Source organism: Polypterus senegalus, chromosome 18 (genome assembly GCF_016835505.1).
Source record: "Polypterus senegalus isolate Bchr_013 chromosome 18, ASM1683550v1, whole genome shotgun sequence".
Lineage (NCBI taxonomy): Eukaryota > Metazoa > Chordata > Cladistia > Polypteriformes > Polypteridae > Polypterus > Polypterus senegalus.
In genome coordinates this window covers 34,205,680-34,277,768 of record NC_053171.1, presented here as the reverse complement: position 1 = coordinate 34,277,768, position 72,089 = coordinate 34,205,680, and the positions used below count along the sequence as shown (strand labels likewise).

Below are 72,089 nucleotides of genomic sequence, written 5' to 3'. Positions count from 1 at the left end.
GGGACCCTCCGAGCCCCATTCAACTCACACTGCTCCCAATTCATGGTGAGAGCGCATTTCTCCCACCATTGCCAATTGATGGCTCCTCCCAGCAAGAGCACCCCTGAGCAGAATGGTCACCCCTGTCCTATAGTTGCCCAGCAAGTGCAATACCTCAGCCCCCTCCTAAGTGCTGGCCACACACTCCTTCCTAAGGGTCACTTTCCAGTCCACCTGCTTCCTCCCGTCTAACACCAGCTCTCTCTCTCTCTAATGCCTGCCTTTCTCTCTACTTCCTTTAATCTTCTTTCCTTTGGTTTTCCAACTCCATTTTCCTTTCGTTTCTTCTTCCCTCTTTTGTCCCGTGCAGGCTCTTTTATCCTCTGCTTCTTAATTGGATATGGGTGCGAGGAGTCGCTCCCTCTGCTGCATCATGGAGGTGTCTGACTAAACCACCCGCCTCCACATGTGTATGCAGCGCAGTCAACCAGTCTTTCAATTAACGGTGGAGCAAAACACAATCACGTACACCCGCACTCTACTGGGGCCTGCACCTTCTCAGGGCACGATTATTTATTTTAAATGGGCCACTCATTCCGTAAAAACATGCTATTCCACATATGGAGCTTGTGCAATAGTGTGTGGTTCATGGTATTATAAATTAAAGAGGTCTGAAGCACAAAAGCCAAAAAATTCCAAAAATGTCCACCAGAGGAGGAAATACCATCATACCCTGGCTAGAAACAAAAGAGGGCAACCAAAAATCTTTACTTTAATAAAAAGTTCTGCTTTAAGAAAATACGCTATAAGGAGCACAAAGGTACAGAAGGCAATGCCTTCCAAATAGGCCCACCAGTGTCCAAATACACAATCCAGGAGATGAAGTAAAACAAATAAAGAGCAATGGCTCAAAATATCCTAAAATTATACAAAAGCACAGAATAAACTCAACAGAACTCACCAGAGAAAAAATGCATTCACAATGAACTACAAGAGACTGCAGGTTATCCTCATTCTTTATAGGCTGAGGTGATGGGCAAGTGGCCCCGCCCCCTGAGGCACCACCCACAAAACACATGACACATAGTAAAAGATGCTTAAAGATATAACATTGTGAATTCTTCAGTTTTGTTAACATAAATAATAAATAAAACACACATAAAAGATGCATTTGAATCCCAGTCAGGGGAGGAACCCTCACTTAAATATAACATGCGGTTTGATTAAGCATTCTTTACAAATATTGTCTGGTATTTGACATTTGTCTAGTTATTACTCTCTACATATTTCCATTAACTACTCGCACTATTTCTCTTCCCATAAGTACTCACCCCATTTACTTTATGCATCAGTGTTACAAATGGCTATTTATATGCATACTGTGAGGTTGTAATATAAAATATTGCAATAATTTTAAATTGTACATGTTTTTAATTTAATACCGTATTACTGAATAATATGATACAGTCTAGGACTATCTGAAATAAACCTGATCCACTTCTCCAGTGCTCATTCATCACTGGTCACACTTTCATTCACTACAGGATTTGCACATGGATCACATTTCACTTCAGATGTTGAATGTTTTTGGCAGGTAAAGTCATTGCAAGAAAAACTTCTCATCATTGTCATGCATATGTAAGTACCTGTGCAGTGTTCCAAATGCATCATATGAAACTTGCAACTGTGCATCCACTCATATTACCGGCTGGGGGGATACTGGAGAGAAACCATTGCGACACTGTACTGGTAGTGGATCAAGCTGAGGATACAATACAATACAATACAATACAATGCAGGGCTCCTAAACTGTGGAATGGTCTTCCTGCTACTATAAGAGATGCCCCTTCAGTCTCAACTTTCAAATCCCGGCTGAAGACTCACTACTTCAATTTAGCATATCCTGACTAGAGCTGCTGATTAACTGTACAGACTGCATCTCTGTTGTTAGTCATTAGCACTAAAACATAAGTAACAGGATAGTTATAATTGGATATTAACCCTCACCTATTCTGTTTCTGTTCTCGGTACTCAAATGTGGCACTGGTGCCACTGCCCACCTGCCAAGTTGTTTTACCTGCCTAAGGTAAACTCATCCCTGATGGAGGATGACAGGAATCATCGGGTAGAGGGGTCCTTTCATTGGATTGGCTGGCCCTGCGCTATCTCAGCTGTGGAATGGCCAATAGGGGGAGGCAGCTTGATGGCCTGGCCGATGTCTCCAGGACTCTGAACAAATCCTAATCGTATTATGTAATACTAGCAAAATACCCGCGCTTCGCAGCGGAGAAGTAGTGTGTTAAAGAAGCAATGAAAAAGAAAAGGAAACATTTTGAAAATAACGTAACATGATTGTCAATGTAATTGTTTTGTCACTGTTGTGAGTGATGAGTGTTGTTGTCATATATATATATATATTTACACACACACACATAAACATATATATATATACATATCTATACATATACACATATATAAACATATATATACATATACATACATATCTACATATATACACACACAGCTATTTCGTATCAGTGCAATACGCTGTTTGTTAAAACGGATAACTCCCGCTCTTACGTGCAAGTCTGCGTTGATATTTGGTATTTGTTCAAGTTCTATTTAAATTTTAAATAGAAGGAATTTTTATTTAGTCGACAGAAATATCTTTGGTAGGAATGGTAAAAACAGACAGGAATATTATTCGTGAATAAATCAACTCAAACCTTAAACAACTTATAATATTTTGCTCTCCATAAAAATATATCCTGTCTAAATTATACAAGTTAGAAATAAAGTAAAGGTTAAAAGAACAAACATTCAAATTTCTTTACTCTTATGTAATTTTATATAAAAAATAAACTTAGATTTTAAATATCCCAAAAGATTTTGCTCTCCATAAAAATATATCCTGTCAAAATTATACAAATTCAAATATGAACATGCTGCATAACAAAACCTGGAAATATAAATAAAATGTGTTCCTTTCAGCAATAACAAATCAAATCATTCAGTTGTCTTTGCTCATATGTCATTTTAGAGCTGGACGCCTGGCATCTTTTTTGGCAACAGGTTCGTTTCTGTTTGGTGTGAGGTTCTGTGTTGTGGAGATTCTCAGGATGGATTGCAGGTGCTCATCAGTGAGGCGACTCCTGTGTGCTGTTTTGTTAGTCTTTATCACTGAGAAGAGCTTCTCACACAGATATGTGCTACCAAACATGCACAAGGTTCGAGCCGCATGTAGACGGACTTTTTGTTCTTCAAAGTCACCAAAGCGCCGTGCAAACTCAGTGCGCTCAGTTTATCAGCAAAGTGCGATTTGGGAACACCGTAGTGACGACTTGGTTTAACATTACTTGGCAACAGGGAAAGTGGGGCAAGTTGCACTGGTGCATTTGTGTCTCCCATAAAAGCAGCTTCACTTGAAATCACTTTGTGATTGTGCACGGGTAAAACGTCCGCTGAAGTGTCAGATTCTTATTTAATTATGCTGCTTTCTGTATCTTCTGCATTGCATTCAGGTTACCCTGATGTTTTGTCTCATAGTGCCGTCTTAGATTAAATTCTGTAATTACAGCCACATTAGCTCCACAAATGAGACACACGGGTTCAGTAAACATATACTCAGCCTCCCATCGGTTTTTAAAGGCTCTATTTTCAGAATCAACTTTTCTCTTCAGCATCGTGTGAGCTAGCTTCGCAATAACTTGCAGCATCATAAGCTAGACTTGATTAACGCGGTAAGTGTTCGGCAAGGCAGCTGAAGCGCTGCATTATGGGATCTGTAGTTTATTGTGTTACCAGCGCTTCATATACCCGGGCTTTAATAACAATAATACAGTATATAAAATGATCTCGCGGGCCGATATAATTACACGCCGGGCGGATGTGGCCCGGCCCTTGAGTTTGACACATATGGACTAAATAGAACTTGAAAAGATATATTTTTCAAATGTGATCGCGCAATTCAGATAGAGTTGACGCAAGACTACAGCCTGCATGCCTCAATAAGTCATCCTCCCTCGCTCTTACTTTTTACCGTTCATCTAATGAATACACTGAGTATGGCTTTACCAAAACAATCATTGATGGCGAATAAAGTATCCATTATTCGAGTATGTAGATCGGGTATATATATATACATATATATATACCCGCGTATCGCAGCGGAGAAGTAGTGTGTTAAAAAAGCTAGAAAAAGAAAAGGGAACATTTTAAAAATAACGTAACATGACTGTCAATATACAGTATTTGTTTTGTGAGTGTTACTGAGTGTTGCTGTCATCAAGGATTTGATTATCATTATTTCTTTCAATCAGGTTCGTATTTGTAGGATGTGTTGTGTTCAAGTTACATTCCGTGTTTGTCAATCGTTGTAAAGATGACAGGTTTCATTCATCGATTCGTTTCTTACTGCATCAATAAACAGCTCGTCTTCTTCTTTATCTGAGACCTGACACACTGCATGCACGGTTTTTTTTTACACTGTCTTCCTTTAGCGGGACATTGACTTTTTCCAACGTGTGCTTTGTTTCCGCAGTAGTTGGATTTATGAATATGCTTGTATGTATCAGACGCTTCATATTTTTGCTGCCTTTTCAATTGTGTAATTGGTTTTGTTCAGCGCTTTTGGAACTGTTGCTTTTATCTGTGCACTGCGTCAGTTCCGTGAGCCACTCGGTGTACATGCATCGAAGGTTCCCAGCTGTGCTGGTGCCATCTCGTGCTATGTCCATGGCTGTATTTAATGTTACCTTAGTCCTGGCACTTAAAACTTTCTCTCGCAGTTTCGCTGAGTTTGTGTCAAACACCACCCTGACCATCTCATCTTCCTCTCCATAAGCACAGTCCTTCACCCGTGAATATTTACCCGTGGCAGTTTGCTATTGGATTGCCGCTGACGGACGGCCTTATATGGGCAGGCACTAAATTACAAACGCCAGCGGCAGCCTGTCTATGAACTTAATTTAAAGTGTAGGTTTACATCGTGCTTTGTTTCAGTAGCAGAACTCATGAATATGGTTGTATATGTCACTTTCGCTTCTTATTGTTTCGCTGCCTTCTTAATTATATAATGCAGGTTTTCTTCAGCGCTTTTTTGAGGTCTTCCTGGTTTTCTATGTACTGCGTGATTACGTCGGAGGCGTGATGATGTCACACGAAACTCCGCCCCCACGGCGTTGAAGCTCATCTCCATTACAGTAAATGGAGAAAAACTGCTTCCAGTTATGACCATTACGCGTAGAATTTCGATATAAAACCTGCCCAACTTTTGTAAGGAAGCTGTAAGGAATGAACCTGCCAAATTTCAGCCTTCTACCTACACGGAACGTTGGAGAATTAGTGATGAGTCAGTGAGTGAGTCAGTGAGTGAGTGAGTGAGTGAGGGCTTTGCCTTTTATTAGTATAGATCATCTACTATTGAATTATGCTCTGTACTTGTAATATTTCTATCACACTATTATATTGTATTGAGGATTACTTGTGTTCTATTCTGTGTATTGTATTGTATTGTGTTGACCCCATTGTTTGACACCCACTGCATACCCAACCTACCTGGAAAGGGGTCTCTCTTTGAACTGCCTTTCCCAAGGTTTCTTCCATTTTTTCGCTACAAGGGTTTTTTTTGGAGTTTTTTCTTGTCTTCTTAGAGAGTCAAGGTTGGGGGCTGTTAAAAGAAAGGCAAGGGCCTGTTAAAGCCCATTGCAGCACTCCTTGTGTGATTTTGGGCCATACAAAAAATAAATTGTATTGTATTGCTTCATTCAACAATGTGACAATGCAAATGTTATGTTTTAGGCTTAAAAATAAAAGGCCTGAACATTTCAAGAAAGACCTTAGGCTTAACATTGTAAAAAGGCCTAAAGCCTAAAATCTCAAAAGGGAGAGAGAAACCTTCAAAATCCCTGGCCCACATAAACAAAACCTTAAATATTTCATTTATTATGTCAAATAATAAAAAACTAAAAGAATCCAACAAAACCAAAAGGAATTCAAAAAAGATCTCCAAAGATACAAAATACAAAAATAATTCCAAATGCCAAAACAAAATAATTAATAATCAAAGAATTCAAAATACTCAGATACTTAGAACAAAAGAAACACAACAAAAGATAATTCCACACTTATTAAAACAAGTCAAAACTGAGCAAAGCCAAGAGAGTATTCCTGTTGGACATTTGGACAGTTGTAGTAAAATTTTTTCAACTTCCTCTGGCCCTTTGGGTGCAAATTTGCAGCAGAATTGATGGTTTTCTATACTTGGGAATTCAAAGAGGACATTCATTTTTTGCTTTAGAGCTTAATATTTTGTCGTGAAATATTTTTAAATATTTCTTCCTCCATTTTTGAGCATCATTGTTGGGGGCGTGTCCTGTGAAGTTGTGGCCGGTCAATCACAATGTAAACAGGACAAAAGTTGATCATGCGGTCATATCTGTATCCAAGTTCAGACTCTAAGTAATAAAAACAAATCCTGCATTTCCTTTGGTTAATGTTCTGCTGGCTAATTAACTGTTTTGATATTTTTGACTCTTGTCTCTTGTTTTGGCTGTAGTTGTTGTAACTGTTGATCTTCGGCATTCAGCTTGTTTCAATTCTTTGACCAAGTCCTGGTTACCCTATAAAACCCATTGTGTCGCATGATAAATCCAAAATCAAAAGCCAAAAGAGCTAAAGTTAAAAAACAATAAAAAATGTTCAACAGATAAACACAAAATTGGAGTCAAACAACAAAAGCAAGGGGTAGAAAGCAGACTGTACAGACATAAATCAAGTTTATAAATTTATATTGGGTCCCTTGTAAAAGTACAGGGAATTTTTTAAGATGCACACGCTGTCTCCCGCAGCTCCACCCATGCAGTAGTGAAACAGGACAAACTTTAAAAATCAATAAAAAAATTTTAAAAGATGCAACTTTGGCCAAGCAGAAGGCCAACCTCTAATGTTGGCACTACAGTAATCCCTCGCTATATCGCGCTTCGACATTCGGCTTCACTCTATCGCGGATTTTAAATGTAAGCATATCTAAATATATATCATGGATTTTTCGCTGGTTCGCAGATTTCTGCAGATAATGGGTCTTTTAATTTAGGTTACATGCTTCCTCAGTTTGTTTGCCCAGTTGATTTTATACAAGGGACGCTATTGGCGGATGGCTTAGAAGCTACCCAATCAGAGCATGTATTACATATTAACTAAAACTCCTCAATGCTAAAAGATACGCTTCCCGCACGGTGCTTGATTGTTTGCTTGTCTCTGCCTCTCTCACTCTCTCTGACATTCTCTGCGCCTGACGGAGGGGGTGTGAGCAGAGGTGCTGTTTGCCTAGTGGAAACGGACGCTCCTCTAAGAAATGCTGCTTTATCGCGGTGCTTCTGCATACTTAAAAGCACACTTATTGATTTTTTGATTGTTTGCTTTTCTTTACGAACGCTCTCGCTCTCTCTCTGAAATTCTCTGCTCCTGATGCAGACTCTCCTTTGAACAGAAGATATGTTTGCATTCTTTTAATTGTGAGAAAGAACTGTCATCACTGTCTTGTCATGGAGCACAGTTTAAACTTTTGACTAAAGGGTGTTATTTCATGTCTAGAGGGCTCTAATAATGTTAACAGTGTGGGAGAGTTTATAAGGGCTTAAAATATATAAAAATAACTATACAAACATGGTTTCTACTTCGCAGATTTTCATCTATCATGGGGGGGTTCTGGAACGCAACCCCCGCGATTGAGGAGGGATTACTGTATATCTGATAGTGTCCAGCTCTGACGGGAGAGCGTCCCTCGTGTGGGGAAAGAAAAGCACGTGGCCGTGATATCTCTGGCAATCAGCATCTAACCTCTAAAACACACAAAGCAATGATCTCTCTCTCAAAAACGTCAAACGTTACTCCTTAACAGTCTGTAGATGATAGTGTCTGTTGAACAAACAGGTATCGCTAGCTAAGCGGAGGAAAGGTGCTCTCCAACACGTGGCGAGAGGTAGAGCGACTCAAACAGAGGCTGGCGAGTGAATGAAGAAGGCCCCGCCCCCCTGCACTCGACCCTCAGCCACTTTCACTTGGATTTGCGCAAATAAATCGGTACCGCAATTGAACTATGATACTTAGCGGGATGAGAGAAGTCACACAATAAACTGGAATGTTCAAGCAAATTGTAGAAAAAAACCCAATCTAAATCCGTTAAGTAGTTCTCTCATGAAAAGCAGACAGACATACAGACAGACGCTGGATTTTATAAATATATATAGATGTGCTAATCAACACACATCACATCACCACTCTCTAGTGAGCGCCTTCCCTTGAAACGTCTGTCTCACTAACCTGAAGAATCTTCTAACATGTTGGTCACAGGAATACTGCCATGTTTCAGCCAGGGTTCCTCCTCTAACTGGGATTCAGATCTTTGTTTTATGTCATTTTTGTTCATTTTGATTCTTTTGTTTACATTAACATTGCTTGTGCTTATTATTCGTATTCTTTGTTTTTTATTTTGTCTATGTAGTAATGCTGTAATGTAGTAGGGCGGCATGGTGGCACAGTGGTAGCGCTGCTGCCTTGCAGTTAGGAGACCTGGGTTCGCTTCCTGGGTCCTCCCTGCGTAGAGTTTGCATGTTCTCCACATGTCTGCATGGGTTACCTCTGGGCACTCCGGTTTTCTCCCACAGTCCAAAGACATGCAGGTTAGGTGGATTGGCAGTTCTAAATTGTCCCTAGTGTGTGCTTGGCCTGTGTGTCCTGTGGTGGGTTGGCGCCCTGCCGGGGATTGGTTCCTGCCTTGCACCCTGTGTTGGCTGGGATTGGCTCCAGCAGACCCCCGTGACCCTGTGTTTGGATTCAATGGGTTGGAAAATGGCTGGATGGATGGATTAATGCCTTGGTGCTGTCCCATGTGATTTGTGGGTGGGACCACCTGCCCATCACTGCTAGGAACTGCCCTCCACTCTATAAATCGAGAGGGTCTCCCACAGTTCCTGGTGGTTCATTGTGAATGCGTTCTGGAGTGGGTGACATATTATGTTTTGCTGTTCCTTTTTGTGACTGTATTTACCTTTGGTTACCTTGTCCTTTCAGGCACTTTATATTTGTGCTTCTTGTGCTACTGAGCATTTTGTTAAAATAACTTTTGTTAACCGGGGTTTGGTGATATATCCCCCTCTAGGTGGCATTTTTGAATGTGCTTTTTGGAACCGTTTGAGAATTACGTGCCTTGGGACCCCTAGCTCATAACAGATGGACACTTAAGTGGAATGTAATGGTGGATACCCTGTGAATGTTAAGGTAGTTTACCCCACACTGTCCTGGAGGAGTGAGATTTCTACAATTTTCCTTATTTCTAGAACACATTACAACTGCCAAACAATGATGTCCTACCTGACATTCTCGTAATTGTCAGCTGAGTTAAATGCTGTGCACAAATTATAGGCCAACATTTTTCAAATGATTAATTTAATGAAGAAATTGATTTGTGATCATAAAGAGGAGGAGCAGAAATTTAGGAAATGATTTAATCTCAGTTCCAAATGCTCTAACCCCATAATCCCATATGAATTTCACATTAATGTTGTTAGGGATTTCATTTTTCTACAATTAAAACAAGCAATAACACTGGAAAATAGAGATCAGCATATATAACTCTCTTCCATGGATCTCCTGCTGTTCTAGCAAGCCCACCATTAAAGTGTAATTATTTTATGGTAGATTTGACAAGCTCCCTCATCAAAGTGTTGTGCATGTGCGCTAATGTAGTAAGAACCGTGGACAAGGCGCCTCTTTGGCAAGCAGCACTCTTATTACAGCGTGTTCAGAGTAGAGGAGGTGGGGTCCGACTTTGAGCCAACGCCTGCCTTGCCCTGCCATGCTCTTTATTTGAAGGACAGCTTGATTTACACTTCATACCAAAACGAAAGACTGAACAAAAAGAGCTGAGGAAAAATGTGAAAGGACAACCGAGTTAACAAAAAATCATTATTCATCTCCCACCCATATTGTAGATTAGTCTTTATAAAAAGTGGGGTAGGGGCAGAAAGAGCAAGAGGTCAGGTAAGACGCCAGCTGTTGTGTGCTGGGGGTCTGGGTGCCCTGCTCTCAGAGCCAGCGTCGGTCTCACACCGCTCTACAAGGACGCAGATGGCGCAGGGTCTCCTTTTTTCCCATAAGGAGACTCAGACCGTCAGGGTGCCCCAGAGTAAGAGGAGGACCTGGAAGGCTGGAAGCTCACGTTCGGTGAAGGGCCATCCTCTGCTGTCTCAGAGGGAAGCCCTAGGGTCAGCTGAGAAGACAGGGGTGCGAGTAGCCCTGTTGGATGTCCTGGGTTTGGAGGCATGGAGACCGCCGAGTGGGTGCCGAAGGAAGAAGTGCCGGGGTGCCGGTCAAACCGGGGAGCGTTACCTAAATGGAGAGAGGCGCCAGGTGGTGGTGTCAAGGCAATCGCTCCCCCCCTTTTTTCAGCTTTTGTCTTTCAGGACCGGACCCTGGACAGGAGTGTGTTGGCTTCCTGCCGTGGGAGGCCTGCCCTCGCGGGATGGGCCGCTGGCCCCTGCAGGTCTCAGCTGACGGACGGGCAATGTGGTGGTCGGCTGGTAGTTGTGCCCAGTCACCGTGCTTGTACGGACCAGGAGAGGGATTGTGCCTTCCTCGGACCATGATTGGGCAGCCGCCCTGCCTGGTATGGGGGCCACGGGGTTCGAGCATAGAAGGACTGTTGGAGGGCCCTTGAAGAGGGTGTGTGGTGCAGGGGCACCATATGCTGTGTGGACTTTATTTAATAAACGTGTCCTTTTTGTAGACATTCGGGTGTCTGTCTGTCTGTGTCTGGGGCTGGCTTCCACAACATTCATATCCCACTTTTCCGCAGCTTAACCTGCTCACACCTTCTTTTGCACCCCAGCCAGTGTGAAGACTCAGATGGTCCTTTCTGTTTTAATGCCTTCTCTGGCTTTGGAGTGCTGTAAGTGATGCCAGACACAGTCATAATTTCCAACTGGAAAGCCTGCGTGAAACTGAAGTAGTAGCACTACACACGCTGTCAGTGTTCTGTGTTAATGTCTTTTAGGAAAGGGTATCAGGTAGCAGCACTAGCCTGTAAAATTACAGGAATGTTGCATATCTTTCATTTGTGAGCCAATATGAATATTTATTTCAAAATAATTGTTTGGGGAAGGCACCCTACAATGGACAGAATTGTATCAGCGGCCGATTCCTCTTAGCCCAGTGCTGCTGGGGTTGGCGTCCAACCCAGTATTAGTAGGGGTGCATGTAGAACATAAATGAGCGACTGGATTGGGAGGAATCAAAGGCATACCAACCAAAGTTTCTGCTGTCACGCATGTGGGTCAGAGGGTCCAAGTTCTTCCCATGTATGTAATACCACCCCAGACAGAGAGGGGGAGCTGCTGCTGTCTTCTTCCTCTACAGTGCAGATAAAGCACCCATTGAGGACAAATTACTGTTCCCCTTCCAGTCCCTGGGCCATAAAAGTGCGACCTCCTAGAAGGAGGCATCACGTCTTGTCTAAGTGACCCAAGCAAAGGAACTCCACATCCAAATAGTGGTGGAAGAAGCCACATTGTTAAAGAGGCAGCATTTCCTGTTTCTCTTGAGCACCATCATGTGTTATTTAAAACAAACAAACAAACAAAAAATTACATTAACAGGCAATGTTATCTGTGTATCAGCCTGTCATTCCCTCAAAGGACCACATTGTTTATGTCCAATGTAAGTTAAAACATTGTTTTCTGAGCAGATTGGAGCTCATGGCCATGAATGCTCTTACAGAAAATACACAGGACTAAAAAAACAAACATGTCCACCTTGCCCCCTATCTCCCATTCTCTAAAAATCGGTCATCTCTACCTGCAACCTGCCAATCCAAAAGCTTGTTATATTCCAGCAGACATTACAGAGCAGTGGAGATGTTAGAAGTCCAAACAATTTACAAGATTTGAATAGCCTACCATAAGCTCACATTTATTACAGAGGTTGAAGGTGAGTAATTCAACTATCTTGGCACAGTTAACTAATGATGGGTGTAAGAAAGAGGAAAAACTGCCATTTGTAAAGCAATTTAGACCGAGGTCATGTATTTTAAGATAAAAATAATTACCATATGTACACTGTGAACACTAGAGGGCACTGTCGCTCCTCTAACCCAATGGACAGTCACGGCCGTCACAGGTGAACAAGCAATAAAGCACCGCAAACCACACAAATGTCTCCTTTTCTTTTTTTTTTCTCCTCCGCACCTCCCAGCAAGCGTTGTCCACCTCCTCCCGACTCTGGCTCGCTGGCTGGGTTCAACCCAGAAGTGCTTCGGCTCTTCTGCCCACATGGTCTGCCAGCACCTCCGGGTCAAGCGGATAATGTATGTCTCCTGGTTCATCCACAGAACCCCCTGGCGGCACCCAACAGGGCTGAGATACAGGGCCCCAAGTCCCATGTTGCCCTCTGGGAATCCGGGGCACCGCTGTAAAACAGGGAAGTTGCCCTATAAAGTCTTGGGCGAGGCAGTGTCCTAAAAAGCTTCCTTCCCCCATCCTTCCATATCCGGGATGTCTCGACCAGGTTGAACTGCCAGTCTTCTGTTACAACATGTAGAATATAAATAAAGAAATACAGTCAGGTCTTGTAATTTATAGGTTTACAATTTGAGGATCTGCCTATTCATGGGTTGAAACTATACTTAAACGGATATTATTTTGCAAGTAGTAAACTGGAAAGATGTCATTCCCACAGTGCTGTGCATTTGAATTAAAGACAGCACTCTCGACCAGTGAATGAAGGGGAGAGGCGGATCTTCAAGTCAAATGCACAGCACGGTGGGGAATGACACCTTTCCTCTTTACTATGAATGCCATCTTTTCAGGAAGTAACTGTAAATAATATTTTAACAAAGAAACACACACGTTTTGACCATACAAATGGAAATCAGACATGTGTTACATGAGACTTTTTTAAAAATCTTTTTTTCATGGACGCTTTTCACATCGTTTGCTGTTGTCCAGAATCAGTCACCGTTGAGTTTGAATATTCATGATATACTTTCTCTACAAAAACGTCAGATCAAAATTTTTTTCTTGTCCACCATTACAAATTATATGGGGTAGTTAACAGTTTAAAATGTACAGTGGGACCTCGGGTCACGGCCGTAATTCATTCCAAAACTCTGGTCGTAACCCTATTCGGTCATGACCCGAAGTAATTTCCCCCATAGGATTGTATGTAAATACAATTAATCCATTCCAGAACGTATGAACTGTATGTAAATATTTTTTTTTAAAGATTTTTAAGCACAAATATAGTTAATCATACCACAGAATGCACAGCGTAATAGTAGACTCAATGTAAAAACATTGAATAACACTGAGAAAACCTTGAACAACAAAGAAAACTAACACTGCAAGAGTTTGCGCTATAGCACTACGAACCGCTCGCTAAAAACACTTTTTTGTAAATGAGTTATAAGCACAGGGAAAAAAATGAGCATTTGAAAAATCCATAACTTAATAAACCACCAAGAAAAGTAACATTGCAACAATGCACGCTACGAACCGATCGCTGTAAACAGAAGTGGAGGTTAAAATCCAATAGAAAAAAGTCTTTATTAAATAGAACGAGGTTAAAACAATGCTTGAAGCAGTCTCTTTAAAAACAAGCCTGGTGCATTCTTTAACTGCCTTCTCGGCCTTATGCGGCCAGCCCTCTCTCTTGCTTGCTCTCTCTATGTCTCGCGTGTGTCTCTGTGTGTCTCTCGTGCATGTGTGTATGTGTGTCTCTCTCTCGCGTGTGTCGCGCTCTCTCTCTCTCTCTGGCTGCACAGGGAATGCACATGGAGAGACTGAACACGTGCGGAAATCATCGGCGCACACAAACCAAAAGGGAAACTGACTTGTTCGTATACCGAGTGTGTGGTTGTGAACAGATGCCAAAAAGTTTGGTGAACTTTTTGGTCGTAACCCGATTTGTACGTGTTCAGAGACGTTTGTGGTTCCAAGTCTGTTCCAGTTCTGTACCAATTTTTGCTGGAGTGTTCCTTTAATGAGTTGACAGTATGATAACGTAAGAAAAAAGAGGGGAAAGTCTGTGAAACCATTGCTACAGCTATACCAGCGGGCGTAAAGTCTTTGTATGTTACTGTAGCAATATACTGAGGTATATGGTACAGAAATGACATGTTTTACTTTTTTGGTGTTATATATAAAATTTTCCTGTGTTGCCTACAATTTGTTAAATAATCCACCATATGTTACTGCTAAGGCTTGTGGTCAACGGTACAGTATTAGGCGGTGAGGTGGGGGGCACAAAACATATTTGCAGAATTTTGAATTTTCAGGGGTTCTTTGCCCCTAACCCTTGTGAATCACATGGGATAACTGTAATACATTTTAAGAAAGACTGCTGCCCAATCCTGTTGTAGGTAGTTATACTGAAATAAATCTGCTGCTTCTAGGAAGAATAGCCACACATTCAAAGTGTGCAGAGGAGCATCAAAGACAGACCAGCACAGGCAGAAAGACTACAGCATCTACCTGGGGGCATTCATGAGTGTGAGCTTGTGTGGTCTAAAGTGAGTCAAAAAAAAGTAACTATGCTTAAAGCAACCCGTAACCATAGAGACCCGGAGAGACAGTCAGGCGATGGACAGAAAAAGAAGAACTCGCTCCAAATTTCTGCTGCAAAAGTTAACTGTATTGATGCTCTCTGGAGCTGAACTGAAAGAAAAGGCCAAAACATGCACATGTAAATTTCAACAAAAAATAAAAATAAATGTTATACAGACACAAATAATAAGCATAGCCTTTCATCAAATGTTTGTATTTATTGAAAAACAAAACAAAACCACTATCTCAAGATAGGCCAAGTTGATATATTAATAATATCACAGGTACCCATTTCAGAGGTGGCTACAAACATCTGGGAGCAAAGGTTGAAGGAAGAGTGTACATCTTTGGTACAACTGGTCAGAAAGGGCAATTAGTACATGCACAGTTATAACACGATAGTAAGAACACGCTGTTGTGAATGGTAAAATATTCCACGAATTCATTATTGTTACCGATTGTGACAGGTGCAAAAGATGTCATGTTTTAGGCTTCTGTTTTAGTGCACAACATCAAATACGCCCTCACCGACAGCATCTAAAGCAGCAAGAGTCAAATGTACTGTGATGTCCAACACTGGATGGGGGCTTTAACTGGCTTTTGTATAAGTTGGAATACTCAGGAGATACTCATCATTCAGACCTCAGCTAACACTTCATCTAAGAGACTTCTGAAGCCCCTAATTCTTGAAATGTAATGGAAAACGTCCCTGAGAAAATTTTAAGTATACTTAGCACCTTTTCTTACAGACGGGAATAGGGGTCAGGAACGTATCAGGTGGGCCACTGCCTATTAAATAAAATGAAGTTATGAAATACATGCAGGTTAGGTGCATTGGTGATTCTAAATTGTCCCTAGTGTGTGCTTGGTGTGTGGCTGCATGTGTGTGTGTGCCCTACGGTGGGCTGGCGCCCTGCCCAGGGTTTGTTTCCTGCCCTGTGCCCTGTGTTGGCTGGGATTGGCTCCAGCAGACCCCCATGACCCTGTATTTAGGATATAGCGGGTTGGATAATGGATGGATGGATTTTAATAATCCTGTTTTCTCATGGGTTGGCACCGTGGCGCTTACTGCTGCCTTGCAGTAAGGAGACCTGGGTTTGCTTCCCGGGTCTTCCCTGTGTGGAGCTTGCATGTTCTCCCCGTGTCTGCGTGGGTTTCCTCCAGGTGCTCCGGTTTCCTCCCACAGTCCAAAGACATGCAGGTTAGGTGCATTGGTGATCCTAAATTGTCCCTAGTGTGTGCCCTGCAGTGGGCTGGAGCCCTGCCGTGAGTTTGTTCCTGCCATGCGCCCTGTGTTGGCTGGAATTGGCTCCAGCAGACCCCTGTGACCCTGTGTTAGGATATAGTAGGTTGGATGATGGATGGATGGATGGATGGATGTTTTGTCATGACACCAGAAGGTGATGACATGTTGCATGCCAGTAAGATTTTCAATGTATTCTACACATAGCACACCACGCACAGTACTACTACTACCAAAAAGTTAATGAATTTACAAATACGTTTGAATATGCTTTAATCACAAGGATGCCACAACTCCATTATGGATTACCTGCAAAGTACAGATAGAGATTCAGCTTCGCTGAAACACATAAGAATATATCCTTCATATTCAATCTTAATTTAATATTTTTATTATATATGTGTGTATATTATATACTATATATATAAGGAAAACACACAGGGACGGGAGTCCCAGCCAGACACGGAGTGGTTTTCAGATAGACAATAGCCTTCCATTTCCTTACCAGCTGTCAACTGGCAATTTAACAATACGGTCTCAGTCTGGGGTCCATGAGTCTCACTGAAGCTTGGATATTTGACACCACAGGAAATGGAAACACTGCTTGATGTGGTGCACAGTTGAATTGCTGGTTTTATTTTATTACCTTAACTGGCCAGGAGGCCAATATGATGGAACAATGGAGGGAGGCTCAGTTCCAGAAATCTCCAGCATCTCTGGAGGCAGGTACACCCATGGACAACCACAGGGCATGCTGGGACTTGTAGTGCCGTGAGATGACCCTGCTGGGGTCCGTGGGTGCCACCAAAGGGCGCTACTGGGAGTTTCACTCCCTGCTTTAATGCACTTCTGATTGACCCAGAAGTACTTCCATTGGGCTATGATAAAAGAGATAAAAAGAGTCGCTCGACCTCGGGAGAAAAAGGGCAACACTTGAGGGAAGAAGAGGAGGCTGGAGAGGAACAGATCAAGAGAAATCCTGGGTGCTGGTGTTATTGTCTTTGAGAAGGACGGTATTGTAGATAATAAATATCCTGTATTTGAACCTGTGACTGTGTGTGTGTCAGTTGTGTCAGGGGTTTGAGGCTCTGTGGTGCCACCTGTCTTCCACATCATATATATATATATATATATATACGGTATATACACAAATACATATACATATACTGTATTATATATAGACATACACATGCACACATATACACAAACAAAAATATAGTATTAAAAGGAGAGCGTGTAAAACGGCGTTTTATAGAACTGTAATATTCTATTTTGATGTGCTTTGAAATTTTTCAGGTAATAAAATAAAAATAAAGAAGCTTTGAGATAAGGTTGTTATAGTCACTGATCATGGTGTCTGGGAGCAGCAGCATGACGCATGTGGATTGGCATATGAAAGCAAGAATTTTACTGTACTCTATGCACATAACAATAATGACTTATAATCCTGTAAACCATAAATCAATATTTAACCACAACTCTCAGCCCACAGGACAGTTATCGTTTATTGTCTACGACCTTTGAACCCATCCAAGATATTTGGTTGAGGGTTTGAGATTAGTCCACACGCAGATGCACTCACTTCCACAAGCTGAGCTTACACCCAAAGACACACAACGGTAATTAGAGCCTTTTGGGGACACTACATGAGCTATTCGACTTAAAGGGCCAAAATCTCCAGTCTTTCTGAGAATGCTGCCTATGTATCGGCCAAGGCCATAGCAATGCTTTGCCGGACACATTGATGACCACTTTTTGGAAGGGGCTATATAAGGTGACCATCCATCCCCGTTTTTCCGGGGACAGTCCCCTTTTTCGGACAACTGTCCCCACTCAGAAACATGTCCCCGTTTTGTCCCGTGGTTTCAGCTGGTTCACTTTTTTGAATGTATCTCATCGATAATTTGAACTCAGAGCGCGTGCGCGGTGTTTTGACGGAGGTTATGCTTTACCGCATCCTGCAACTTTGGCAAGAAATCACGTGATAAGCTTTCGCTTTGTACTCTGTAGTGTTCAGAGTCCCTACTTATGATCTGTAGATCGTGTCAATTTCGACATTTCTGAAGATGCCAGGAAAAAAACATGTAAATTATCAGTAAACGGAATTGTAAGTTTAATGTCCATACAAGAATTTTGTTTCTTGAACTGATGCAGACTATACAGAATGTATTTATGATTTACAAAATCGTCCACATTTCCAGTCCTTGCACGATCTTGCGTTAAGTTTTGCTTGTTCGTGTACGCTAGCACGTCGTAATGAAACTGCATTTTCACAACCAGGCATGAATTCTTCTCGAGACATATGTAGTCTATGCTCCTCTATCCCCCCCCCAGGACCCCGGATTGGCCCAAAAAATTCTGGTCACCTTAGACTATAGGGTATACACAGTGCAGTAACCCTCCAGCCTACTGAACATCCTAACGGCAAACGTCTGCATGTTTACGTAACTAAGAGGCATAAATAACAGTTTCCTGCCTCCCACTGAAAAACCTTATCTTTTTCTATATCCAGACATAGGCCTCTGCAATGAGACCCACATCTTTAGTCCATCACAATCATCTAAAAGCAGAATTTAAATTAAACACAGTGTTATCAGCTCACCAACGTCTTCTAAATCTAGATGGTCAGTATCAGTCCATCTCTATCCTCAAAGACAAGTATACATCACTGTCCATCTCGGTATGATGGCTTCAGGCTGGCCACCTGCAGTACCAATCAATAGCTCTCAAGTGAAAGCTGATAGCCACCCTGCCACATCAGGCAATTATTCTCAGGAAGAAAAATGACAACATGTTTACAATACAAGCCTGTGAACATCAAACACGCTGCCCTGTAACTAGAGGATAAGGCAAATGGAACATTACCTATCCTCTCTTTCTTCGCAGAATGACCACCTGCATTTCAAGTTGTTTACTCACCTACTTGAAACTGGTTTGAGAGGAATCTGAAACTCTCAAAAACTTCATTTTAAAAAAGAAACAAGTGCTGCGCTGCAGCACACAAGAGACACGGAGTGGTTTTCAGATAGACAATAGCCTTCCATTTCCTTACCAGCTGTCAACTGGCAATTTAACAATACGGTCTCAGTCTGGGGTCCACGAGTCTCACTGAAGCTTGGATATTTGACACCACAGGAAATGGAAACACTGCTTGATGTGGTGCACAGTTGAATTGCTGGGCACCTGCTGCTTACCCTTCAGTCTACAACTCGAACCTGTGCAGCAAGCTTGGCAGAGGTTAATCAGGAAAGCACACAGAGCGATTTAAAGAATGCAAAACATGTAATTAACTGCTGCTACTGTGAAACCGAGATGCTGGCATTCCTTTAATGACCATAGGGAAGGCAAGGAATTCTCTCCTCCAGGGAAGGGGGATAACAGTCTCAAACACAAAGATGCAAACATGCAGAAGCAAAATATTACGCTTTCAAACTCTTCAATTAAACCTTTGAGAAACTGGGTCTGCAGATAGCAGGGGAAACCGCATAGAAAATGGAAGTACAATTCATCTGACCCTTGAAATAAACAGTTTGAAAGATAATGCAATGAAGTCAAGGAAAGGAAGCCATTTAGGAAGACTATTATACTGTTTACGTGCCCTTCACTATACATACCGTACATACACACAGACATTTTTATATAGTATATTTAAATTTATACACTGAATTCAGAAAGCATTCAGATCCCATCAATCAGGCATTTATGGAGGAGTGGCAAGCCGGAAGCCATTCTAGAGTAAAAGGCATATAATGGCATTTTAAGGGCTTTGTGAGCATGAAGAAGAAGATTAATTGGTCTGATGAGACCAAAATCGAGCTCTTCAGGCAGAACTCCTAGCACTATGTTAGGTGAAGACCAGGCACTGCTTATCAGCTGCCTAACACCACCCCTCTAGTGAAGCGCAGTGGGGCAGCATCATGCCATGTTAGTGCTTCGGCAGGGACAGGGACAGGGACAGGGACACTGGTCAGAATTGAGGGAGGGATGAATGCAGCCAAATACAGAGAGGTTCTTGAAGAAAATCTGCTCAAGAGTGCATGTGACCCTAGACCAGGGAGACAGTTCACCTACAGGTCCATCTCAATAAATTAGAATATCATTGAAAAGTTAATTTATTTCAGTAATGCAATTCAAAAAGTGAAACTCATATATTATAAAGATTCATTACACACAGAGTGATATATTTCAAGCATTTATTTCTTTTCATTTTGCTTGTTATGGCCAACAGGTAATGAAAACTCAAAATTCAGCATCTCAGGAAATTAGAATATTACATAAGACCATCCATCCATCCATCCATCATCCAACCCGCTATATCCTAACTACAGGGTCACGGGGGTCTGCTGGAGCCAATCCCAGCCAACACAAGGCTCAAGGCACAAAACAAACCCCGGGCACGGCGCCAGCCCACCGCAGTACATAAGACCAATTAAAAAAAAGATTTTTAATACAAAATGTTGGCCTACTGAAAAGTATGACCATGTACACACTCAATACTTGGTCGGAGCTCCTTTTTGCATGAATTACTGCATCAATGTGGCGTGGCATGAAGGCGATCAGCCTGTGGCACTTCTGAGGTGTTATGGAAGCCCATGATGCTTTGATAGTGGCCTTCAGCTCGTCTACCATTGTTGGGTCTGGTATCTCTCATCTTCCTCTTGACAATACTCCATAGATCCTCTATGGGGTTTAGGTCAGGCGAGATTGCTGGCCAATCAAGCACAGTGATACCATAGTCATTAAACCAAGTACTGGTACTTTTGGCAGTTTGGGCAGGTGCCAAGTCCTGCTGGAAAATGAAATTAACATCTCCAGAAAGTTTGTCAGCAGAGGGGAGTAAGAAGTGCTCTAAAATTTCCTGGTAGATGACTGCGCTGACTTTGAACTTCATAAAAGAAGTGGACCAACACTAGCAGATGACATGGCTCCGCAAAGCATCACTGACTGGGGAAACTTCACACTGGACCTCAAGCAACTTGGATTCTGTGCCTCTCCAGTCTTCCTCCAAACTCTGATTTCCAAATGAAATGCATGATTTACTTTCATCTGAAAAGAGGACTTTGGACCACTGAGCAACAGTCCAGTCCGTTTTCTCCTTAGCCCAGGTAAGGCACTTCTGATGTTGTCTCTGGTTCAGGAGTGGCTTAACACAAGGAATGCGCCAGTTGTAGCCCATGTCTTAGATACTTTTGCTTCACATTACTTCACAATCCTCTCAAGGCTGCAGTTATCCCTGTTGCTTGTGCACCTTTTTCTGCCACATTATTTCCTGCCACTCAACCTTCCATTAATATGTTTGGATACAGCACTCTGTGAAAAGCCAGCTTCATTAGCAATGACCTTTTGTAGCTAACCCTGGAAGGTGTCAATGACTGTTGTCAGGGATGCCAGGGGCGACGGCCTGGCCGGGACGCCTTGAGGGACCGGAAGTGGGCGTGCGCCCGTCTAGGATCACGTGGGGGCCGTCACCCTGGTTGCTTTGGGGGCCACGGGTAGAGGGCTTGGAAGCCCAACCCTGTAGGGGCCCGTGGTCACCGCCAGGGAGCGCCCCAATGCCTTGGGAACCCTGGACCTCAGCACTTCCACCACACCAGGAAGTGCTGGGGGGAAGAGAAGCAGGGACACCCGGAGAGCTTCCAGGAAAACAGCCGGCACTTCCGCCACACTGGGGCGTGTCAGCGGGAGATTGCCGGGGAGCACCTGGAGCTCAGCCGGGTGCGGATAAAAGGGGCCACCTCCCTTCATTTGATGTGGCACTGAACTGTAAATACGATTGTAAATAAACATGTTTGTGGGTGACATGAATGTGTCCGCCTGTCTGTATCTGGGCCAGTCTCCACACTGTCTTCTGGACAACTGTCAAGTCAGCAGTCTTCCCCATGATTGTGTGGCCTACTGAACCAGAATGAGAGACCACTTAAAGCCCAAGGACACTTTTGCAGGTGTTTTGGTTTAATTAGCTGAGTGGAGTGTGACACCAGGAGTCTAAAATATTGATCTTTTTCATAATATTCTAATTTTCTGAGATACTGAATGTTGGGTTTTCATTAGCTATAAGCCATAATCAGCAAAATGAAAAGAAATAAACAGTTGAAATATACCACTCTGTGTGTAATGATTCTATATAATATATGAGTTTCACTTTTTGAATTGAATTACTGAAATAAATTAACTTTCTGATGATATTCTAATTTATTGAGATGCACCTATATCAGCACGAGAATGACCTGACGCATCAGGACAAGTCTGACTGTCCTTGAGTAGCCCATCTCAAGCCCACACTTAAGCCCCAGAACATCTGCAGGAGACCTGAAGATGGCGGTTCACTGATGCTTCCCATCTGATTCAACCGAACTTGAGAGGATCTACCAGGAAAAATGGGATAAACTGCCCAGGTATGCAAAGGGTGTAGCGACTTACCCAAGAAGACTTGAAACTGTAATTGCTGCCAAAGGGACTTCTACAAGTACTGAATTAAGGTTCTGAATACTTATATGAATGACAGATATGTTTTTTAATACATTCACAATCCCTGCTGAAAACGTGTTTTCACTTCATTATTATAGGCCAGGGGTCCTCAGTCACGGTCCTGGAGAGCCGTAGTGGCTGCAGGTTTTTGCTCCAACCCAGTTGCTTAACAAAAAGCACTTATTGCTAAAGTAACACTTCTGCTTCACTTTAGTGATTTTGAGCCCTTATTGCTTCATTTTGTCTTAAACAGCTATTTTAATTGCTCCTTCTTATCAATAACATGCAAATGACACGAGAGAGCAGCATTTCTCCATTTAGCTTATTTACATTTACACCTGTGTGTATTTATCTGCACTATTGGGTTTAATTAAATACTTGGAAGAAAAATGAAGAGAAAAAAGTGAAGGACTGAGAATTACTCGTCCATTTTAGCCTTCAAATCATTTGCATGATAGAAAGGGAAAGAAAATCTAGGATATGAGAATGAGCTGACATAGCAGAGTTAATTTAATTTCATAGCTTGTTAGTGCTTTATTGGCAAGAATTGCTTTCTAATTAAGCAACCAGGTCAGAACAAAAACCTGCAGCCACTGCGGCTCTCCAGGACTGGGATTGAGGACCCCTGTTATAGGCAAATGACTGTTGCCTGATTTGTAAAAATGTCAAACTTTTTTTAAAATGTAATCTACTACTCAACAGGTTTTTCACAAAGAGTCAAGGTCTGAATACTTTCTTTGAATTCACTGTATTTAGTCGGCTGAAGAAGACCCTAAAGCCAAAAAATGACTCTGGGCCTTGTTAATACAAGTGGTGCTCCTTCTAGTGCAGATTCACTCCTGGTTAGTGACCTCTCCTACTTACAAAATAACTCTAACCACTCCTTCTCATTCCATGGCGAGGCCTTGTTCACCATTTCTCCCCACTGAATACTTTTAAGAGTTTCTTCAAGCGCAATCACAAAAACCATCAAGTGCTATGATAAAACCGGCACTCATGAGGGTCTGCTACAGGAAAGGCAAACCAAAGTGTTATTTTTGCTGTTCAGAGAGACTTGTGAACTGGGCCTTCATGGTAGAACTGCTGCAAAGAAGCCATTAAGGAATGCCATACCCTGAAGAATGTCATTGTGTGGGTGTGTTCTGCTGGTGACACGGCCGATAATTTATTTAGAATTGAAGGTGCAATTAACCAGCAAGTCTACCACAGCATTCAGCAGCAGCATTCCACCCTATCTGGTTTGCGCTTAGTTGCACTGCCATTTGTTTTTCAACAGGGGAGTGACCTGTTGACCCCAGACAGAGCTATTTAGTCATGTAATGGATCGCTGGAGAAGGGTGCCCTGGCCTCCAAAGATGCCCAAAGTAAACCCAACAGGGATGGTTCAGACTTGAGAATGAAGGAAAAACAGCAAACAAGTGCTCAGCATAGTCTATGGGGGCACACCTTCTAGACAGTCTGAAAGGCGCCCCAGGTGGATAAAGCTGCCATCAAGGCAAAGGTTGGCCACTTTAAAGAAGACAGTGTGGTTTGTTTAACATTTTTTGGTAACTCAAAAATTGTATATGTGTTATTTCATAGTTTTGATGACTATTACTCTGAAATGTAAAAACATAGTTAAAAAAGATTATTCTATGTGTAGGTGTATTGAAATACCGTGGTACGCAAAACTATTCAATCACCTTGAAAGTCATTAAAAAAAGATTTGTACACCAATTTATCCATTCAGTATTTTTAATGTGAAGTCTGATGTTGTAACAATACATTTCCAAAGTCGAAATTAACCATTTTCTGTAGATATTTAACTGAAGAAGAAAATCTCAACAGATAGTGTTTGCATAAGTATTCAAGCCCTACGCATTAATACTTTGTCAAGAACCCCTTTGCTGCAATACCAGCCTTAATCATTTTGGGGTATGTACCACCAGTTTTACACATTGTTCAGGAGTGATTCTTCCACATTCTTCTTGGCAGAATTTATAGAGATCCTCTAGGTTGGTGTCATGGCACCCCTCGATAGCAGTTTTTCAAATAGTGCCAGAGATTCTCAAAAGGGTTAAGATCAGGGCTTTGCCTTGGCCATTCCTTAATGTTAACTTATCTTTTTTAGCCATTCCATTGTTGTTTTGGCTTTATGCTTAGGGTCATTGTCATGTTGAAAGATGAATCTTCTCTTGAGCCGTAGGTTCATAGCAGACTGGAACAAGTTCTCCTGCAATGCTGTGCAGTATTTGTGTCCATCTATTGTCCCTTCAGCTCTGACAGGAATCTCAGTCTCAGCACATGAAAGCATCCCCATAGTATGATACTGACACCAACATATTTCTTGAAGTTTCTTGAAGCATGGGCAGTGTTAGTTTTATACCACAAAACCTCTTTAAAGAGACCTCTGTTTTGGTCTCATCTGAGCACAAAACCTTCTCCCATATCTTAAGTGGGTCTTTGTCATGCTTTGTAGCAAACGCCACATGAGCTTTTATGTGGCCCTTCATAAGGAATGGCTTCTTTTTTGCTGCCCTGACATAGAAACCTGTTTTATGGAGAGCTCTTGTGTGGACCAATGCCCCTTCACTCCAGTTTCAGACAAACAGCATTGAAGACTTCTGATAGTGACTGTTGCGATTTTCAGTAGCCACTCTCACCAGTCAACATCTTGCTCTGATGTCTTGTTTTGAGAGATGGCCTACTTTTGTAAGAGTCTGGGTGCTGTGATGAACCTTGCACTTTCTGATGATGGTTCCAACTGTGCCTAATGGAAAATTCAGACTCTTCAATATTTTTGGTAGGCCTTTCCTACCGTAAGAATTTCAATGACTTTGTTTCTAACATCAACCGAATGCTCCTCCGTCTTCATTTTTGTAACAATTGTCCAACAAAGACTATGGCCCTTACAAAGGGGGCTTTTATATCCAGAGAAATATACAGGACTCAGAAGTAGTACCAAATTATGTTTAACTGTATTCAAATCATTGCCACCTTTGTACTGTTTGGACCTTCCAAAGCAGAGATTTAAGTATTTATGAACACACTAACTTTTGAGGTTTTCTTCTTCAGTCACAAATCTACAGAAATTGGTTTATTTTTACTTTTGAAATGTATTGTTATAGCATAAGAGTTCACATTAAAAATTCTGAATAGACAAATATGTGTAAAAATCTTTTGTCATGCAGACAATTATGATGTCTTTCAGGAGGATAGAATACTTTTACACACCACTGTTAATACATATACTGATGGAGGAAAGACAGTCCTCTATGTTGACCTGAAATTTCAACCTCCAATAAATAAAAAATCAAATAACAATTACCACATGAGAAGAGTAGGAACGTAAAACAGTACAACAGTCAAAACATTAGGAAATCAATGGCAGTTGTGTATGTTACCAACATTTGTTGGAGACATCTGTCTGAATGTTCTCATTTAGGACATCCCAAAGGTCAGACTGAGAGAGCACTTGCTCACCGCAGCAGCAGCAGCTGTGTGCCAACAGGGACCAGGATGCCCTGTATGGGTAGTAAAATGGGGTCACTGGCACAAACAAGACAAATCTGATTAGGAAGTAACATGTGGAGCTTCACACCAGTAACCATTTCCACAGTAGACATGCTTACTTCCATCTTCCATGCCACTTATTTCATGCTTTCTCCCTAAAACACTAAATTTGTGTAATTAGATTACAGAATCTTCAATAAAAATAGACTACTGCATCAAATGGACTTTGTAACTATAAATTGAAAGCATCGAGAAGACTATCTTTGAATACATGCTTCTTAAATATAAAAGAAATGTGCAGCAGGTTGGCAGTGTTTACTGCTTTTGTCTCCCGGATCCCAATTGCTGGATTCAGATCCCAGCCTGGACACTGCCTGTGTGGAATTTGCTTGTTCTCCTCATGTCCGTGTGGGTTTTCTGCCCACATTTCAAAGAGAAGCAAGTCAGGTGGATTGACTACAAGAAAGTGTGGCCATCCCACTACCACCTTGTCCAGGGTTTGTTCTCAACTTGTACCCACAACTGCCAGGAGAATCTCCATCCCAACCAGGACAGATGTTGATTGTGTGTGTTAGAAAATGGATGGATGGATAAACACAGCTCGAAATTATTCTTTCTTGTATTCTTTATTCCCACATGATTAATAAAAACAAGAATTAGACTGTTAGAATTTTTAATTATCCAAATTTTATAGCAGGATTCTTTTGTCCATTTATTAAAGTATTTAGGCTTTAAAATGCAATGAAATCACTTGCTTCAATTTAGTATTGCAATCTCTATAATTTTAAATTGTTTTGTAGAACTTATTGAGACGCAGAAGTAGGATATATAGTTATGCCCGTGTACTGTAGTGCTATAAACAGAGCTGCTGAGAACTAGAGGTTCAACAGGCACAATGACAACAAACACCTTTACCTACTAGAACAGGCCCCATACCCCCACAAAAAAAAAAAAAAAAAACACATTAAAAAGGTCAGTGAATGGATGCTTTCTCCAATCCAATCCTGCTCTTCAATGGCTAATGAAAGGTTGCTGTGATTCTGAAAACCCAAAAAGGAATTTACACAATACATGTCAAATTGCAGTCTCTAAACATATAGACAGGGCTATAAAAAATGGGATACCAGTCCAGTTTCTACCAGAAAAGCACATTTTATATATTCTGAGAGCCTGATAGGGAATTTTCAAGAATTCTATGCAAGGGAATCATTTACAAAAATGAATTACAGCACAACCTGATGGGACCAAATCCATTCAAAATGATTATCACATGGTTTAGTGCAGGGGTGCCCACATTTTTTCAGCTTGTGAGCTACTTTTAAAATGACCAGGTCAAAATGATGTACCTACATTAAAAATTTATATATATATATATATACACACACACACACACACCGAGTATCAAAGGTGGGTAGTGATGAATTAAATTTACTCCATTACATTTACTTGAGTAACTTTTAAAAAAAAATTGTACTTCTAAGAGTAGTTGTACTGCACCATAATTTTTACTTTTACTTGAGTACATTTGTGAAGAAGAAACGCTACACTTACTCCGCGACATTGGGAAACATTCGAATCGTTACCCTTTTTGTATTAGATAAAGTCTGACAGACAATTTTCAATCTGCTCTGTGTAGCAAATGCTGTCAAGTCACGCACACACCTTCCATTGCGTCTCCAGCTCTGATGCGAGGTTTTGGATGTTCCCCAAATCAAGGCGCTGCAGCTTTGAGGACAGATGTTGCATTTTTTGTTTGAAAGCATTAACTGAGCTAATTATATTGACCATGGTTTTCTCTTTTCATTGCAGCTGTAAATTAAGTTCAATCAGCATGTTGGTCATATCGGGGGAAAAAAAATGGCAAGTCTAGCGGCCATTGATCGTTATTAAGTTGCTTGTATTCTGCATGTTTAATGACAAGGAGAAACTCCTTTTTCTCCGGCCAGGGGTCTTGAAATTTCAGCAGGAATTTCTCCCTAGCCATCTGCCTCAATGAAGGCCTCTTTTATCATCTCTCCATCTTGGAAGGACTTCTTATGCTTAATGATCGAGTGACTCACCCGGAACGATGCTTCGGTGTGTCTGCCTTTGCTTTGAATTCAGCAGTGAAAAATTACGGCTGTCCGATTAACTTCAATTTTAGTTCCCTCTCCTTTCTCTTTCTCAGATCGCTTTTCGGAAGGAAGTCAGTTTCGTAGTTTTTATGAACAGCTCAAAAATGCCTTTCCACGTTTTCCTTCTTTGGAATAGCAATGATAGATTGATAGATCAGACAAACGCACTTCAATTGTGACATTGTGAGAAAAAAATCCTCTTCCAATTCCACATCCAGCCCATACCCTCCCCAAACAATTTTTTTTTAATCTGATATAAATTGGAAAGCTAGACCACAGCCGGAGTTTTGCAGTAGCTTTCGCGTTTCATCGTGCATGCGGGATGACCAGTGTGTTAGAAGAGATCTCAGACTGGCCGCTCTGTATGTCAATCAAGTGGCAAATGCCATAGGGAGTATATATGATAGACTAACATTTAAAAAAAAATTTTTTTTGAATGCAACGCGATCTACCTGCACTCCCTTTCTGATCCACTGGTCAATCGCGATCGACATATTGGGCACCCCTGGTTTAGATTTACCCTCAACCATTAAATTCTTAGCCAGCATTTATATTTTAATATAACATATTACTTTACAGCCAGGTGACTCTTTTCCAACATCTGGGAAATCAACTGACCTTACATTCAACTAAGAAAAAAAAATTTCACTGGCAGCCATCTATGCAGCTTGCAATAAGCTATGACACGAGATGCAGTCGCATAGTTTTGAAAAGCACTAGGGGACTTTACTAGGTGTCTGATATGAAGCATATCTGTAACATGACAATGCACAGCATACATGTTCACTTTGTGAGTTCAACGTCAGGTATTCACGAAGAATTTTATTTTTAATAAATGTGTGCCTCATTTCAAGCTAAATAGATTTAGCAGGTTTAAAAATGGATGGGGCTGAGAAAACCAAGAAAATTGGCAAATATAACCAGTTCATTGAGGGTCTCTAGAATACATCCAGTTAACTGTAGTACATGAATGCATATACTGTACTCTCAAACCTGCTTAATCCAACTCTATGTGGGGCACAGGAACAGCACTGGACACGCAACAGGAAACAACCTTGGACATGAAGCCAGTCCATCGCAAAGCCCACCTACACTTGTATGGGTAATTTAGAGGCGCCATTTAAGTTCAGTAAAATTATAAGCAAAGTAGCAACCAATTTGCTGTAACCAGTTTAATTATATATGGACTGTGATGGAATAGTACAAGTAGAGCTAATTAAATCAAACTCTGTGCTTTTAACAGGCTCATAATATCACTTCTTGGTTATAAAATACCACAATTAGAAAATCTATTGAGAATCACAAGGGTATGTGCTTTGTGTGCTTCTAAAGTGTACTTTAAAGCCCAATATATTTCAATGAATTTCCAAATGTATCTTTTGTTTCCTCTAGACTGCTGGAGCATAAGAGCTCACTTGAACATTGCATTAAATGCTCTACCGATGACCAGCCTTCGGATTTCACTGGTACCAGCTCCAATCTCATACAGTTTTGCATCTCGTAAAAAACGCCCCATTGGATATTCATTGATGTAGCCATTTCCACCTGTAAAGATAAAAATAAAATAAAACAAGCAATTAAAAAAAAAAGTGTTTTGGTTATAGTTCTAAAACTTATTAAAAACTCATTACAACTTATTCGCTCAGAAAACCTCTCCATTCAACAACTTGACACACTGAACTCCAAACTAAGAACTTAGCACCCCCTTCTGGCTGCAATCAGTAGTTTTCTGATTACATAAACATGCAAACATTGCTTAGAATGCAGGTTTTGAACAGACTGCTAGCAGGTACTTTTATGATGGAGATGTTGACCTCACCTGTACTTGTGTGATCAAAGAAGAAGAAGAAAAAAAAATGTAATTCCTACCGAGACACTGAATGCCATCTAAAGCAACTTGAGTCGCTGATTCAGCTGCATAAAGAATGACTCCGGCACAGTCCTACAAGAACAAAACAAAAAGTGCACTTGAGCTTCAGGACAATCCTTACTGCGTCAAGAGTTACAACAGTCCTTTGTTCAATCTCTGCAACATGACTCCGGGTGTTAGGCTTAGTATAATGTGAACAACACACAATTCAGCCAGGTCACACTGCAGTGCCGGCAGTACTTTTATTTTTAACAACTCCAAGCTGTATTTCTTCCCAAGTGAAAAACTTTGATGATGCGATAAGGAAATAAACTGGCCTATCCTTGGCTGCATAAACTGACAGATCGGATCGTTATTTAGTATGGCTTAGAGTGGCTGAGGGGGAAATCACAGTTTTTACTGGGATCTCCTAACTTGACATAACACTGAGTGAACACGGAGCGTGACATACATATACAATGGGGATGATCTGATGTTGGCCAGCTTTCAATAAGTCCTCCCAAGCAGCACTTTTGTTTTATTATTTTTATACAATCTAGACCTTCTGTTTTCTCACTTTTATTTTCAACGACCCTATCACTAGGCTGGTGTTACCGATTTTTATTTTTTTTTTGAGTGAATGGGTGTCCCTCTTTCTGCCTGAAAATGTTTTTCCACATACTGTATAACATTCCCCAAGTAACCTCAGCTTATAGGTCACACCTTTTTCTTGACTACAAAGGCATCTATGAACGTAAAAATTCAGCTGTTAGAATTTTTTCAATTGTTTGAAAATGTCTTTTATGAAAACCACACCATGAAGCCTTATTTTAGAAAGAGATGCATCCTTCTAAATAATCAGAACACTAACTAAATGATGGAGTTCTAAATTACTATGCATGAATATTTTTTGAAAAATAATGAAATACAGAAAAAAATTCAGGAATAAAATAAAATTACACCTATTAATTCAGTTTTAACTTTGAAAATGAACCTTAGAACAAGCCACAAAATAACTAACTAAAACCCACCCAGATTTAAACAAATAAAAAAAGGTTCATCAGCTTTTGGGTTTAAAAAAATGTGTTTCATAAAGGTATTTTTATTTTCTTCTTCTTCTTTCGGCTGCTCCTATTAGGGGTCACCACAGCGGATCATTGTGTTCCATATCTTCCTGTCCTCTGCATCTTGCTCTGTCCCACCCACCAACCGCATGTCTTCTATCAACACGTTAATTAACCTCCTCTTAGACCTTCCTCTTTCTTACCTGGCAGCTCCATTCTTAACATTTCTATCCTTTCTCCCAATATACTCAGCACATGTCCAAACCAACACAATCTCTAATCTCTGACATTGTCTCCAAACCATCCAACCTTAGCTGACCCTTTAATGTCCTCATTTCATTGTCTCCAAACCATCCAACCTTAGCTGACCCTTTAATGTCCTCATTTCTAATCCTGTCCATCTTCGTCACACCCAATGCAAACCTTAATATCTTTAACTCTGCCACCTCCAGCTCTGTCTCCGGTTTTTTTGGTCAGTGCCACCATCATCAACCCATATAACATAGCTGGTCTCACTACTATCCTGTAGACCTTCCCTTTCTCTCTTGCCTATATCCATCTGTCACAAATCACTCCTGACACTCTTCTTCACCCATTACACCCTGCCTGCACTGTCTTCTTCACTTCTCTTCTGCACTCCCAATTACTCTGTACTGTTCATCCCAAGTATTTAAACTCATCCACCTTCTCCAACTCTCCTCCCTTCATCCTCACCATTCCACTGACCACCCTCTCATACACAAATATGTATTCAGTTTTGTTCATACTGACCTTCATTCCTCTCGTCTCCTCTCTAGAGCATATCTCTCTCTCTCTCTCCAGGGTCTCCTCAACCTGCTCACTACAGATCACAATGTCATCCACAAATCCACGGAGACTCCTGTCTAATCTTGTCTATCAACCTGTCCATTACCACCGCAAATAAGACAGGACTCAGAGCCACTCCCTGTTGTAATACCACCTCTATCTTGAATGCATCTGTCACTACCACAGACCTCACCACTGTCACACTTCCTTCGAACATATCCTGTACCCCTCTTACATACTTCTCTGCCACTCCCGACTTCCTCATACAATACCAAAACTCCTCCCAGGGCACCCTGTCATATGCTTTCTCTATGTACACAAAGACACAATGCAACTTCTTCTGTATACTTCCCCATTAACCCCCTCAGAGTAAACATCATATCTGTAGTTATCTTTCCCAGCATTAAACCATACTGCTGCTAACTAATCATCACTTCACTTTTTCTTAACCTGGCTTCCACTACTCTTTCCCATAACTTCATGCTGTGGCTCATCAATTTTATCTCTTTGCAGTTACTACAGCTTTGCACATTATTCTTAAAAATCGGTACAATTACACTTCTTCTCCACTCCTTAGACATCTTCTCATTTTCCAAAATTGCATTAAACAATCCAGTTAAAAACTCCACTACCATCTCTCCTAAAGATTTCCATGCTTCTAAAGGTATGCTATCTGGACTGACTGCCTTTCCATTTTTCATCCTCCTCATAACTGTCCTTACTTCCTCCCTCCTAATTTGTTTCACATCCTTATTGACTGTCTCCACATCCTCCTACCCTCTCTCTCTCTCTCTCTCTCATTCTCTTCATTCATCAGCCCCTCAAAGTACTCTTTTCATCTGCTCAACACACTCTCCCTGCGTGTGAATAAAGGTATTTTTAACTATTCAAGTTATTCCACATCAAACCTAGCTTTAATTTTTCTATTTGTATATTTTAGAAGTCCCTTAAGAAACATTTTTTTTAATATAAATACTACCAAAAATCAATCTATACATGCATACAGAACTATACAGCACCTAATGCAGCATTCTGCTGTATACTTACACTCCCAAGAAAAAACTTGGTGCACTTTCTTAGTTTGTAATAAACACCAAGGCAATATATTGGCTTTCAAATTGCATGCATAAAATGTATTCTTGTTTTATTTAAAGTCTTTCCACCTGTTACCAGTAGGAGGTGCTCCCATCATGAGCGCTCTCCATTGAGCACTGGGAATATGAACCCAGATCCTCTGCTGGGAGAGCAACAACTTCAGCCAGCTGAGCCACAGGTGAACTCCTTCAACTCAAATGACAAATCAGGCATGTGACTGCAGGGGTGTCTGGTCTATGCAGCTTTCTTGCCACACTTGAGTTCTGCTACACAACTATATTACCTATGGAGAGGGTTGCCAGATGTGGCAGGCACTTTACATCACAATCGCAGTCAAAATCTCACATAGTACTACAAAATACAGCTCTATATTGGTTAGTTTCAAACCAGAAAATTGCCAATTACATGCCCTCCACTACCCCCAAGCCGTAAACATCATCCATGACTGACACTCCTCTGAATAGCAAATTGGTACTTAATTTGCATTAGTGGTGAGGGCTATGTAGTTAAATTTCAACAGTAATTTTTCCAAATGGCTGAGGTCCATGTCCATTTGGTTGAGGGTACAACCAAAAGAGCAAAGCCTTTAAATTGACTTTGATAAATAATCATCATAAAACGGCAAAAAAAAAAAAATGATGACAACAGCTTCTTTCACGGTTCTGTATGTTGCATTTTATTTTCTTTCTGGTGAAACAACATAACAGAAATTTAGTGAAGGGCTGTGTCAACATGTACCTGCAAAGGAAAAAAGTTAAAGGTTATTACCAAGCTGAAGAGCAAAGGACATACAAGACACATTTCATCTGCATAGCCTTCATTAGGTGTGTCACCAAATCTTGTGTCTTTAACGCTTCTTCAGCAAGGAAATAAACTTTTTTTTTTCTCCCCTAACAGAAAAAAAAAAATCACACTGCAAATTACAAATGTCAGGGTGAAATACAACACATTTTGTTCACAGAGGAACCATCCTTTTTTTTTTTAATAAATATACCAATATAGTTTAGTGTTTAATTATAATCGTGGCATCCAAATAAGAAACAGTGACATACCAACTATGCTAGAGCCTTAAAGCTTCACATTTTCTCAAAGAACAGATGTGATCAATTGTTTTATACTGGGATAATCGTCCCGTGCCTTTCAATAAATTGTTTATTTTTGTATTAATTTATATGATGTGCTTCAACAGTAGTAGAGTTACCATGAAAATACTTTCGGTACTGTAGTTATGCCAACTGTGCATTCCTGTTTTGGGCACCCATTCATACTTTTATTATTTAGACGGACATTTTTTATCAGCCATAATTGGCTGATCCCTACAGCAATACCCAATGTTATCAATAACTGAACAGCAGCAGTGGAGAATGACAGGTCATTGGTTAAATTAATTGTAACTACCTGCAAAACAGATTTTGAACTTTAAAAAAGGAGGGTGTGTGACACATTATTGTCATAAGTAGGAAAGAAAAATGATGCTTTTCATAGATCTAGGGGGTTAGGGGTGTGGAAATGCAAACGCACATTTTTTTCTTTACAAAATTGCACACAATTTCAAGAAATATGCCCTAAAATGAAGAGTCACATCCAAGCCATTTTTAAATGCAAAATAAATATAAAAATAGCCCAATTATGCATGAAGCCACCCAGTCTTGCAGCTATGCCTATCGAGCATCTTAAAGTGTAGTGCTGGCATTAGCCTAAGCCTCTCTATCAGTGTTGCATTTTCGTTGTACTTGAAAATGGAGTTTTACAATAATCCGTCTTGAGCAGAGCTTTGAACCGTACAGAGGCATCCTCAACAGCGAGTTTCATTCCTAAGACCAGGCTGAAATGTAAACATTTGCGTAGGAGAATTATAGAAATGATAGATATATATAATTTATTTATTTATATTGCTTCTGCAACAACTGGCTAGGCCTCCTCATATTAGTGCACAGATTTATTTAAAGTTACATGCTCACTCTCCCAAAGCTCACCTTTGCACTGAAGTGTCCTCTGTCACAAGCTCTAGCAACACTGTATACATACTGCCGGCATGCACTCAGGCGTGTGTACATATCTGCCATTTTACCTTGCAACAGCTAAAGAATGGGAAAAAGAAAAAAAGACAAAAGTTAGAGCAAAGGAATGAGTGGGAGGCGTGGGAACCAAGTACATCCTCCAATCCAACGAAACACATGCACCCTCTCCCCATGAACATATACCCTGGGGTGGTCACTGACTGAGGCACAGCACTTCTGGGTTTGATAGTGCCTTTTGTTTCATTTCATGATGAAGTTCTCCCACAGCACCTTGGGAATTTGCCTGCATGTTTTAGAAGATCTCTTTTGTCTTTTCAAATCTGACTCACACAGAATCTCAAACACAGAAAGATAAGTGGATTTTAGAAGATAAACTGATAGATAAAAAATTGCCAGATGTTAGGCCAGTTAAACATAACAAACACTTCAAATACTTTCATATCACCTGTAAGAGTTATTCCTAGTAAGTTATTGTTAATGGTAAATTCAGTGTTTGCTAATTTGAATAGAATGCAAGTTCACATAGCTGCAAAGATAAGGGAAGATTCCATTTTATCCTATTTAAGCTAACATATTAATGGAATATTCTTAATACTCTGCTATATTTCTGGTGTGACAACAGAATGATCTTTGATTGTTACAAAAATTAAACTTGAACTGTTAGATAGGTTAGATTGAGTGCAAATGGAAAAACTTTGAGTCACTATAGGTATGTATGTATGTACATTTGTCATCATGTATGTCAAGTATATGTGATAACACATAGAAGCGTATAGAAATGTAATGAAGATACTTAAGCCATAAACAGAAAGTCAGACAAGAAGTGTTTTTTGGAGTGCAATATAATTTTTTCCCTTTATTTTCTGTTAACAGTTTGCTTTGAATTTAAGTGAAACGTTTAAAACAAAGATACTGGGACTGTGGACTTGTATCTATTTTGGAGACTCTTGACAAATGCAACTACATCACCTTTATTTACCAGCCAGACCGCGTGCTTAATAGAACAATGCTAACTAAATACGTAGCATGTGTCAGGGAGCTTTTACTGTTAATTGATTCTTAACACTTCACACTAGAATGTAGCCTTTGACTTTTTTGCCAATAATTACAAGATATGAAATTAAAGATCAACAGCTACAGATGTTCAAGCCTTTATCTCAAAAATGTACCCATTGTTTGCTTAATTAGTACAATTACTTAGTCACTGAATAACTTCTATAAATTTTCCAACCCCCAATGCTTCTCCTTATGTAGTGATCTAAAAATGGAATTTATTTTTGTACTATATACTGCATTTTATAAAAGCATACCAAACATGTCAGCAGTAATGTACACAGAGTTCTTCCCTACAACTAAAGACAAAATCAAACTTGTATGGTTTTGTCACAGTAAGTCGTGGACTAGTCTGACTGAGTCGTTAAGTATGTTGCATTAGGTGATTGGCTTCATGGGAGCATGTCACCAACTGCAACTGACTCACTGCAATTATGTAAATGAAGGTCATAAGTGAAAATTGCTGGAAAAGGCATCAAATGAGATATGGCCTTAACCAGCACTTCCATCACTATGGACACTAATGCCTTTTTTGGAATGCAAATAATTACTTATTTTTGTAACTCTGCTGCTCTCTGTTGTCTCTGTAGCCAATGGAGACAACTCATAACCTTAAAGGAATATTCTGCCCAAAAATGGTACTTTTATACATTGCTTACAATCATGTTGTTTGTAGTGTGGTTGAGAAAAATGGCTAATCTCATGTTTTTGTAATGTTTCGGACATATTTGTGATATATGGTATCCAAAGCTATACAACAGCAATCAATATTAAAAGGTCCATGAAAAAAATCTCACATCACCCATATTGCATAATCCACATGTCCCGGTCATCCACTTGTATTCTGACAATCTCATAAGCACATGTATTTTTACAAAATATTGTTAAATAAACCACTTCTGGAAAACACTATCATGAACACAAATGGAATGTGCTGAGATGCACCTAAGCATTTGAATTGAAGACCCAACTCCCATCTCATTTATTGGTTCGAAGTCAAGCCCAGTAGAAGCGTATTCATTGGTTATCATTGCACTTCATGTGATATGACCAAAAATCACGTGTAAAATTAATGAAAAGTTAAAAACAAATTTAGGCAAACATTATAAGAAAGAGAATATCCCTCAGACTTGTGCATGTCCATAATGTTTTAACAAGAAGGTCAGCTCAGTTCAGTTATGGACATGAATACAAATGTAATGCTAATTCACATGCTCGTTCGTATCCGAGTGTGTTCTGTTTTGGTTCACAAGAGCATTTTTCAGAGATTTATTTAACAATATTTTAGTAAAAATTTGTGCGTTTGGGACATTGTGAGCGTGTGACTAGACAACTTCATGTGTGGATTACGCAACACAAGTAATGTGAGATTTTTTTCATGGACTTTTGATCTTGTTTATTGATGTCCAGCATGGGATACCATAGAACCCTATTATATCAGATACTTTATCCTAATTAAAAACTTGTCTAGCTACAAACTACTTGCGATAAGTAACATTTAAAAAAAAATGCTGTTCTTAATAATTGTTTAAAGTCATTCTATGGCTTAGACAGAAGTCACACTAAAAGGCATTTTAAAGCCTTTATAGGAGGCATACCCAATTCGGAGATAAGAGGAAAGTTTAGGATAAAGTGTCAAAGGCCTGGGTGCTGTTGCTGTAAATGTAGATGAACCAACCTAAGCAGTAAATTGAGATCTGAAGACCTGTGATAACTAGACACAGTGGGCAGTTTGAGTTTTGTTTGTCATCTATTAATTTGTCACTTGAGTCTGCCCCATTAATACCCCCTTGTTTGTTATTTTTATGATAAACACACTATTTTGTGCACATTTGGCCTCCTTGATATTTGTCTAATTGTGTATCGATGCTACAAATGCACCATCTCCTGTTAAACTATCAAAAACAACTGCAAATCCCTGCAGAGAGTGTTTTCAGTAGGCCTATTACCTGAAAGTGACCAATCTTCTGTCCAAATGCTTCTCTCACATGCATGTATGGAATGGAATGATCAAGGACTGCCTGCATAATCCTGGAATGAAAACACATTAGTGCTGCAAATAGACAATGAGACACAAAACAAACTGCACACATTTAAAATGTCTGTAATGAGTACTCCTCATGGTTTTTTACCTTCAAATGACAAGATTAAAACAGTAAAAAGGATTTTCTGCATGGACTCTGTCCACTCTACAATACAATTCATTCATTCTACCCGATATACAGTAGGTAAAGGTAACACCTTGGGTTTAGCCCTGGGGTTCCATGATAGGAGTATGTCATAGGCAAGTACAGTACAGTACTTTACTTTCTTTTTACATGCATTGAAATAAACATTTGAGTTGGTTAATAAATCACAGAAGGTTCACCCTTTAAGCTAATGTTTGGACCTCTTTGACTTCTTTCATATACATTTTGGACTTCTGAATGTGCTGTAATTTAGGACTACCTTTGTAACAACCTGAAGACCTCCAGTACAAATCATAACATGATGTCATGATGTGTACCTGCCATTCCAATTTTGATATGTAAAGCTTTGGAGCAGATCCTTATTGCTATTAAATAATTTTAGGTGACTAACACATTTTTATCTTCTGCATATGTGTAGCAATGTTTATTAAAGAAAAAATAAATATCAGCAAGCCTTTCATTAGACATTTCACTTCTGTTACCCTAAGGGCCCAGCTGACAACACCAGTCGTTCCAAGTCTAAACCGCTCATCAGCACATAAACTCCTTTGTTCAAGTGGCCCAGCATATTTTTCTCTAAGGAAAAAAAAAAACAAAAAACATTAATTAAAAAGGCAAGCAATTGTATTTCACATACAGTATGTACAAGTTTGCATTGCATCTTCTGTCACCTTCTTTAAGCCTGCAAATTGAATCGTGTCATTTATATTTGAACTCCACAAACATTTATTTTGGTAAACCATTATATTACAAATAGTACTTTAAAATTTTACTGTGAAGAAATAAAATAAAGCTCTCATTCAGTATACACAAGTGGCTATTTCTCTTACCAGGTCTTTAAAACTGATTTCAGACAAACAAGTCATCTATACTCACAATGATCCCATGAGAATATATTTTGGACTTCAACATCTTTAGATCAACATTTAATTGTTAGTATTATTACACTAATTGGCGGCAGCTTCAGAGGCACTCAACAGCCAAACCCATATCCCCCGAATGCATTTAATTACCCCAAGGACAAAGACGTGTGAGACCAGGGGAAGACTTTCAAAACCTCATAATTGGATGTAAAGCATATTTTTAAAGAAATAATTGATTAATCTTGTTAAATAATTAGGTGTCCTTCATCATTTGTAATATACTGATTATAAAATTATGCCTGGGGGGATAATGGTATGGGGTCACCAAAACTAAAAAATGAAGTCAAGGTGAAAAGAAAAAAACATTTGCAACATTTATAAAGACAAAAATAATGTACAGTATATAGAATCTTGTACAATCAACCTTTCAAGTTTGTGGTAACTACCCTAATCTTGTGTTAGAGACTGTAATAAAGTAGTACTTAGAAATAATGTTTATGGAGAATGGATTCATTAATTAGAAAGGGTTTCTTTATGTAGTCAGATGTACAGCCCTGTTTAAAATACAGTTTTACTTAAAAACAGAATCAAAACACTACATGCAAAGAGTGACTATAAGAAATGTAACTGAACATTCGCAAATCCGTAGCAATGACACTGAAGGGAGCTGATGGACACTGAATTTCAAGTGGGATGAAATTGTTAAAGAGTTTTCATAACCACTTTTATGTACGCCACGGAGGGCTCCCACCAAAGTATTCTAAATAGCCAATGGCATCATATCTCATGCTGAGCTAATTGCATCTATAGAGTGATGCCTCTCCTCTGATCCTTACATAAAAATTATTTGTCTCAATTACTTTGTCTCCAGGAAATCCCTAGTTTTTCTAGTTGTTGACCGAGTGCACTTTCTTTTTTTTTTCCCCTATATACTGGTATTTTCAAAAAGTCCACTATTAGTAGAGAGTCAGATCAGAACAATGCATTTGGTTTCCTGTACACATATCATAATTGCCTCATAACATGCACTCATCTATGGTTTTCTTGTACTTATGCCAGCTGCTGTCAGAACTTCAGTACTAGACCTCAGAGGGTCTCTTAAAGTTTTTTGTTCTACCATTAAGACAAGTAAACAACTGCAAAAGCAAACATGGTCATGTTAGAATTTAGATTTTTTTTAAATAAATTTACAAGATAGCCAATGTATGCAGGGCAGGGGTATGATACTGTAAACCAGTAGTTCAAGAACACACCGCAATTCTTGTTGAATAATTTTCACAAATATTTAAGAGGAATGGCATAGACAATATGTCACACTCTAAGTTAAAAAGGCGTTGTACAAAGCAGTGAAGTGTATCTGTGAAAAAAGAAGATACGTAGGTATGAGTAATGGGGGCACTAAAGTCAAGCTTGTTCAAGGCAAGATAAGAATTCAGACAAAGATGAAGAATATTATTTGGAGGTCACTCGCTGAATTTTTTTTCCCCAGAATTCACTTAGAATAAGAAAAACCCTAAAAATAGCAAATGTACCTTTTCCTGTACGAGAAAGGAAACAAAATAAACCCAGGTTAATATAGCCAAAAAATCAATGTCTTCTAATGTGATATAAACTCCAATAAAAAGCTAAAAGAGAGAAGGACTTTTCCCCCCAAACATTCTGAGAGATTGCCAAAAAGGATTTACAGCAAGCAGATTGTGTTTAACAAGCTTGTTTGATTTCTTCAAGAAGGTGACACAGATAATATATAACATGGTTTTCAAAAGAAAATTTTTGCCAAGTTTTCATATAATAGCTTAAACTGCAGGCAACAGGCATCTAAGGAAATGTCCAGTGCTGGCTACAAGACACAAACTAAGGGGAACAAGTGAGGGCCATGGGGTCAGGTACAAGTGATGCATTTAGTGAAGTACACCACACATTCGGTTTGAAAACAGGCAACAATTGTGCAACAATAACCTAAGTACGAGCATAGTTTGTCAATTATATGTACATTATTATCCAGCAAGACAAAAAAATAACACTTTAAAAAAACTTGTCAAATAGTCAAAAAAACTTTTCTGAAGGTATGCAGGGATCAAGGATGTATGCCAAATACCACAAAGGTTGTTATAATCATATAATAAAATAGACACAGCAATTTTTTAAGAAACATCAATAAGGACATTTCTAAACCAAAAAAAGGAATGTCAATCCAAAAGAACCAACAAAAGTACATTTGTTTAGTAAGGAACCCAGACCAGTACATAAGGATCTTTTTCAAGCATTCAGTATTCCAAACGGTACTGGTAGGAAGCTACTAACTCTTCAAGAAAGCTAGGAGACACTAGTGGAAAAGTGCATTAATAACTACAATGAGGACGCACTTTACAAAGACGGTCTTAAAAATATGCAATGTGTATTGCAGCCATGTATTTGAAGTGGACACATTCTTCACCAACAAAAGGAAGATAGTGGCATTATTTTTAATAGTATTTGAAATAGTGTAATGTGCCGAGTGTGTTTTTTTAATTCTTCATTATTCTTTGTCCTAGGTATTTCTATAATTAGATGTATGCAATTTAAACAAAATGTTTGAAAGCCAAACCAAGATGTATTGCTTGTTTAGAAAACAAATGTGCACGAGGAATAAAGTCACATATTTTGCAGCGCAAAGTTACAAACATGGAAACAAAAAAATGTTTAATACAAAGAAATGTTAATAAACAAGAGCAAAATGGGAATGTTTTGTTATCATTAAAAATACCATGACAAAATGTCTTGTATTCAGCTTAACATATTAAGATGTTAAGGAAATGCAACAGTAGATGAAGAGATGATACTAAATGTAAAAGTGGGAAAATAAGCATTCTTAGACAAGCTCAAAAATTGAACTTGCAGGTCTTGTCAGAAAATGACATGTTTTATGTGAAAAGCATCACATACAGTATGAGCTAGAATACCTTCTGGCAGGCTGCCACAGAATTAAAGTGAAAGTGAGGCTACTGCCCTAAAAACATTTTTTTTGAAACACTGACCGAAAATTAGTAATTAAATGGTGGAAAGACTGGACTATGAGAAATACTGTGGTGTCAAAAAGAAAAAGCATTTCTGCACACCATTCCAAATGAGCCACCTGAAGACAAGTTTTACCTTGCATTTCGATATTCATTTCAATTTAAAATGTGTGTTGTAACCATACAATGTTAACAGCCCTACTCCTGCATTGGCAGTATGGTACTTTAGAATAAACAAAGACTTTAGTTGTTCACCATGTAAAAAAAATGGCCACCGTTTTCAAGAAGGAATAATACACCCAATAAAAAGCTACAAACCCTTGCGTACTTTTATGCTCTAACCAGCAGGCTGCATCCAAGACCTGGTGCCGGATTATTTATACATATAAAGCTGGTAAAATACAAAGCCTGCAGCAGACAGATGCAGACTGCCATCACTACTTGGCACACTCATCCTTAAATCTCTCCTCACCAGGAACTTTACAGTCTTCAAAGATGAGCTCACAGGTGCTGGAACCTCTCATTCCCAACTTGTCTAGTTTTTGTGCAGTGCTAAACCCGGGCATACCCTATGAAAGATACAAATGATAAAATGTTTCAATCCATCATTAAGGCCATATACTATATTATGCAACAGGCAGAAACAAAGTAATCCAACTGTTACAAAATTCAAATCAAAACTGTGAACATTTTCAAAATAAAAAAATTCATATATTTTTTGGGAACAAACAGTTTTTTCACATGATCTTTGTGGGTAGGAGCGCAGGGTCAGATATTGAAATAGAACAAAACTAATGTGAAAGTAAGCAGTGGAAGGGAATATTGCAAGCAGGCCCATAAATAATTTGACATTTTCAGTCCAACAGAAGGCTGTGAGAATTTATTTTTTTCTGCCAAAAATTAGACTTACTCTTAGTTCACAGCTGAAAAGGTTATTCCTGGAAGGAGGTTAATATTATCTGACAATAATTCTACCACTCTGTCAATGTATAGACAAACTCAGTACAAATACAGCATCTGATATACCTATTCTTCAACTTTAGTTCCCCCATTCATCATCTATTGGATGCAACAAGCCAAAAGACCTCAAATAGTTATCAACCTACAGGCAGTCCCCGGGTTACGTACAAGATAGGGACTGTAGGTTTGCTCTTAAATTGAATTTGTATGTAAGTCGGAACAGGTACATTATTTTAATAAATGCTATTGTTGACCGACTGTAACCAAGTACTCTGCCAATGAATGATGGAGTTTCACCTCTCTGACCTTTTTATTATTTCTACTTTATTTTCAATGGTGATGGGTTTCTTTTCTTTACTGTATCACCAGCACTTGCATCAGATTTGTGTTTCAGAGACATTCTTGAAGGGTGAAGACAAAAGGTTAAGATGAGCTCTTCTGCACAGCACTGTACACGCTATCACAGCAGGAAGGCACCCCTCTGCTATGTGCGTAACAGTACAAGCAGGCTTCCTATTGAGAATGAATGGGGGCCGCGAGGGGCGATTCACCACCCACCCACCACACAATCATCTCCACTTGCATACAGTGTGCTGCCTGCAGCATCAGCCCGAGAGCGAACGCGGTGTGGCCAAAGGTGGGTAGTGAATCTCCCACCACCGCCCCCATTCAACAGACAGCCACCCGAGGCACACTACAATGCTGCCCCCGCTGCCCCATTCACCCTCAATGGCCTCCGTTCAGCCACAACCGTGTCACCGTCTGCAGCATCACCAGCCGCCCACCGAGAACAAACAGGGCAGCCATTCGAGGGACACTGCAAGGTTGTGTGGTGGATGGGCAGTAAAACGCCCTCCTCTGCCCTATCCAGCCTCCGTCCAGTCAGGAGCAGTAGCTGCGGTGGCGTGGTGGGCGGGCAGCGTACTGCCCCCCTTCGCCCCATCAAGCCTCTGTCCTGCACACGAGCGCTTGTCATGCACCCAGCCGCCCACTGAGAATGAATGGGGTGCGGCCCCCACCGCCCCATTCATCAACCAAAGCCGCCCGAGGGACACTATACTGCACGAGCAGCGAAACTGCCCCCCTCCAGCCACCACTTGCAGCGTCCCCAGGCTGGGGATGACGGATTGGTACTTACTGAGGAGCCTGGGTCTAGTCCCCCAGACAGATGAAAGAGCAGCTGCGGCCCCGTTCGTAAGTCGTATGTCGGATATCCATAACTCGGGGACTACCTGTACTTGTAATTTTAGGGTTTTATTTTCAAATAGGAACACTGTGAAAAAGACTGATAAATGTCTTCCTCAGAGCTGCTATGTTAGAAGTTGAACTATTGAGGTGCATGAAGAAGAGAACACCCCAGGAGCTGTGATTTAACTATCAGCTGTATAGTTTATATACAGATCTTTTCTCCAGTATATATTTTCATCTCATCTGTAACCTTGTCACAGTGACAAAACAAAGACTACAATTCCTATCAGATAGAAAATTGCTGGGGCTGCTGGGAGTATGCTTTTATTAGTGTACACAATGTTTAAATATCACTTGCAAAAGCGGGATCTCATGTAAGAACATAACGGCATTCGGCATTCTGCTTAGCCATATGGAATTTCCACAAGATATTCTATCCCTGGTTTAATTTCATTAGAATCCTTTTCTGATAAATTTACAAGTCCAAAAACAGGGTATGGTGTGGTCAAACCACTAATAGTAATTCACCCCATCAAAAAAAAAAACAAAAAAAAAAAAACACCTTTTTTAGTGAGTTTCATAGTTTCAAAATCACATCTGAAATTAAGTTTAACATCAATATCATTAAACTATATATGAAAAGAAACCTTGGCCCACCAAACAAGGACAGTGACAACGTGGTGCTTGTTGGTCAAATATGCAGATGAGAATTTCATTACACTGTATATACATGACAATAAATCTGAAATGATCAGATAAAAACACATTTTTATCAAAGTAAAGCTTTACATTTTTGAAAAAGTAGGAAGAAACCACATGAAGTTTGATTTTTTTTTTTTTAGGTACATACTGTTGTTCAGAATAAGGTAAACAGGATGACTGAGGACGACGTCACTTTTACTGTTTCTTGTTGGCAGACAACTATAAATGTCTAGTGTGTGATAAAGCAGTTATACATTTTAGGCTATGATATACAGGATTGTTATTTACACCAATTTTAAATCAACTTTAGAAAGTCTTTATAACATGATTAAATACTGCTGCTGTCTAATAATATCGAGTTAAGATTATGTATTGGATAAGCCAGATTCATAATAAAGGATTCGGGGCTGATGTACAAATCTACATTTTTTTGTACAATGAAATGTATTACAGATTTCTTCCAGTTCAGGTTTTTACAAATATAAGACATGACAAGATGAAGAACCAGATATTACTCCAAATGTAAAATACAAAATCTCCCCACCAATTCTGAAGCACGTCCTATATATCTATCAAGAACACAAGAACAGTGTAACTTTTTTCTTCCATAAAATATTTGTTTACATGGATTTAGATTCTGATGAGAATCATGCTCTGGGCAAGTTAGTAAGTGTACAGGGTAAGCTTTTAGTTCACAAGCAAACTGCAACAGCAATACTGTGAAATTTACTTTACATAAAAATGAAATATTACAAGTAATAATGAGATCTTAAACGTTCATGTATATTCTGATATCTCCTGTTCTGGTTTCTTTTACATTGTGAATTTCAATTTCATTCTATACTTTGTCATACCTCAATTTTAAAGATCCTCCAACCCCACCCCACCTTACTGTATACTGCAAAGGATATGTTGTTTTAATTTCTATTTAGTTCAGTGATTCATACTCAACTAGTCAATGAATCTCAATGTCAGCTTTGCCCAAAGTACGGTATTTTTATTTTCTGGTATTAAGCACCTTTAAGTTGTTTTCTGCTGTAATTGGCACTAAATGTGTGACTGAAATTTAATTCAAAAGAATTACTTATGAACATTTTGAAATCACTTCAGTTTTTATAGTCTGCATCCTCCTAAATCATCAGTATGAGAAAACCTGCACATATGATGTATCATTTGGCTTGTCTAGATTTCTAGTTATACTAGACATAAGGTTTTTGGGGTTCCCCCACTATTTTTTAATCTCTAGACACAAAAAAAACAAACATTTTGTGCAGGTAAAAATCACCCTTATGATAAAGGGTAAACCAATATGTTTCTTCAGCAGCAATGATCAGAAGGACTTGAAGTTGTGCATACTTCATCAATCAACCCCAGAGTTCATGCCTTAATGGGATATGAGAGGTCAAAGTCTCTGCTTTTCACAAAACTTTGAAAAAGTGAGGATCAGTAATATTGGGCATGAAGAGTTTCACTTTATGCTGCAACAACAGTGTTGGCATTTTCAAAAATGCAAGGCTATGCACTGAAAAAACAATGTAGTATAATCAGTTTATCTCAGGTGTACTGTCAAATATGGTTTGCACAATAAAAGGAAGTGCATGCTTGCCAAGTGCATCACACTACCAATGCCCAGCTGCTCGAATCTCGTAGATTATGCTAAATATCACGTCAAGCAATGACAGACAAAACAGTTCAGTTTCCCTTTGAATACATTACATTTTGCATGTTTTCAACACCTAAACTTACTATAATAGGTTACATTTTCTTTGGGGTGAGGGGCGAGTAGTAAGAAAGAAAGGAAGGAAGATTGCTCTTCAAGGGTTTCGCAGCACTGCACACAAATGTTTAGGCAACACATTTCTCGATAAAGGGACCACATCAAAATAAATGGGGATGTCTCTTGTAAATGCCATATGTCTAAACAAGATGAGACAAAAAAAATTCATACTCCAAGATAAAAGCTGTCTTCAAGCAAGACAAAGGAATTCTTATCTCAAACTGGTTTAGAAAATAAATAAATAAATAAATAACCTTATCTGTTGCTACCTTTGATGATGTGCAATATGTGTTGATGCTATAATTTAAACTTTGTAAGCACTGATGAAATTGTCTGGAGCAGCCAGACGGCTGATGGGACACAAGATTGTATATGTATTAAATACCTTCCTTGCGTTAAACTTACTAAACTCACACTCGCAGCAAATGGTTAGCCTTTCAGCTTTACAGCATGCTTGTTAAACACTTCTTTGAGCTTTGCTGAACTTTCCTTCTGTAGACAGCCTTCATTTGCATAAACCATTGTGGCAAAAAGGACATGCAATGCGTTGGAATAACCCACACGCTACAGCATCACTTACAACAAATATCAACCAAGAAAAATGTGAAACGTGCTAGCTAATTTTCTTTTTTCTACGTTGTCACCAAAGGTCAATGAAATCAGTCAAAGCATTTTCGAGATTTTGAGGTATTTAGTTTTTCTATCGGGGGTGGGGGGCAGGATTACCACTAAATATTCATATCTTGGAATGTTCTTTCTTAGTGGGTACCTTTTGCCCTAAATGTACCATCCTGTCAAATTTTAGCTTTTAAGGTGAAGAAGAAATTGTGTTTTTGTTGATAAGCGACAGATTGAAGTTTGCAATACACATATAAGTTATCCCACAGATAAGTCGGGACTTGATTTTACAGTATAATTTCTGGTATTTTATGTCAGTCGTATAAGTCGAATGCAGAAAACTCACACTATTGGTCCAAGAGATTATAATGCTAACGGCCACCTGAGACAGTAACCACAGAGCATACGGCCTTTTATGTATTGTGACTACATGACCACACACTAATACCTGAAATATTCCGAAGCAACGTTTGCACTGATTTGTGTTTTTTGTATCTCACACCCTTATACACCATTACCGTAAGAGCATCCCTTACCTACAATGGAGCGTTCGATCAGAAGAAAATATGAAGCTGGTTTTGAATTAAATGTTGCTGAAGTAGCGAAAGAAATTGGTAACTGCGCTGCTGCAACAAACTTCGATGCATCTGAGGAGGCAAGATGTTTTAAAAAAAAAAAAAGTGTCGCAGTTTTGAACAGACGTATCAGTCAGGGTCTGATTTGATGATGGATTTTTCAGGTTTCAAGACCTGCCTTATATGTGAGTATATATGGTGTATATGTATGTTATATTATATATGTTATATATATTATATTTTTATATGTTATATACACTCACCTAAAGGATTATTAGGAACACCTGTTCAATTTCTCATTAATGCAATTATCTAATCAACCAATCACATGGCAGTTGCTTCAGTGCATTTAGGGGTGTGGTCCTGGTCAAGACAATCTCCTGAACTCCAAACTGAATGTCAGAATGGGAAAGAAAGGTGATTTAAGCAATTCTGAGCGTGGCATGGTTGTTGGTGCCAGACGGGCCGGTCTGAGTACTTCACAATCTGCTCAGTTACTGGGATTTTCACGCACAACCATTTCTAGGGTTTACAAAGAATGGTGTGAAAAGGGAAAAACATCCAGTATGTGGCAGTCCTGTGGGCGAAAATGCCTTGTTGATGCTAGAGGTCAGAGGAGAATGAGCCGACTGATTCAAGCTGATAGAAGAGCAACTTTAACTGAAATAACCACTCGTTACAACCGAGGTATGCAGCAAAGCATTTGTGAAGCCACAACACACACAACCTTGAGGCGGATGGGCTACAACAGCAGAAGACCCCACCGGGTACCACTCATCTCCACTACAAATAGGAAAAAGAGGCACAATTTGCACGAGCTCACCAAAATTGGACAGTTGAAGACTGGAAAAATGTTGCCTGGTCTGACAAGTCTCGATTTCTGTTGAGACATTCAAATGGTAGAGTCAGAATTTGGCGTAAACAGTATGAGAACATGGATCCATGATGCCTTGTTACCACTGTGCAGGCTGGTGGTGGTGGTGTAATGGTGTGGGGGATGTTTTCTTGGCACACTTTAGGCCCCTTAGTGCCAATTTGGCATCGTTTAAATGCCACAGGCTACCTGAGCATTGTTTCTGACCATGTCCATCCCTTCATGACCACCATGTGCCCATCCTCTGATGGCTACTTCCAGCAGGATAATGCACCATGTCACAAAGCTCGAATCATTTCAAATTGGTTTCTTGAACATGACAATGAGTTCACTGTACTGAAATGGCCCCCACAGTCACAAGATCTCAACCCAATAGAGCATCTTTGGGATGTGGTGGAACGGGAGCTTCGTGCCCTGGATGTGCATTCCACAAATCTCCATCAACTGCAAGATGCTATCCTATCAATATGGGCCAACATTTCTAAAGAATGCTTTCAGCACCTTGTTGAATAAATGCCACGTAGAATTAAGGCAGTTCTGAAGGCAAAAGGGGGTCAAACACCATATTAGTATGGTGTTCCTAATAATCCTTTAGGTGAGTGTACATTACATAGTTTACTGTCAAATAATGCAAAGAGTACGCAACACGTGTTCCGCACTTATTTGGGCTCATCAGGCGTACACACTCCACTGCACCCCTCGTGGGGTTCGACCCTCGGACATCAGCGTCAGAGACAAAGTCCCTTTACACTGCACCACGGCTTGTGGTTCGTTTATTTGACAGCCTGGAGATCACAGTAATTACATTCATAGCATTCGCAGTCTGAATCACAATCTGATTGCATGGGTGGTTACCTACCAAGTAACGCTTGTGGTTGGTCTGCGAGCCTGCAAACATCTGCCATGGTGCCCTCTTTCAGTTGCGAGAAGCATATCATAGAATGGTTGAATAGTTTTACTGTCAAATAACGCAAAGAGTACGCTACACACACACAGAGATAGAGAGAGTGAGACACAGAAAAGCTAAAGCAATTTGTAATTTTGCCACATGATTTTATTCACCCAGCTACTTTTTTCCCCCATTAATTTTTTATGGAAAAATATATATTTTTTTAATGTTTACAGATATTGTCAAATGTACATAACAATAGTTTTATTGTATACATTTGGGGGAGGGTGTCTGGATGCCTGTAATGAACCGGTGTTCTGTTCAGAGTACTTCCATTCTAGTTTTCTAGTTTGAATTGCATGATAACTTTTCCCTCTAATAAAATGCTTACCTTTTCTACAATAAAAGCAGTGATGCCATGTGAGCTGGGCTTGGCATTGGCCTCTGTCTTGGCATATACTATTAGAACATCTGCCTCAGGACCATTAGTGATCCAGAATTTATTGCCATTAAGCACATAATAATCACCTAATGGGAAAAAAAAAGAATACAGTGACATCAAGGGTCTACATTAATTCAGTGCCGCCAAGTGGACACTTGCACAGGTGAGAATGGGAATGAGAAGTTCAACATTTCTCTAGAGCATTCAATAGAAGGAACAGAAAGAATGGCAAGGATCTGAAATTAAAAAAAAAAAAACCCTACACCGGGAAGATGGTGTTGACAGTACACAGTAATAACATAAGTATGCATTTAAGACATTGAAGAGTCAGCAAATTCAATTTGTATGGGCTTTAAGGATTAGAAAACTGAATTTAATTAATAATTATACTTTTTGAAGTCTCCACATATATTAACTTGTATTAAGCAAGCCTAAATCCAAAATAAATGAAGTATGTCTTATACCTTCTCATACAATGTGCAGAACATTCACAAAGTATTAGTAATAAGGTTACCGGTACATGTTTTCCTAAAAAACATCAGTTGTAATGAAAGAACAGTAAACTGCAGATAGACTAAAAACAATAAATACTGAAGATAGTGGTACTAATAACAAACTGCATATTACTAAATAATCTTGCGTTTCATGATACATAGCTCATAAAAGAAAATTCAGATTTTCACCTTTATGCACTGCTCTCAACTTCATGGAGACAACATCAGAGCCAGAGTTTGGTTCACTCATGGCCAAAGCACCAACATACTCGCCATTTAAAAGCTGAAAGGATTGAAAGAAATTATTTAGAGGATTCACATCATAAGACAATTATTAATATGTTTGCACTGTAACTAAAGGAAAAGCTTTCAGACTAACAGTATGTATCCAAAATACAACAAGTTCAGCTATACATCTTAATTTTTTTCACATTCCAGTAGCGATACAGTATTTACCGTATTAATTCAAAGTATTTAGCCTTTAAGACTATTACATTGACTGATATACAGTATTTTTATTATGACATAACTTATATCAAAATAACATTAATTCCATTGTCTAACAACATATTGCAGATAATCTGGCCAATATCTATATTTTAAACCTCATAATTAATTTAAAATTAAATTGATTTTTGATTTAAATACATGTAAACTAAACATGAGTGGGTTAGAGTTCCTTTTATGATTCTATTAGCACATCTCATGTCTTAACTACAAAACTTTGTATTTTAAGGATACAATAATAAATATTTGAGTCCTTTCAATTAATCGGTAATATCTTCACCTTGAATGGAATAAATTTGTGGACAACCTACCAATATATCTAGACAGAAAACTGCAGGTGAAAAAGAAGGATATGCCAGCTTACCTTGGGCAGATACTTTTCCTTTTGGGCATGGTTGCCATTTCGAACCAGTTGATTAACACATAGGTTTGAATGAGCACCATAACTTAAGCCAACAGCAGCTGAAGCACGAGAAATTTCCTCCATGACAATAACATGGTCCAGATAGCCCATTCCTGAGCCCCCAAACTCAACTGTAGACAGCAGAAAGAGAGATGGAAAACATTTCATTGTAAAAATGGTCAAAAAAGGCCAAGTGAAACCAAAAATGGCACTGAGAAATGCAAATAACTATACACACACACACACTGCCCCGCTATATAAAATGTCATTGTTTCCTTTGCCACCTCATACCAAGCGTGCGAGGAAGAATAATAATTCTTTACATTTATATAGCACTTTTCTCACTACTCAAAGCCCTATGCAAACTCTACGCAGGGAGAACACAGAACGTGAACCCGTGATCTTCTTACAGCAAGGCAGCAGCTCTACCACTATGCCACAGGGAACACACATAGGCATAGGCGTCCAGAAGGAACCACAACTGTATAATCCAGGACAAACCCCTGAAGGAAGACCAATAGGTTTAACATGGCTCAGGAAGGTCACATTGAATACTGGTGGATTAGTTCTTCTTGCCAAACTATACTGGGATGTAAAAAAATGGAACAGCCACAGAAGGCCAATCCCCTATTTTCTTATTCATACAATGAATTGTGCCATGAGAAGGTGCTCCAGACATTTCCTAACCGAGGACACTTTATTAAAGGTTTGTAAGAAAAGTTAAATGCACCCAGCATTACTGGCTTAAATGACACTACTCTGTGGTAATTCATCTTAGTTTGAGGGACAGCCTCTAGCAATCACAAAATACAAACAATACACAGAGCTGCCTGGGGTATGCAGCAAGATCAATCTGAATTACTGCACATTAGGTGTCAAGTCCAAGTGTGAGAGCAACTGCACTACAAAAGAGCAGCTTTCAGCTTTGACTTACTCTCTGCATTGCATCTGACCCTTTTGGAATAAGAGAAGTGTTGCAGCAACCTTGTAATTGAAAAGGTATGATCATGATATGGATGGATAGACAGATGGAAAGAAATAAGATGAGAAAAATAACAAAAACGTTTTTTATTAAAACCAAAAAACCTTGAAAAAATATATTTGTGCATAAGAAAAAAAAAACGGATGATACGTAACTGCTACTACTACAATTTAGTTATGAAGACTGCAAAACCAGCTGTGACCCATTTGTTCAAATCTTCCATGTTCCATTGATCTTTTTAGCCCCTTAAATATTGGCAGCCCATCCCTGAAATTTACCAGCAAATTTACAGATGATTTTCCAGCTCAAGACCGAAGGTATCTTCTGGGAATTTCCCAGAATGGCATTTGTATGAACAAATGCACTAATCTGCCATCTTCATGTCATTCAAATTGCTTAGCACTGAAAACAGAAAGCTTCAAACTAGTCTAGTCTGATAACAAAATATCTTTCCTCAGGTGCTATTTAAGAAACTCCTACAGAATCTCCGGATGTTTTAAGCAGAGGCTAATATATTCCATCCATTATCCAACCCGCTATATCCTAACTACAGGGTCACGGGGGTCTGATGGAGCCAATCCCAGCCAACACAGGGCACAAGGCAGGAAACAAACCCCAGGCAGGGCGCCAGTAGGGACAATTTAGAATCACCAATGCACCTAACCTGCATGTCTTTGGACTGTGGGAGAAAACCCATGCAGACACTGGGAGAACATGCAAACTCCACGCAGGGAAGACCCGGTAAGCGAACCCGGGTCTCCTAACTGCGAGGCAGCAGCACTACCCACTGCGCCACCATGCCACCCCTGATATATTCCATTCTACCAAATAAGCTAGCATGTTGCAGTATTCTTGATACTTTTGATTTATACATTTTTATTTCGCTCTCACTTACAGACCGATGTAATGCTTTTAATTTAACTGTTTGCCTCACAAGTGTATTTTTTGTTGTTTATTAGGTATGGCTGAATAGTCTTTTATAGGGAGAGTTTATCTTTTATTTTCTAGCTTACACTACTAGATTATCAAGTTAGTGTGTACTGGAACATCCAATTCTTAAATATGGAGATTTTTTAAATTATGAAATAAAGGTAATTATTTCAGATCCTTAAAAATAGACTGGGGTCAGGGAGGAAATACCAGAGCAAACAAAACCAACATGACCACCAGAGGGCACATGATCTAAGAAGGAGAAATTCTAGACAATGCTGTCTTTTCAACAAAGCACACAGGAGGAGTGCTTCTCCGGAAGCAGGGAAGTTTAATAACAACAGCACATGGTGTGTCTGAAGCAAATGTTAAGGCAGGCCCTTTTTTCAATGACATACTGTATTTCAGTATTTAGCTAGAACAGAACCTGCAATGGCAGTTAAGGTTATCTTACACCCTGAGAGTAGGGCAAATTCTCAATTGGAATGAAAAGAGAAGCCAGTACGTTAGAAGAGGGGTTAAAGAAATACTTACATGTGGTATTGAGGTGGGTAAGTGGATAAGGTATGTCCATCACCAATCAACCCCAGCCCTCATAATAACCTCCCAACCCACCAATCCCTTCCCAGACTGGAAGACAGATTAAGGAGTTGATCTGGGTAGGTTCAGAGAAGCACCAGGATTGTGTGCCTCTTATGTTTACTTGTACTTTGTGATCTACCTTTAGTAATTCCCCATGCTTGAACATTTTGTTAATAAAATTGAAACTTTGTTAATTTCTGCTGTCCTTAAATGTGTATTTCTTGGGATAGAGCTCTACCATACAGAGCATCCTCCTATCATGCCTTTAAAAGAAAAAAAAAAGTTTCCTAAAACACAGACAAGTATTTACTTGTTTTTAGCATTAGCAAATTATAGAATTATATGAGAGCAATACTCACCAGGAGCTGTTATTCCAAGGACCCCAAGGTCTCCAAGCTTTTTCCAAAAATTCTTTATTAAAAAAAAAAAAAGCATTCATAACCTTTGAAGTAGGAAGTGGGACATCTTGCTATTTAGCACATATTGTTATTTACCGATATGAAAATATACAAATAAACCCCCAAATATGTGAAAATATTTTTTGCAGCACAAACAATGAAGTTTGTCAGGAAATTAGGAAAAACAAATTGTATAAAAGGCCTACGGAGGAGCTAAAATGAAAAATGTTTTATATTGAACTGTTTGTTCACCCTGTGGACTACTTTAATTGATAAAGGCTTATCTGAATCACTTGCAGGGAACACTCAGTATTTTTTGTTTTCTGTAATGGCATTTTACTAAAGACACTGTTAAATATAAAACAAATAGGTCTTATGTCTATATATAGTATTAACACATGACTTGGAATAAATACACTGCATAGGACTGAAACAGACAGGTATGATAACTGTTTTTGCAAAAAGGAAAAGAAGTGAGTCACTAAAACACCATACCATGAATCAAGTGTGAATACAATAAAAGAAAGATATGGACAGATGTCAAGGAAAGAAATAGAAAATGACCACTGCTACTCCTGAATATTAAATGAAATGAAATATATAATTAAAACAATACTTTCATCAACATGAAGAGACTTGATAAAAGGCAAAAAAGGAAACAATGTTAAGTAATGGAAAAAGCAAGAACTAAGGTCAAGCCATTCAGTCAAATACATGCATCAGACTTTGAACCTAGAAACTGACCTTAAGAAATGCTATAAAAGATGAATGGGAAAGAAGAAATATACAGGTATGGCGTGAGAGAGACAATAAAAAAGTTGTATAAGTAGCTATGGCTGAAAAACTATAAAAGTGGGACATTCCCTCCTTGAGACCCTTTTCATACTAAATGTTTACCTTCAGAACACACAACATACAGTGGTGTGAAAAACTATTTGCCCCCTTCCTGATTTCTTATTCTTTTGCATGTTTGTCACACAAAATGTTTCTGATCATCAAACACATTTAACCATTAGTCAAATATAACACAAGTAAATACAAAATGCAGTTTTTAAATGATGATTTTTATTACTTAGGGAGAAAAAAATCCAAACCTACATGGCCCTGGGTGAAAAGTAATTGCCCCTTGTTAAAAATAACCTAACTGTGGTGTATCACACCTGAGTTCAATTTCCGTAGCCACCCCCAGGCCTGATTACTGCCACACCTGTTTCAATCAAGAAATCACTTAAATAGAAGCTGCCTGACACAGAGAAGTAGACCAAAAGCACCTCAAAAGCTAGACATCATGCCAAGATCCAAAGAAATTCAGGAACAAATGACAACAGAAGTAATTGAGATCTGTCAGTCTAGTAAAGGTTATAAAGCCATTTCTAAAGCTTTGGGACTCCAGCAAACCACAGTGAGAGCCATTATCCACAAATGGCAAAAACATGGAACAGTGGTGAACCTTCCCAGGAGTGGCCGGCCGACCAAAATTACCCCAAGAGCGCAGAGACGACTCATCCGAGAGGTCACAAAAGACCCCAGGACAACGTCTAAAGAACTGCAGGCCTCACTTGCCTCAATTAAAGTCAGTGTTCACGACTCCACCATAAGAAAGAGACTGGGCAAAAATGGCCTGCATGGCAGATTTCCAAGACGCAAACCACTGTTAAGCAAAAAGAACATTAAGGCTCGTCTGAATTTTACTTAGAAACATCTCAATGATTGCCAAGACTTTTGGGAAAATACCTTGTGGACTGATGAGACAAAAGTTGAACTTTTTGGAAGGCAAATGTCCCGTTACATCTGGCGTAAAAGGAACACAGCATTTCAGAAAAAGAACATCATACCAACAGTAAAATATGGTGGTGGTAGTGTGATGGTCTGGGGTTGTTTTGCTGCTTCAGGACCTGGAAGGCTTGCTGTGATAGATGGAACCATGAATTCTACTGTCTACAAAAAAATCCTGAAGGAGAATGTCCGGCCATCTGTTTGTCAACTCAAGCTGAAGCGATCTTGGGTGCTGCAACAGGACAATGACCCAAAACACACCAGCAAATCCACCTCTGAATGGCTGAAGAAAAACAAAATGAAGACTTTGGAGTGGCCTAGTCAAAGTCCTGACCTGAATCCAATTGAGATGCTATGGCATGACCTTAAAAAGGTGGTTCATGCTAGAAAACCCTCAAATAAAGCTGAATTACAACAATTCTGCAAAGATGAGTGGGCCAAAATTCCTCCAGAGCGCTGTAAAAGACTCATTGCAAGTTATCGCAAACGCTTGATTGCAGTTATTGCTGCTAAGGGTGGCCCAACCAGTTATTAGGTTCAGGGGGCAATTACTTTTTCACACAGGGCCATGTAGGTTTGGATTTTTTCTCCCTAAATAATAAAAACCATCATTTAAAAACTGCATTTTGTGTTTACTTGTGTTATATTTGACTAATGGTTAAATGTGTTTGATGATCAGAAACATTTTGTGTGACAAACATGCAAAAGAATAAGAAATCAGGAAGGGGGCAAATAGTTTGTCACACAAATGTATAATGTAATCCCTAACCAAATATTACCGCACACATACAAACCACCCCAAACCAAGTCATTTTAGCAAAATCATATTATGATAAAAACACACTGGCATTTAAAAATCACCAACTCTTTGGAATTTAAAAAAAACTGGAATTCTAAATAAGGAGAAAAAAAAACTACAAATTTCACACAGATGATAATTAGCACAGAATCTGGAGGTATGATCAAGCTGCAAACAATACTGAAACAAGTGTAATTCAACTACAATATTGTAGCTATCAGGTTACAGTTGACGTAAACAACAATTCAATCATTCAGATATTAGAATGATTATACAAATAAGTACTTTATTAAGTTTATAACAAAGAATTTAAAAATAATTCATTAATGTTATAAATGTTTACTGCTCAAAGCTCCTTTTCAAGGTGACTAGGAAATAATGAATAGCACTGGATAACGTGTTGAGGTACCAGATGTTTTTGTAAACTGCTATACAATACAAAAATGACCTAAGCCAACATAGAAGAATATTATATAACCAGCATGAGAAATAATTAGGGGACAAAATGCAAAAATGACCACTTAAAAATACAAGTTAATGGGCAAAAAAGGAAGCAAAATTAGGAGCAATATTATTACTAATTTAATAGGTTTGATTATCTCTACCATACTACAACTCTAATTCCACCCAATGCTATGCTTTTTAGAGCTTTCCCATATTCCACATTCACATTTTGACATGTAAATCCTGTAGGTCATAAAGCAGATAAACTTGTTACAAGACATTTGCTACTGCAAAACCTGCTGCCACTATGAAAAGCAGTAACACCACCATAAGTCTAATGTACTGCATATACCAGGGGTGGGCAAAGTCATTCCTGGAGGGCCGCAGTGGCTGCAGGTTTTTGTTCCAACCCAATTGCTTAATAAGAAGCACTTATTGCTCTAGAAACACTTCTGCATCATTTTAGTTGTCTCCCTCATTAAGATTTTAAACCCTTATTGCTTATTTAAGTCTTAAACAGCTGCATTATTGGTTTTTAATTTCTCCTTATTAGCAATAAGATGCAAATGACAAAAGAAACCAGCAGCTTTCCATTTTGCTTGATACCCTTTACACCTGTGTGTATTTATCGTGCACTATTTGGTTTGATTAAATATTTGGAAGGAAAGAGAAGAGAAAAAAGTGAAGGATTGAGAATTACCCATCCGTTTTACACTTCAAAGTATTTGGATGATATCCTTAGAATGGAAAAAAAATCTAGAATATGAGAATGACTTGACATAGCAGAGTTAAAGCACTAACAAGCCATGAAATGTAATTATTGGCAAGGATTGTTTTCTAATTAAGCAACTGGGTTAGAACAAAAACCCGCAACTACTGCGGCCCTCCAGGAATGACTTTGCCCACCCCTGGTATATACCCATTGAAGAGATCAATCTACCATCCACCTAAATATAAACGTTACATTGGCTCAAAATAGAAATGCGTTCTAAGCTCTCCAGACTGAAATGCCACTGCCAATTTCATCAGGGCCAGCAAAAACATCTCTCTATTATATTAAAAATGTTTTCTGTCATGTCTGCATCATTTTGCCTTGACCACTCCCCTCCCCCAATCATTAGTCCTACCATCCTCTCTCCGTACCACCCTCATGACATTCATAGGTCGGGTTTATACTTCACATGATGTGTGCTCCTGCTATGCACGCGGTGTACTATTTATACTTGCACACATACTTTACGTAAAATTGGAAAATTCCACCAGGTGGCAGTACAAGATATTTTTACGGTGAGTAAATGTCGGGGTTCGCTGTGTTGTGAATTGCCTGAAACATCCATTAAATTCTGAGGACACCTTGCCACAATACCTCTGAAAACGATGGATGTTTAATGATTACATCCATTAAAAAAAGGGATGCGCCCATTCTAGCAAACACCGGGCGTGAGGCAGAAACAATCCCTGGACAGGGCATCAAATCAACACAAGGTGAATACAAGTACACAGATACACTACCGTCATTTTAGCATCACCAAATCCCCAAACCTTCATGTCTTTGGAAGAAAATCACAGCACACTCTAGAAACCCACTAGGAAAACATTCAAACTCCTGGCAGGAAACACCAGGGACGCGACTCCCTGCGAGGCAGCAATGCTACCGCTCTGCCACCGTGTTGCCCCCACGTGTCATCACCTTCAACATCAATAAACACTCGACCAAACTTTATTTAAAGAGCAAAAACAATAAAACAAAAAATGAACACATACTGAAAAAGTAATGAATATATAATTCATACTTTTAAATTATTCTTATTTTAGTATAATAAAAGTGACACTAATGTTTGGGGGGAAAAAAAAAGTGTAACAAAATTTTCCTCACATCTAGGACATACTACAGTATCCATCCATCCATCCATTATCCAACCTGCTATATCCTAACTACAGGGTCACGAGGGTCTGCTGGAGCCAATCCCAGCCAACACAGGGTGCAAGGCAGGCCGAGCACACACACACACACACACACACACACACACACACACCAAGCACACACTAGGGACAAATTAGAATCGCAAATGCACCTAACCTGCATGTCTTAGGACTGTGGGAGGAAACTGGAGTACCCGGATGAAACCCAAGCAGACGCGGGGAGAACATGCAAACTCCACACAGGGAGGACCCGGGAAGTGAAACCGGATCTACTTACTGCGAGGCACTGCGCCACCGTGCCGCCCCATACTACAGTATTTCATAGCAAATTCTAGGATACTGAATTTTACAGGTGGCAAAATAGAGGACTCCTGAGGTAACAATTCCCATTTCAAATTCTAAATTTGTTGGTTATTTATTTGTTTATTTGCTCAACAGAGTTAGTAAAATGGCTCGAGACCTCTTGTGACAATGTGAGATTTGTCATCTGTTTGCCACTTTCTAGCTACCAGGCTGGGCAAAATTATTTACAGTATATCATACATTAAAAATATTGTAGACTTATGAACATCACACAGTTCCTTTAAAAACATTTACTATGGATGAGTAGGTACATAAAAATTATCAAGATTATTGTTTTCTATTATTCTTTTTTTTTAAGGATATGGAAATCTCTTGAGCACTGTGCGCAACAGTTACATTTATATCTTTTAATCTGGCACTTTATTTTTGATTATTCTTAACATAACATACTGTGCTCTCACAGACAACAATCACACTGTGTATTAACACAAATCATGACACACAACATGCAGCATATGCCTTCTACCTATTTTTATTTAAGCAGGCTCCACAAACAAGGCTTGGAAAATCCAAAGCAGAGTCGAGCGGCAGAAAATGTAAGCTCAACTGGAAACCTAACTCTGTCAAAGCACTTTTGATACCTTTTTGGTCTGTGATACTGCTAGTATAGAGTGCAGTGTTATGAGGAAAAAAAAAAACATATAGAGTAACATATTTCCATACTGGAAAAAAAAAACACAGAATCAGCTTTTATATGTACAGTATAGGTAAAACACTTGTTCCAAAATACATGTTTATAACAGGTGTAGAGACAGACTGTCACTTACTAGTGGCCACAAAAGGAGAAAGGCACCAGGTTACACTGGCTGCATCACTGTATAAAGAACAAAATCTACTCAGTCAATATTTATGTTAAAACTTGGCTGACCCGCCTTTTAAGGCGACCGACTTTTAAGTTGACCACTTCTTAAGGCAATTCAATATGTAGATCAATTTGATATTTTATACAAACTCATTAATTTGGTTATATTGCATTTGAGCGGTATTACTTTAATACTCGTAGTTTCTGTTATTTTTGTGATGAAATTTAAACTTTTTTTCTATATTGAGGTCGGCCCACCCCTTGATATTTACTACGCGGTGAGGCATTTGTACTCCATCAACATTAATTATTTCCAGAGACATAATTTTGTCTATTTTTCCAGCGCATCGCGCACAAAAGCAAGGGAACGATGGGAGCACCAGAACTCTGCTCACATCATGTCACTTCGTATCGCAAGCTGCAAGTAGTAAGTCTGTGATAAGCGGAATACTGCTACGCTTTCCACTCACGGGACGGAAGGACAATTCCGACCGCTTTTATATAGTAAGAAAGAAGAAGAAGATATCGCACAGTCTGGAGTAGAAAATCATCTGTTACCTGGAAAATCAAAACTACAAATCCCATCGTGCATTGCAAAATGGACGGGCGTGTGAAACTCCGCGCCTGCGTAGCACTCACGGGACGGAAGGACAATCCCGACCGCTTTTATATAGAAGGATAGATGATCATGAAAAATGTTACTCTCAACCACTTATAGAAATACAGTAATTTATAACTTATAAAATACCAGGAGTATGATGTATTAAAAATGCCTTGGACTTAATAAATAATAAAAAAACACACATGGAGTAATTTGTACAAAACTGGCAACCTATGGCAACAAAGTTAGCAAGATGGCTTAAAAACAAAAAAAAAATCACTTACCCTCATGTCTTTAAATTCATTGTCTTTGTCAATGGCCTGGGCCTTAGGGGCAAGCTGCTCCTGGCAAAATCGTTGTATTGTTTGCCTAAGCTGCACAAAAAAAAAAATACAAAGGATAAAAACAAATGATCAAAATAGATGGACTTGATAAACATTTAGTGTTCAGAAAAACTACTAGGACAGAAAGTGAAAAAAATGATTGAAACTGTCATTTTTTGCAAAATTGTTTTATGCACACAGAAACATTATATATATATGTATATATATATATATATATATATATACACACACACACTGTATATACAGTAACGTGCAGTGTAGTGCCTGGAGATAAAGATACATTATTAACAGAAATATTACATTTTTCAATGTAGTGCATTTAATAAAGAAAGCCAAAGAAGGTACAAACTTGTATAGCTTTAAAATATTTCTGCAAGAACATCTATCAATTGTTTAATGAAGATAAATATTTAATATTTTTCTTTCTTAATAGCAAATTATACTTTCATCTCATAATGTCCTATTTTGAAAATATTGCAAATTTTATGACACTTTCACAAACATTAATTTGCTGTGACATCCATGACACACACAGTATAAAGGAGGAAAACCACTGAAAATCAAAACTGGGGTTTCACGTTAATTACCTTCTTTGATACTGACAATAAAGAATTCATGAACACTTAACTGTCAGTGTTAACATATATCTTTAAATTAAAAATCAGAATATAGTATTTTATACTGCATATGTTCAAAATTTACCAAATGGCTTTCAATACAACTTTTAAGTCGCATGTCCCAACAAATAAGAAAAAACTTACGATGAAACCTTATTTTAATTTACCATAATAAAAATAGCATTTGTAATCAATTTTAATATTTCCTATTTTGTCTTTTTTACTTTTATCTTTCTCCATGGGTATTTGAAATACTGCATCTTCAAATGCACTCAGGCTACACTGGGCATTTCTGCTGAAGCCACACAAGACAAAGTGAAACCCTAATGATAATCTGTGTGCAAAACCAGCAGTTCATGTCAGAAGAGCTCCCAGGTTTTCAATGTCTTGCCAGCTGTCTGTTGTACCCTCCCCGGTGTAAATATATTGGTTTAGTTTAACAACCATGGAGTCAACCCAAGAGTTCCATATGAACTTCAAGAGAACATAAAAACTCCACACTCTACTCCTGCCTCCCACAAAAAAACACTATGTGCATAACATCCGAAAAAATGGCACTTAAGCAGGTGATACAACTTAATATATCACTATTAAGATATATTCACGCAAAATATGAATATGTGGAATGAGCATAACTACATTGAAATAGTGAAAAATCCCGAACAATGTATTATACAAAGTCCCTGGATTATGTCAGTGAATGGCCAAAATTGATCAAAACGGATAAATAATTAAGACTTCTTCTAGATTGTTTCTCTTCGGTATATAAATCGGCACTCCACCAAATACATTTCTGTCAGAGAGAAAATTAGATCAGAGGTCACGATGAAGGGGTGGCGGAAAAAATGAAATCGAACTGCTGGGCCAATCAGAGCGGACGTGCGAGGTACACTCCCCTCTCTCCGTTAACCAAATAAGCTCTTGCATTACAGTGTGCAACTGGGTAATTCAGTCTTCAACATGCAGAAAACAATGTCACAGGTTTTGCATAACAGTGTTGCACTTATCATTTCTACTATTGGTGTGTCGGGGTTGAAGCAGCAACTTAGATTTTGAGTCTCAGTAGAGCGAGATAACAGAAGTGTCCTGGACGAGAACAGTGGTGATCCTGCGTGGAGTTGGGCGACCCAACTTTTAACAACAAATGATGGGATGCTGAAAGTATACCGCCACTGGTACAAATGCTTAAATTAAAAGGGGTTTGCATATAGTATAGTACATAGCATAAACCGGCTGCGGTGCGTCCCCGGTAGTCTTTGTGTATCCTTCCCACTCACCTGCATCTGCTCCTCAGTCAGTCCATTAATTATGTCGTCAATAGGAATTGGAGAGCCAGCGCATCCTCGACGCCATACCGCCGTACCCTTCCTGCCTACCAGTAAAAGTCTACGAAGTGACAACATTTTGATATAAAAGATACGAAGAGTACAACTCGAACACAACCGCAACTCAGGCAGGCCCTGCACTGAAACTGCCTGTTAAACCTGCAATTAGTGCGCCTGCGCATTGAGGAAGCGTCGTCTTTCGGGCGCCATGTTTAGAAGGGAATTGCAGCTAAGCATCCGCGTCACAGAAGAGAGTCGAAATGTTAGCTGACGGGTTTCTTCTCATCATTATTAAAAACAACATCCTTACTGAGTTTTTGCAACTCGACATAAAGCCGAAGGAGCTGTGAAAGTGGTCCCTTAAAAAAGAGAACATGCAGCATATGGTAAAGAAAAATCTGAGTAAAAAAGGGATGCTTACAAACTAAAACGGGAAACAAACTCACTCAGAATAACATGAAGGATAGCTGGAATTGATTGCATATAATTAAAGGACTCAAGCAATCCAGGGCTGAGGTGCTAGAAGGGGATGTTGACAAAGCTAACGCCCTGAGCCAATTTTCTAATAGATTTTCCCTCCCACTTATACCTTCTTCCAATGACCAGTCTCCCCACACCATCCCTACTACATCAATAACTCGTACCATATCAGCTGGAATGGTCAGTGACAGTCCTCGAGTTCTTAAGGCCTGTGCTGACCAACTTTGTGGTGTCCTCTGTCACCTTTTCAGTTTGTCCCCAAGGCATCGTAAAGTGCCAATGTTGTGGAAACATCCTGCGTTATTCCCGTTCCAAAAAAGGCAGGTGCCTCTTCACCTAATGACTACAGAACAGTGACATTTACAGTACATCTCACATCATGAAGACCTTTAAGTGACTGGTCCTGGACTATATGAGTCCTCTTGTGGTTGACCACCTGGACCCACTACAGTATATCTCTCAGACAAAGATTGCAGTGAAGGATACAATTATCTATATCCTCCACAAAGCTTATCTCATCTGGACAAAGTTGGCAGCACTGTGAGAATTATATTTTATTTCACCAGCGCCTTCAGCACCATCCATCCATCGATGATAAAGGGTAAACTTTGAAACAATTAAAAACAATGAGCCTTTGGTGTCCTGGACAATCGACTGTCTGACAGGCAGCCTTCAGTTTGTGAGGCTCAAGGACTGTGCCTCTGATATGGATGTGAGCAACACTGGAGCACCACAAGGAACAGTTCTGTCTTCTTTTCTCTTCACTCTCTACACCTCCAACTACAAATCTAACACCAAGTCATGTCGCTTGGAGAAATTCTCAGATGATTCTGCACTTATGGGTTGTATTGATAAAGGGAATGAGATGGAGTAGGAGTCAGCTGGGAAAGTTTGTTTATTAGAAGAAAGAAAATTGTCTGCATCTTAAAATCAGCAAAACCAAGGAACTGGTTATTAAATTTTGCCACGCCAAAGAGCCTCAATGGATGATCACTATTCAGGGAGTGGATGTAGAGGTAGTCCACACCTACAAATACTTAGGTGTCCACATTAATGACAGTTTCTATATAAGAAAGGGCAAAACAGGCTCTTTTTTCTTAGGAGACTGCATTCCTTTAATGTGGGAAGTGACATCCTTCACATCTTCTACAACTCTGTGATAATCGATGTGATTTTGTACACTGTGGTATGCTGGGCTGGTAATATCACTTCAAGAGAGGCCCATCAAATCAACAGGATAATTAAAAGTGAAACCTCAGAAATGGGACACACTCTGGACCCCCTAGAGGTCGTAGGAAAGGAGTGAATTAGAACAAAACTGATTGCCATTATGAACAATGCTGTACATCCTCTCTCTGACTCACTAACACTGATGACTGCCTGCCAACAAATTATTCAGCAGAAGTGTGTCAAGAAATGCTACAAAGACTCCTTTATACTAATAGTGATATGTCTGCATAATGCTTAACTGTGACTGTGACAGTCAAGTCAGAACTTTTCTTTTTAATTTTCTTGCTTTACACTCATTCAAGTGTGTGTTTATATTTATGTATGTATTTACTTAAGTAGTCTACCTATTGATGTATTTATTTATTTAAAGAGGTTCCAAATTAAGTTCTATCTATGTATCTGTCTTATAGCTTTAGTAGGTAATTGGGTGAAATGGTTGTTTTCTGGATCTTAGTTCAACATCAGCAGAAAAACAGATGTGTTCATAGTAGTTTAAGCAGTTCCTGAGGAAATCTGCATCTGGAACTGAAGTAGTAGATGGGTGGGCACACTCTGAATTATACAATACATTCTGTGCGAACTCTTCTTCTTGTTCTTTAGATGTAGAATTAAAGTCTCTGGTCATAAAACCATTTAGAATGATTTATGCTGTTTTATGGTTGTGGTTCTTAGGTAGCATAGCTGATAATGTTGTTAGCCGTATGTTTCTCGTAGCGTCAGTCTTGGTAAACAGGTGTAAGAAAAGTGGGCAGGCGAACTACAAACCACAATTGATTGCCATGATACAAATGGTGGATTTGAGTGCTGTGGCAGAAAAGCTACAGTTTGCCATTGGAAATGGGCACTTGAGATTTAGCAAATTGCTAAATAGGCAATGAAGGAGCTGCCTATCTTGTGAGGGAGGCTTAAAAATGCCACAGTCTGTGTGCCAGCTGTAGGCACTGTTGGCTGCATATACACACATAACATGAGCTCTCAGTTTAGATGGAAACTGGAGCTCTTGGGCATCACCCTTGGCAGAGTCTCAACACTTATTTGTCAGGGTATTGCTGTGTCATTTTCAACTGTTCAAAGTTCTTACTTAGTTTATGTTCCTCTGACATGTATATACATAACCCACTTTCTTGAGTTTTGTGGTTCTTCTGCATTTTTATCTTTTTCAGTTATTCAGAAGTCTTTATTTGCTGACTGTTTTTTGGTTCTTGGACAATCATCTTATTGATTTAAGCCAGACACTGTTTTTGTGTCATGCTCCCATCTAACGTATAAATGTGTCGTTTAATTTCACAATACCCTTGTGTTTTTGCTGGTATCCTCTCTTATACCCGTTTAGACTTCAGCATAGAAAATAATATTTAGGTTTGTTCAAGTAGGAAGGACCTAGCCAGTGCTGACGATTTATACTGTACTTCATTTGAAGTTGGAAGTTAGAATTCCTCAGTTCCAAGAAGTTTCAACTGGAATAACCCCACAAGTTGCATTTCTTACCTGGAAAGTTGGGAGAGCCTCACCAATCCTAACTTCAAAATCCAAGATGGCTGCACCACATATCATGAGAAGTGAAAGCTGTAGTATTATACTGTTTATTAGCAGTTCTGTCTATTTGTATCTCATTGAATCAATCGTACACACAGCACAGTCTTAATTCTATCTTTGAAAATGTAGCCACGGTGTTTTGATGCACAAAATACCACGTAATGCATTGTTATCAATTTGCTTTACTGGAATGCCATCAACTCAGATGTGATATCATTCCCAGCTCCAATATCCAACTTCTGAGGTAAATGGAATGCAGCATTATACTTTTGGTAGGATACCAGATTTCCTCAATCATTGTGGTCTCTTCATTACCAATGATTTTCCTCAAGCAGGGAGTGAGGACTTTGAAGCCCTTAACCTGCTGTCTTGTTGTTGGAGTCTCTGTTCGTAGATAACAAGATCACCTTAACATGACTGAGCTTCAGAACGATACATGTACCTCATAATTTAGTGTATTCAAGGTAAAGGATATGGTAATCAAAAATGCACAAATTCATGAGTGCATAGTCCTGCTGAGAGAGCACGCTTTAATCATGATCCCAGTTCCTAAGGTTTCCAGGCCAAGCAGTCTGAATGAGTAGGCCAGTGTCAGTCATGTTCATCCCAATGAAATGCTTTGAACACTTAGTGAAAACATTTTAATGACAGAGACAAAGTCATTTCAAGATAACCACCAATTTGCTTCCTGTGCAAACAGAAGTGTAGCGCTCAACTGTCCTGGTTCATATGCCAGAACACTGTCTCTGGATTTTTCTTCAGCATTCGGTACCATTCAGCCTCACATAGTTACTGAGAAAATTAACAGTACAAATGTTAACCCTTTTATTACTTCATGGATTCAGGACTTTCTTACTTTTTCAAAAGTAATTAATTCACTCAAACAGAAAGTGTCCACAAGACTGTGTTTTATTATCATTACTATTCACATTGTACATGGGTCATTTGAGGCAGAACAATGACCGATGTTCCATTATCAACTATACTGATGACATCATGCTGAAAAGGCTCATATCTGGTGAGGATGAAAGCCACTATTTAAACCAAGTAGACTGTTTGAAAAATGGTGCAATAAGAACTATCTCACATTCAATGTCTGTAGTGGTTAGGTGTTGTACCATGTTAGCCATTGTAGATGCAATGAAAAGTCAAGGAAAATGACACCTTTTATTGGGTAACTAAAAAGATTACAATGTGCAAGCTTTCGAGGCAACTCAGGCCTCTTCTTCAGGCAGTTTGTCAAAAGACCAAAGAAATTATATTTGACTTTAAGAGACAGAAATCTGCATGTTTACCCATCATTGGTCTGAGAGAGGAAGTAAAAATAGTGACTGAATATAAATACCTAGGAATTACCCTCGATAATAATCTTAATTAGAATATAAATGCAAAAAGCATAATGTATTCTTAACAGTGCTTATTTCACTTCCGTAAACTCAAACCATTTAAAGTGGACAAGAACATCATGCTGTCCTTTTATCACAATGTGGTTCAGTCTGTCATCAGCTTCATTGCCTGGTTTAGTGGAATGACAAACCAAAATTTGAAAAAGCTCCAGCAAATTACCAAATATGCAACTAAAGTGATTGGGGCTTATGTAGACAATTTGGTAAGAGCATATCAGAGGGCAGTGTTAAAAACTGGAAATCAATCAATCAATCAACATTTATTTATATAGCACATATTCATACAAAAAAATGTAGCTCAAAGTGCTTTACAAAATGAATAGAAAAATAGAAGACACAATAAAAAAATAAACGTAGGTCAACATTAATTAACATGGAATAAGTAAGGTCCGATGGCCAGAGTGGACAGATAAAACAATCATGATGCTTTGAGTAGGTGGTGGTGGCGCAGGCCGCCACCACAAAGAAACCGGAAAAAGAAACAGAAGGGAGAGTTGGGGTCAGTACGGATTTTAGAGCCACTATGAATAGTTATTGTGATGAACTGAACATACAGAGTATCAGTATTAAGTTAAAGTGAAGTTATGAGAAGGCCATGTTAAATTAATGTGTTTTCAGCAGTGTTTTAAAGTGCTCTACTGTATTTGCCTGGCGAATTCCTATTGGCAGGCTATTCCAGATTTTAGGTGCATAACAGCAGAAGGCCGCCTCACCACTTCTTTTAAGTTTAGCTTTTGGAATTATAAGGAGACACTCATTTGAAGATCTAAGGTTACGATTTGGAATATAACGTGTCAGGCATTCCGATATATAAGATGGAGCAAGATTATTTAAGGCTTTATAAACTATAAGCAGTATTTTAAAGTCAATCCTGAATGACACAGGCAACCAGTGTAGTGACATCAAAACTGGAGAAATGTGTTCGGATTTTCTTTTCCCAGTTAGGATTCTAGCAGCTGCATTCTGCACTCGTTGCAAGTGATTTATGTCTTTTTTGGGTAGTCCTGAGAGGAGTGCGTTACAGTAATCAAGTCTACTGAAAATAAAAGCGTGAATTAATTTCTCAGCATCTTTTGCTATGTTTCTTAAGTGAAAAAATGCTGTCCTAGTGGTCTGATGAATATGCGATTTAAAATTCAGATTACAGTCAACGGTTACCCCTAAGTTTTTTACTTCCGTCTTAACTTTTAATGCTAGTGCATCAAGTTTATTTCTGATAACCTCATTGAATCCATTATTGCCAATTACTAAGATTTCAGTTTTCTCTTTATTTAGTTTGAGAAAATTACTATTCATCCATTCAGAAATACCAGTAAGACATTGTGTTAGTGTATCGAAAGAGTCGGAGTCATCAGGTGCTATTGATAAGTACAGCTGTGTGTCATCAGTAAAAACATGTAAGGTCAACTGATGACAGACATCCATAACACACAGAACTTAACACCAGCAAATCAGGGAGGATACTCCCGTTAATAAACCACACAAATTACTCTATAAATTCCATTCTTTCTGATGCCATATTTGTTTTTTAAGATGTATATTGGAGATAATAAAAAATTCCAGAAGTACAGAGGTTTTGTGCATCATGAAACTATTTTTGGTAAATTTGCTCTATCAAACTGTTAGAAGCGGTTAAGAGATAATCTGTTTTTCAAATTATGTAAATATTTTAGAATTTCTGTATATGTTTTAACCTGTCTTATCTCTGTTTGTTTGTCCTATTTCATTTCTGTCTGTTATTGGATGCATCTGAGAAGGCAAATTTCATGCTTTCTTGTGTAATCACGACTAATAAAAAACCTTCAACCTTAAAATTCTTTTCTAAGGATTGACTTTAACAATATTATGTATGAATGAAAATCAATCATTAAAGTAGCTAATAGCAGAACACCTTACACCAGAGGCCACTGACTTTACTGTTGGGTGTTCAGACCTCACAAGGTCAGGTCAGGAAAAGCAAGCATAGCCAGTGATCGTCAGTTGGTGGTGTGAGGATGAGCACAGAAAGCACAGCGGATGCCTTTGTCAAATGCAAGTTAACATTTCATTTTATTTATAGCTTTCCTGGAAAAAAATCTGAATATACACTTATGAAAACATACAGTACGTAATAAAGGTTTTTGTAAGGATCTGCTGTTGAAAGAAGGGTCTCCATATTTAACTGGAAGACAGCAGATAGCCAAGAATGCTGAATCAGACACCTAGAAATAGAGATCATTTAGTGACATCATGCAGAATGGTTTTTGTGTGGTCTCAAACATATCCGGAGAAAAATTAGGTTGAGCATCATGATCATCACCTAGGCTGTTTTTAGTAAATTTTGGGGAAACCTTGACTGTGATGTGGAAAAAGCCAGTTGATGAAATGTAGTCAGCCATACCTCCATCAGTAGAGGCTATGCTGGAAGCAATTTGCATCCATTACGTAGGCAGAGATCCAGCATTGAATTCTGAAGGTGATGGATATTGTTGGAGTGTCTAAGTCAGTGTGGCATGGAAGGTGGGCACAGTGCCCCTTAATTAGCAGACCATGATCATTTTGAAAAAAGGTGATGAGAGTCCAATAGTTGAACACAACACAAAGATAGTCGAGTTCAAATTCATACAGTATTAATCTCAAATGGAGAAGCTGAGTTTCATTCAGGTCTTGGATGAAGTTGATTAATCTTAGTTAAATCTCCACTGTAGTTAGTGATTACATACTCTTTCATAACTCACTGGAGCTGATGAAAGAGTACGGCACTTTTCTATAGGAAATTTATATGTATTCAAAGCAACATATATTCATATGTACAAATATTGTAATTGATAGTTTTCTGCAATGCAAAAGTTAAATGTTGTAACCAATTGCTTCTGCAATGTAAGAGTTAAATATTTAAACCATATGCCTGTATTTTTTGTTCTCTGAGTAATCTGGGATACCACCAGTTTTACAAACCAAAGGTTAAAAATGTGACATATAATTAAGAGGTGGTTACTCCTTTGGCCAGTTTGTGACATGCCTCTCGGGTCAAGATAAAGGTCGCAGATAATGAATAGAAAGCAATCATATCCATTAGAAAATTATCAATGTCCATTAAGCATTAGAAATTATTGGTGGTGTAAGAAAACACAGAAGAATTTAGGAGTTTGTGTACAGGGAGTAACAACATAATGAAAAATATGCAGAGTGAGGTAATCTTGAAAAAATATGTAAAGCAAAATAATCTTATGATAAGAAACTGTAATAAATACAAGGTACCATGAGACCAACGGTACTCATTTCATTGAACTGAGTTGGCTTCATGCAAATTACACCCTGCATTTGCAGAGCAAGGTTAGTGTAACACCAAGAATTGTTTTAATTCTTGGTGTTATGCTGAATCCAAATGATGGTGTCTTAAGATTCTTTGAAGGGTGTGCCTTCTCTCATCTTTGGGATTTTTCTGACTTAGATATGAAGGTGCAGCAGAGGCTTGGGCACTACTTGTTAGTATGTGGATCTGAAGGTTTTCCCATGAAGTGTGTGCAGATGATTTCATTTTGGCTTCATCTGATTTGTCTTTCTTTGGCACCAAAGTAGTTCTAAGATTAATGATGTGAACCAGCTCTTTCAAATTTGAAGTTGTGTTTCTGTTGTAGACAAGAGTGGTCTGATCTTTTCATCTTACAGAGAAGCAGCTGCCACAGATCTGAGTTGAAGTGCCTACCTAATGTGTCTTTCACAAAAAGCTCTTCAAATGAAATCTAGCAAATGGGATGAAAAAAGACAAATTAAAACCCAGTTTGAAATGAGAAATGCAGATTCACTAATAAATGTTATTTAATGAAAATGGTAGCTTGCGGTGGTCTGGTGTCTGTGGTGGGCTGGCGCCCTGCCTGGTGTTTGTTTCCTGCCTTGCGCACTGTGTTGGCTGGGATTGGCTCCAGCAGACCTCTGTGACCCTGTAGTTAGGATATAGCAGGTTGGATAATGGGTGGATGGGTAGCTTAATACAAGAGTCTAAGCTCTGAATGAAACAGTGCCTTGACTTCACTGATTTATGCAGTCGTTACTTTATAAAGTTCAAGATGGCCCTAACACACAAGCAGGGTCAGCATTCCTATTAAGGAGAATTAGACATTCACCAAGGACACAGATCACAAGGGGAGGAAAAACCCTGCCGCACAGCTTAGCTACTGAACAGTTGGGAGTGCAAAATAGTCTAGCACCATCACTGCACACAAGAATAAGGAGATATTTGGGTTTAGAAACACATTAAATAACTACATGCTTTTTGCAAATTGTTATTTTTCCAGTTTACAAAGATTCTA

At 39.1% G+C, this 72,089-nt stretch overlaps 1 protein-coding gene across 1 annotated transcript; it reads right to left on the bottom strand.

The window, feature by feature from the left end:
• Nucleotides 1-28,430: 28,430 nt before the first annotated feature.
• Nucleotides 28,431-63,325, bottom strand: ivd (isovaleryl-CoA dehydrogenase). Its single transcript, XM_039741261.1, has 12 exons — nucleotides 63,098-63,325; nucleotides 61,144-61,233; nucleotides 54,113-54,164; nucleotides 51,221-51,390; nucleotides 50,539-50,632; nucleotides 49,805-49,941; nucleotides 42,303-42,399; nucleotides 38,454-38,547; nucleotides 37,732-37,813; nucleotides 34,685-34,789; nucleotides 29,763-29,835; nucleotides 28,431-29,438 (listed from the first exon to the last, which is right to left on the bottom strand). Exons 1-12 carry the CDS (start codon nucleotides 63,221-63,223, stop codon nucleotides 29,305-29,307), a joined length of 1,254 nt encoding a protein of 417 aa, XP_039597195.1. The 5' UTR covers nucleotides 63,224-63,325; the 3' UTR covers nucleotides 28,431-29,304.
• Between the last annotated feature and the right edge of the window lie 8,764 nt (nucleotides 63,326-72,089).

Excerpts from the sequence above, each read along its gene's own strand:
- ivd (XM_039741261.1), bottom strand. The coding sequence starts at position 63,223 with ATGTTGTCACTTCGTAGACTTTTACTGGTAGGCAGGAAGGGTACGGCG. Across the intron at positions 49,942-50,538 it reads GTTGAGAGCAGTGCATAAAG|GTGATTATTATGTGCTTAAT; the intron begins GTGAAAATCTGA and ends TTTTCCCATTAG. Across the intron at positions 37,814-38,453 it reads TTGTCAGCTGGGCCCTTAGG|GATTATGCAGGCAGTCCTTG; the intron begins GTAACAGAAGTG and ends TTTTCATTCCAG.